The sequence below is a fragment of the Pipistrellus kuhlii genome, unplaced genomic scaffold (genome assembly GCF_014108245.1).
Source record: "Pipistrellus kuhlii isolate mPipKuh1 unplaced genomic scaffold, mPipKuh1.p scaffold_m20_p_6, whole genome shotgun sequence".
Classification (NCBI taxonomy): domain Eukaryota; kingdom Metazoa; phylum Chordata; class Mammalia; order Chiroptera; family Vespertilionidae; genus Pipistrellus; species Pipistrellus kuhlii.
In genome coordinates, this window is record NW_023425562.1 from 78,977,381 (window position 1) to 79,049,469 (window position 72,089).

The following is a 72,089-nucleotide window of genomic DNA, read 5'->3' on the forward strand; positions in this document are numbered from 1 at the left end:
AGTATAACAGGTAATCACTGATTTTTTTCTGAGTTAAAAAAAATAAAATAAAATAAGTGAAATGACTATGAATTATTCTTAGGGTGTTTTCATTCATAGAGATTCAGTTTCTGCCCAGAGTTCTCTCAATTATTCTGGATATCCAGAAGATATTTCTGTGTCTGTTGGGCAACACTGCTTCCCCCAAGCATTTGCTGATTTTCACCATATTTTCTGAGCACCCATTGGGTAGGACTGTACTGGCCTTTGGAAGTTTCTGTCTCCTGCCAGGCATCTCCTATCTCTTTGCTGGCACCCACCCTCAGCTAGGCACTGCCTTTGAATCTTAAAACGTCATTCATCTCTAGGCTGGGGGAAGGGCTGGGAAAGAGCTCCTGTTCCCTTTATACCCAACTCCAATGTAGAAGGATGCCAAAGAAGAGACTTTTGGGGCCCACGGGACTGGCATATTTTTCCTGAAAGCTTCCAGAGAACACAGAGAGTGGCCCACAGGGGTGCAGGTCAGGAGACAGACCTGAGAGATTTCGCCTCTTTCTCAAGGTCACCTGTCCCTCTTTTGTAAACTCTTCCTTTTGGGTCCTGTCCATCTTGCTTTTCTACTTCTGCAGGGATGAATGTCCCTGGGGATAGTCTGCAGGCTCGCTGCTGCCTGGCATATTTGAATCTTAGGAGGAATCTGTAACCTTTATTACACTGGAAGCGAATTAAATATTTTAAACAAGTGTAGTATGGTGCCATTTTTCTAAGTGTGTGGAACCTTGACCGGCTGCTTCAGTATCTCCTGGGAACTTACTAGGAAATGCAAACTCTCAGCCTCCACCAAGACACACAGAATCTGAGCTTTAACAAGCCACCTGGGTGATGCTGAGACATGCTACAGTTGAAGATTACTTAAATTTCCTTTCCTCCCATGTAAAATGGAGATTGCAAGGATTAAATTAAATTAGGTACAGCGCATAGCATCGCAATGAGCTCATCGTAATTGGGTGTGATACATTTTGGCAAATACGCCCACACCCTGTATCTACGCCACAGCCTTTGGGAACAAATAGAACCAACTTCCTTGTGCTGTGTCAGGAGGAGAAATACATGTGCAGGAACCATAATTCATCCGGCTGGAAATGAGCTATGCATTTATTCTTGTATGCTCTAATCGTAGCACTAAAGGCCACGGTAACTTTTTGGTAAGGTAAAGGATTAGAAGAATGCATAATTATTTCTCATAAAAGTACAGAAAAGTTGAAATTAAAGACCTTTAAGGGACGCATCTCAGCACGCTGCTCCTTTATGTATGAAAAAGACTGAGAGACGGGTGAGGAGCTGGGAAGGCAATGATCCATGCAGCCGGCCCTTTGATTAGAGGAAAGGCTACTGGAGCCTGGTTAGGCATTCATACTTTTTTCTTTCAATTTCATCCTTAAAAGACGCAGATCAGGCCAGCCCTGTTCACCAGTTCTCAACTACAAAGCGCTGGGAGATGGTACATCAGGACGGCCCACCTTTTTCAATCATTTTGAAGGAAACTTCAGTGATAAAAAGCAGATCTGTGAACAGGTCCATTTTAATTCGCAGTTAACAAAAGAAGCCATCTTCCCCACACATGGCCAAATCACGGGCATTAAAAACCTAGTAACACTGCGATAGGGGCTGCTAATCATGGCTGCATGGGAGTAGAACTGACTGGTCAAAATAAATTAACACAAAAAACACTACTGTTTGCAACAATGAGACCAAAATGAGCAAAAGAACACCGATTGCCAGAGATAATGGTTGCCATGGCAATTGTTTGTCCAGAACCCAAACTGTGATAACTCAGGTAAGTGTAATTGAAAATAAAAGCCCTTAGCAGCCCCTTTCCCTCTATGATTTCAGTCCTGAGGCAGGGTTGGTTACTAGGACTAAACATCTTTCCTGGTCCTATGGATGCCCCAGCACAGTTATAATTTGCTAACCGAGGGGTAGGGCGATCATTCTAAGTCCCACTTGGAGCAGCCACTGTTTCTGAACCGCCCTGGGATGCTGGACACCCACACAGGTCAGATGGATAATGCGGTTGGCACAGTATGACGAAACCCACTCCCCACACCAGCAAGCGGTTTCTTTTATTAAAAGTGCACGGAGGTGGAATTTCTTTGAGCAGGGCTGCCAAATGCTTCATCAGAAGCAACAGCAGCTTGGTTTTCTTCCCTGTGAGTGGCTGTCCACGGCCATTTCTTGCACTTAATTACCTAATTACCCGTCTGTTTGAGAGGGGAGTGAAGTTTTCATCTTTGAAAGACATGCACCTGGTTGGAGGAAGGCAAGAATAACCTGGTTTACAAGTATCCTTGGCTCTCAAATAAGCATTTACTGACTCAATATTTTGAGGTGTTTTTTTTTTCTTCCTTTTTTCTTCCCCCCTCCCCCCCCTGCCCAAAAGCAAATTACTCTGACTCAGGCTTTTCAAATCCATCTTTTCACCTTTCACGTGTCATTCTTTGGATAAGCTCCCAGTAGGAGGGATTTGTGGGAGAGAAAACAAAGAGAGGACTAAGGGGGGTCAAGGTAAGAGAAAGAGGGTTGGGAGGAAAAGTGCAGCAAAAGGCATCCCTCGCTTCTAAGTTCTCTAGCCATGTTGGAGCATCTCTCCATCCTGTGAAGGTGGCTGGTGGCATGTGCACTTCCAGGAAGGCAGAGGCTTTCGGAACTGCTGGTCACCAGGGAAACTTAATGAGAAGTTACAACGGTTGTTGACTTTGTAGCAACTTGTTTTCTGTGCAGCCAGACGCCAGAAGGCTGCGCACACACACAAGCACAGACAGCGCCTTGTTAGGGGCCCTAGCTAATTAGCCGGAACCCAAAACTTCCGCTAATGATATTTTCATGCCAGGAGAGTTTGAGGAAATGGTACTTCAGTTTGGATGTTGTGAAACAGTAGGCATCGCCGGAAGTTATACATAAATAAGAGCGTCCCCAGGGAGGCCGCCTGGAGCGCTGCATCACTGGACTCTCATTGTTTTCTGTTGTTGCCTTTTCAAATGACCACAAGTCCAGTGGCTTAAAAATACACCCTTTTTCATCTATCTCCTGGTTCTGTAGGTCTGCAGGCCTACGGGGGCCTCACCGGGATACCTCCATGGGGTGCTCTGGCTGCGCTCCTCCCTGGATGCTCTGGGAAGGATCCCGACGTCATGTTCAACGAGGTTTTTGGCAAAATCCATTTCTTGGTGGTTGTAGACATGAGTTCCCATTTCTTCCTGGTTGTCCCTGGGGCTGCTCTCCATGCCTGGAAGCCCATCCGCATTCCTCTTCCAGGGGCCTCTGCACAGCTCTGCATCAGCAACACGTGTCACATCCGCTCCCGCCTGGAACACCTGCCTTCTGCCACATCTCTGCCAGCTCCAGATGCTCCCTGCCTGCTTCTAAGGGCTCCCCTTGGGCTTTTCCCCCATCCCCTTCCCACCTCAAGATAATCCAGGATAAACTCACTGTTTTTAGGTCATTGGTCAGTAACCTGAATTATGTCAGCAAATCCATTTTGCCATGTGGCCTAATATATTTCCAGGTTCCAAGGATTAGAGGGTGGGCATCTCTGAGGGGCCATTATTCTGCCCACCAAACATGGGTAATGTCATTCTCCCCATTTGGCAGGCATTCGGAAAGACCAGTTAACTAACTAGCAGGAATGAACTAGTAAATGGCAGAGCCAGGATCTGAATGGTGTTCTGACTCCAGAAACCAGTTTTCAAGCACTTCATAATACTGTCTAAAAGTGAGTAACTGAAAAACAGGTAGGCACTAATTTGTACCTCCTGCCTCCAAATGCTTTTCTTCATCTTCAAATCGTTTTGTATTAAGATGGAAATTGTATTATTTGTCAGGTAGTATGTATTGAAAAAGCAATAATAGTGTTAAGCTCCAAAAATATTCAGGTGGATTATTACTTAGTCAGCCCGTCAAGAGATTTCCATCTAGTTACTAGTAAATTAGTCAAATTGTTCTGGAGAGAAATTTTCAAAAATGCTCCTGAAACTTCCCGTAGTAGATTGCATGACGAGTTCACTCATTTCCTGTCACAGAATTATACTTCTCTACCATTTTCATGACTTTGTGTGGATGCGGTGAATTTCCTTGTCAGTGGGGTTGGCCAAGTAACTTGCTTTGACCATGGGAATGTTAAAGTTAATGGTGCAAACCAAGCTTTAATTATATTTTCATAGTGTGGCTTTTTCTCATGATTTGCCATGAAGAGAAAAAAAAAAAAAAGTCTTCATTTCTGTTAGGCATGCAACATGGTACAAATCAATTGGTAGTTTCTTACAAAACTGAACACCCAGAAATTCTGCTCCTTGGTATTTACCCTGAGGATTTGTATAATCCAGCAATTCTGCTCCTTGGTATTTGCCCAAAGTAATTGAAAATTTATGTACCTCAAAAACCTGGCTATGGTGTTTATAGCAGCTTTGTTTATAATTGCCAAAACCTGGAAGCAACCAAGAGCTCCTTCAGTAGGTAATGGATATATGTGTTCCATCAGACAATGAATGGAATATTATTCAACACTAAAAGGAAATGAGCAATCAAGCCATAAAAGAACAGGTAAGAGCCTTAAATGTATATTATCATAGTAAGTTAAACAATCTATTTTGAAAATGCAACATGCTGAATTATTTCAATGACATTAGGGAAATGGAAAAAATATGTGGAAACAGCAAAGAGATCAGTGGTTGCCAGTGGTTGCGAGGTCAGAAGGGATAAATAGTTGGAGCACAGAGGATTTTTAAGGCAGTGAAAATACTGTTTTTTGCTATAAGGAGGGGTACATGTGATTATACATTTGCCCAAAACCATAGAATGTATAACACCAAGAATGAACCTTGATGTAAAATAGGGACTTTGGATGATGAAGATGTGTCATTATAGGTTCATTGATTGTAACAAATGTACCACTCTGGGGTGGGATGTTGATAATGGGGTAAGCTGTGCATGTGTGAGGTCAGGAGGCATATGGGAAATCTCAAAACCTTTTTTTTTTCTATTTTGCTGTAGGCCTAAAACTGATACAAAAAAATCAGCCTTAAAGAAAACATCTGTGAAGTGAGACCCAAAACGTTTTAAGACATCTAAGAAAGAAACTCCGTAAGAACTCAAATATGATGATTAAATCATTATAATAAAACAAAACAAGCTTCACCCTTGGTTGTTTCTGGACCCTGAAAATAAAGACACATAGGAAAGACATGAATTCAACCAACAGCCTAGAACCTAGCTCAGCTTAGCCCATCCCAGTCAAATGTGCCAACTGAGAAAAATTATACAAATGAGCTATAGGGGGAAATGTGTAAAATGTAAATAAACTACACTAAGAAAGCCCTCTAGGGATCGCTGCTTTTTTGTCTAATTTTAATTGTAGGTCAATCTCTACTTTTACTGGTTAAGTGCTGATAGGTTTCCAACTCAGAACATTGGGAGCCCAGCAAGCCTGCGGTTTGGAGTGCCCGAAATGTTCAATAATCACAGTGCGATTTGATTTCTCCCTACTTGATTTCTTTAAAGATAGAAAGGTAAACATCCCGGGCTCCTTTTTATCTCAGCTAAACAGAATGGGCTGAGCTATCTCCTTTATAATATGAGACTGATGGCACCGTGATAATGTTTATTTCCTAGCAACTCAATTATTTTTAATGATTTACATAAGATAATTACTGTTGATAGATATCCAGATTCTTAGAACAAGAAAATATTTAATTACACACCCAGCTTTATGTCTTCCATTGATTGAAGCTTTTGCCAATGGTCAGATGTCAGAGACTGAGAAGTGTCCAGGAGAATGGAAGGAATATAAATATATAGGGAGGAGTGAGTCAAATATCAAGTAGAAAAAGCATCCTTTCAAAAAGAAATCCACACATAAAAGCAGAAATAATCTGAATGGATTGTCCAAAACTCTTGGTTAAAAGTCAAAGAAATTGAATTCATATGACTTAAGCAAAGAAGAGACTTATCAACCCACAGGATGTAAAACTCTAATGTGGCCCAAGTCCATGAGAAGCTGGTACCCAGGGGCCTAAGGGTTTTGAAAAGGTATCTCTCTTCCTACCTCTCTCTCTGGTATCTGTTGACTCCTTTCTAGGCCAGCTCTATCCCTGCTGGGCTCCCTGGCAACTACAGACATATATTATTGTGTAGCTCATGATCCTGGTGGCAAGTGAGCTCTTTCTGGTTGTTTTCTCTGAAGTCCTACAAGTAAGTCTTGTTGACCTGTCTTGGGTAATTTTATCCATAAAAGACCCACTGATATGCTTGGCAGATGGAACCCTTTGACCAGATTTGGTCTGTGTACCCATGGCCAGAGCTAGGGCATAAGGCTTACCCCTAGGAATTGCATGGTAAAAGAAGAGCAAAAATATATTCCAGAAACAAACAGGCCTGCCAAAAACAAGATTTCTTTACTATATTGTGCTTAAAAATTAGCCTATAAAATAATCTTCAGCTTGTATTGATTTGTCAAAAATTAGAAATCATAAGGGCTTTGGATCTTCTATATCAAATTTCTTTTTACAGATGTGAATTTTAAAACCGAAAGGACTTTAAAGTGCTGCCTAGAATTACACTGTGAGTGATGGAGCCAGGGAAGGAATAAAGGACTTTAAATATTTAGCATAGAGATAATGTGTGCAGTTCTAGGTAGAGACATAGCTCTAGAGCACATGTGTCAAACACAAGGCCTGCGGGCTAAATCCGTCCCTCCAGGCCTTGCAATGTGGCCCGCACCACGCTGTCATCACTGCACTCTGCTGCGTTTCCATCACAATGACAGTTTATGACTGTTCAGTAAACCATTCGGCCCGCGATTTAGGCTGGATTTTAGATTTTGGCCCCTTCTCTGATTGAGTTCGACACCCCTAAGTCTAGAGCAATCTTCTCCCTTTATTTGTCTTTCATACTCTGTTTCTTCAGTTCATATTTATTGGACTAACTCTTTATTGAGAATTTTCTCTGTGCTTACCCTTAATCCAACATATATAGGTGTACCAGTTAATAATAGCGGATTTTGTAATCAAAGAAAACATGATAATTTCAAGAGAAAAATCAAAAGTGCTTTATTCAAAGTAGTCCATCGCTATTTATACACTGTCCCAATAGAACTTTTCTTGTTTTGAGGCAAATCATTCAGAGACCCAGTTTTCCACTTCTTTGTATGTCTTCAAGTGCTGCTCAGAAAGTGCATGTGCCGTTGATCAGAACAATGGTAATGTGAAGGAGCAAGGTTTAGTGAATACAGCAGATGGGTTTATACTTCCTAAGCAAGATCTTTTAATGTGTCTTTAACTGGTTTTGAAGTGTGTGATGGTGTGATGGGCCATCATGAAGCAAAATTACTTTGCCATGTCTTCTGGCATATTATGGTCATTTCACAATCAAAGTGTGGTTTAAATTGATTATTTGTTGTCAGTAGCAATCAATATTAATGGTTTCACCTGGTTTTAGAAACTCATAATACACCACACCTTCTTGAGCCCACCAAATGCAGAGCATTGTCTTCTTTCCGAAGTGATTTGGTCTTACAGTCAATGTTGATGGTTGACCTAGATCAACCTATGATTAAAATAAAATAAATCCACTTTTCATCACCAGTCACAATTCGATGCAAAAACAAACAAACAAAAACCCTCAAAGCAAAATTTTTCTGATGACTTTTCAGTTTTTCATTTCTTTGTCTTTCATTCCGTTGATGTGGCACCCATTTCCCTCCCTCTAAAATCTTTCCCATTATTTATAAATGATCAGAAATTGTTTGCCAAGCAATGTTTAATCTTTCTGCAAGTTGTTTTTTAGTTTGATATGCATCTTCATCCAATAATATTTGTAATTGTTGATCTTCAAACTTTTTCAGTTGACCTGGATGTTTTTGTCTTTCACATCGAAATCATCACTTTTAAAGTGTTTAAACCAGTATTCACAAGTATCTTGAGATGGAGCATGTTCAGCATAAGCTTCCTGAAATATACTATAACTTTTTCCTCAAAATAAAGTAATGAATTAAAACTTCCCACAAATGTTTTGTTTTTTTTTTGCATAAAATTAAACATTTTTAAGTGTAAATATATCTACAATGTAACACCTTCAGAAAATTTGACATATGAAGTTTTGAAGCTTGTTGTTAATACAACAAAATAGCATACATATCAAATTGCATATATATCAACATATGTATAACTCCATCTATTGAAAAAATATTTATTACTAACTGGTACACCTGGTATTTGGTAAGCAGTTCATATTTGAAATATGTTTCTGGTCATTGGAAAAAAATATATAGATAACATTTGAGAGGGGGAGAAAGAGAATTAGTCAATAAACTTATTGTAAATTGTGACAGGGCATTGTGACAAATAATGGATAAGACCTAGTTTAAGGAAAGATGGACATATTAAAGTTATACTTAAAGGATGAGAGGAAACTAGACTTGAAAAATGCCAGGGGGAAGAGTATTCCAGGGGAAAAGATTTTCAGGACTGAGCCTAGATTTTTCAAGAAACAAAAGTTTAGTTAGAGCTTAGGGAAGGAGTTAGCCAATGTTGTACATATTCATGACCTTGTAATCCAGATGGTCTCCATTACTCAGCTCTGCTGTTGTAGCTCACAAATGTCTATAGATGTTGTATAAACTACGGGTATGGCTATGTTACGATAAAACTTCATACACAAAAACATGTGGTAGGCAGAATTCATATGACCCTGAGCATAGAGATGGAGAGGGAAAGACAGGTGTTGACCTCAGAGGGTTAGAAAGGCATGAAGTTGGATCCAGGATCCAGGATTTTAATTAAGAATGTATGATTTTAAGAGAAGTTATTTTTGTTCTTTTTAAAATTATCATTAACGTTTAAATATTAGGTCCATGGAAACTGTCTTCATGGTGTGATAGATGTCCTCTCTCTGGTTCCATTTTATTGCCCATACTAGAGGACCAATGCATGAAATTCATACAAGGGCTTTGACCCCAGTCTCTGCTCACCACTGCCACAGCTGGGGGCCTCTGCCACCTCAGCTGCACCCCTGCCCACTGCGGCTTTATCCAGAAGGAAGGACTTCCAGAAGGACATCTGGTCTAATTAGCATACTACACTTTTATTATTATACTAGAGACCTGGTACATGAAATTCATGCATAGGGGGTGGGGGGTGTTCCTAAGCCCAGCCTGCACCCTCTCCAATCTGGGACCCCTCAAGGGATGTCCAACTGTCTGTTTAGGCCTAATCCTGGTAGGATCGGGCCTAAATGGGCAGTCGGAAATCCCTCTCACAATCCAGGACTCTTGGCTCCCAACTGCTTGCCTGCCTGCCTTCCTGATTGCCCCTAACCACTTCTGCCTTCCAGCCTGATCACCTCCTAACCAATCCCCTGCCAGCCTGATTAATGCCTAACTGCTCCCCTGCCAGCCTGCCCTCCCTTCAGGCCTGGGTCCCCCACAAGTGCCCTTCCCTGCAGGCCCAGTCGTCCCCAACTTCCCTCCTCCACTGGCCTGGTTATCCCTAACTGCCTCCCCCTTCATGCTTGATTGCCCCCAGCTTCCTTCCCTTGCAGGCCTGGTTCCTTCCAACTGACCTTCCCTGCTGGCCATCTTGTGTAACCATCTTTGAACACATGGGGGCAGCCCTTGTGTGTTGGAGTGATGTTCAATTTGCACATTACTCTCTTATTAGATAGGATGGAGGCCTAGTGCATGGAGGGAGGAGTGTCTCTCAGCCCAGCCTGCACCCTCTCTAATGCTGGACCCCTTGGGGGATGTCCAACTGCCTCTCACAATCCAGGACAGTTGGCTCCTAAATGCTCGCTTGTTTGTCTTCCTGATTACCCCTAATCCTTCTGCCTGTCTACCTGATTGCCCCTAACCACCTCTGCCTGCTTGTCTGATCATCCCTAACTGCTCCCCTGCTGGCCTGATCATCCCTAACTGCCTCTACCTCACCTCACACCTGGGACCCAGGATTCCCTCCTTCAGCTGGTCACAGGCACCTGGGAGCCAGGTTTCCCTTTTTCTGGCCAGCCATAGGCACCAAGGACCTGGGCCAGCTTCGCTCAGGTTAGCTGCATCCACAGGGGACTATGGGCAGGTTGCTCCACCTGGGCTGAAGCTGCAGGTGCCTAGGACCACAGGACAAGTGGCTTGGCCCTCTCTGGAGTCTCTGGTACAGCTCAGCTCCTGGTGCCCAGGCTTGTCCCTCTCCCAGACCACAGCCTAGCTGGTCCCAATTCCTCTCTCATGAGCTCATTTGTGCCTGGCTGGAAGCCTTTCCTCTCTCCCCAGAGTTGAGTGTCTGAGCAGTTCTGGCTTGAAGGCATGAAGATACAAGGGCATGAGGGTGTGATGACCATTTGCACACTAGCTCATTATTATATAGGAAGTCTAAAGGCCCAGTTCATGAAACTTGTGCATGAGGGGGGTTTCTCTCAGCCCAGCCTATACCTTCTCCAATCTGGGACCACTTGGGGGATGTCCAACTGCTGGTTTAGGCCCCATCCCAGCAGTCAGACATCCCTCTCACAATCCGGGACTGTGGGTTCCTAATTGCTCACCTGCCTGCCTGCCTGATTGCCCCTAACCACTTCTGCCTGTCTGCCTGATTGCCTGCCCCCTAACTGCTTTTCTGGTGGCCTGATTGATGCCTAACTGCTTCCCTGCTGGCCTGATCGCCCCCAACTGCCTTTGCCTGCTGGCCTGGTTGCCCCAACTGTTTTCCTCTGCAGGCCTGATACCCCCAACTGCCCTCCCTGCAGCCCTGGTCACCCCCAACTGCCCTCCCCTGCTGGCCATCTTGTGGTGGCCATCTTGTGATGACATGAGGGTGTCCTGCAAGGACATGAGGACCACCTAGGCTTTTATTAGTATATGTGTGTGTGTGTGTGTGTGTGTGTATATATATATATATATATATATATATCCCTTGTTTCATGTCCTCTTCCTAGGCTTGAGATTACACCAGTTCTTAGAGTTGGATAAGGAGAATGGAACATATTTCCAAATGTATAAGATCATAACAACAATAACAGAAGTTAATAATAAAAATACATGATGCTATCAGTATATCAGGCCTAGTGATTCAGGAAAAGTCCATGCATGTTTCTTTAGGATTTCCCTGTAGTGAAATTAAAAAAAAAAAAAATCAAGGCTTTGTTCTATTTTTCAGTTATGAAGTTGTCATTTGATTGGTATTTTAGTCCTGTGGTGGTGTTTTTCTAACCATAGTCATATCAGATGGGAGATACCAGTTGACTACATCAACTTTTTTTTTTATAATTTGAGATTGAGGGAAAGAAATATTTATATTTAATGATGATACAGGGAAAGAATGAAATGAAAGGACTAGAAGAAATCTGATGGATTATAATAAAATTAAGAAAGAACGAAAATATATTAAAATGATAAGGGGCACAGAGTTTATTTAGGATACTTCCCGCAGAAAAAACTACTGGTCCACAGTTCCAAGATTTTTCAATCATACCAAATGTATTGATTATCAGCAGGTAGGTGCTGGAAGCTATCCATTGTCTATACCAGCGTTTTTCAACCGCTGTTCCGCGGCACACTAGTGTGCTGCGAGATGTTGCCTGGTGTGCTGTAGGTGCAGACAAGACAAGAATTTTATAATTTTTCACTATTTTGTTTACTTAATATTTCATAATAAAGTAATTATAAAATACTTTCTTTGTGTTTATTTGATTCCTATTCAAGAGAATTACTTTATATATAGTCAATATAGGCACAGAGTTAAATTTTTTAACATTTTCTAATGGTGGTGTGCCTCGTGATTTTTTTCATGAAACAAGTGTGCCTTTGCCCAAAAAAGGTTGAAAAACACTGGTCTATACTATCATGAAAGTGCAGCAGGGAACTCGAAGGCTGATGGACCTTGAGCTTTAGCAAGGGCTAAAAACTATTCGCTAATTGTTCTGTTGAGACAATGGTGGCTCAAGCAATTTCCTGACCCAATAGTCTTAAAGTAAATCTAATATTTACTGACCTTTAAGATAGTCTGCTGTTACCAGATTGCCTGCCTAAGGGCAAGATGTGTATTCTAAAATTGAATAAAAGCCCCCAGTGAAGACTTTCCACTAAAAAAAGGTTTTCTGCCTGGTCCCCCATGCCTTCTAAATTCATATTTCTTGTCTAGTGTATATGTTTGTGTGCAGCCCCTTTTCCAGATCCTGAATCCTAGTTGCAAATGGATGTGGCATTCACAATTAGGGTTGACTGGTACACTCTGCCATTCTCCTGTTTCACAGTTTTAGGAGAAAATGGAAGCAATATCTATGTAAATGCCTACAATATTCATCAGCTGAAATTGCTCATCAGAGGTATTGTTGTGGTAATAGTATTGTTGAAATAGATCTGCTTGTCAAACAATAATAACTTTCACTGAAATAGAAAAATGGTGTCCTTTGAGGAGAGAATTTAGGCAAGGCTGTCTCAGAGCCTACCTGTGTGCTCAATCCCAATATCTGTCCCTTTAAAGCCCTGTAAGGCCCATCTACTCAGCCATGTTGTGTAAAGTCCAAAAAGAATTTTATTTCTGTTTTCTCCCAGGCCTGAATGCATGATTCTAATTCATCATGAAATATAAGTGGCCACTTGATTAATAGAAACTCAAACTCCTTGTTTGCTAGTTGTGTGGCTTTGCACATATACCATACCTTAGTAATACTTTAAAGTAACTTTCTTCACCATGTAATAGTGATATATACTTGATTTGGAGAATAAAATGGAAAATTAGGAAATTATAAAGCAGTACATAAAATTTTCTTCAGTCAAATGTAACATTTGATGGAGATGATTTGTCTAGCCTTTTTTTTCTCTGTGTGTATGTGCTTTTATGAATATGGATAGAATTTTTTCTCAAATTTGCATAATACCAGTTATAGTGTACATACATTTTCATGAACTGTATTAGGAACTATATTTTCCATGGATATTTTATAGCATTTTCCCTTGTCAATGGTGGCAGTGTTCTGGTTGATAGATGCATCAAAGCTTGTTTTATTAGAATCATTTATTGTTTTCAATGTTTTGCTTTTATGAAAGCACTCCAAAAATAAGGCATAGTATTTTTTCAATTAATATTATTTTAATCAAGCCAAAAACAGGATCTCTCCTTAAATACTTTAAAAAAATGTTAAATATAAATTTAGGAACTTTTTTGAATTAAAATACATAGTTGATTTGAAATCCTATTTGCAAAAGATAAAAAAGGGGGGGAGTCAATAAATTAAAAACAAAGCTATTTCAGTTATAACAGCTCCTTAATTTAGGTAAAATTTATATTATAAAATTTTGCTTAAATTTTTTTTTTTGCTTAAATATTTTTGTCCTTAACCAATAAGAAAATGTGTCACAAGATTACTAAAGCCAAGTGGTGAGCATACTTTGAACGTTATTTGTTCTTATATGTGTGGAAGGTGCCACAACTTGTTGGTAATTTTGCAGAAGGAAAGAGGAATAGGTAAGCTGCAGGAAGTTGGGAACTGTGGGTTAGGGTGTCAGTTTTGCCTTTGTTGGCCTTTAAAGAGTACTTAACTTCCTGAATTACAGCTTCCAAATCTATTAAATGGGGTGATTATAGCCCTAGCTTGAGAGAGGTATATGAAAAGGATAGGAAAATACTAGATATGAGACTAGCTTGTGAAATGTCCAGCACAGTTTGACTCATTTATTTGTTCATGAATTTCTTTATTATAAATTAAATTTTGATGATAAGATCTTGCAAAACTGTGAAGCAATAGCATAGCCAGGATTTTGGCATTAAAACATTGAAGATTCAAAATGTTTCAATCACCACAAGGATCCCTCCTGTGCCTTTATATACCCCCACCATTTCCTCCCATGCATGCCTCCATCCCTAACCTCAGGTCACCAACTAATGTTTGACATTTCTGTAATGGAGTTATTTCACAAATGTTATGTAAATAAAATTGGATAGTATGTGAGCTTTTGGGACCTGCTTTTTAAGTTAAGAATAATTTTCTCAAGATTCATCAAGGTTGTTACATATATCAATGTTAGTTTGTTTTTGTTGTTGTGTGGTATTCCATAATATGGATGTTTCTGCTTGTTGAACCATTCAGCTTTAAGGACATTTGGGTTGTTTTCCAACATCTGCCCATCCATCCACCCGTCCATCTATGCATCCATGCATAATAGCATTCTCTGGTAGAAGCAGATCATTGACATTCATCAACAATATTCCCAGTGGTCCTCTTTCACCTCTCAAATTAAAGTGGTTGTGGAGTTTCTTACATTTGTCCCAAAATTTCCTTTCCATCAAACATGTTCTTCCATAAAAAACATCTCATCATTAATCACTAACAATTTTTATTATAATTTTATATATCACTCCATGATCATTTTTCACAAGGTAACAAATTTTAAAATTATTATGATTATTTCACAAGCTTTGCAAAGCTTAGTAGAAAGCAAGAACAAAGATCAAATGTGATATTGACACTGAGGGTGGGGGAAGTGTGCCTCTATTTAAGTAATAGGATCCATTTCTCCAACCTCATCTTCACCAACACACAACTGGGTAGCTTGCTAAAACTGTATAGTACCTGAAGTGAGCATATTTAGGTCATTTATGAATGGTAGATATAGAAAACATGATAGTCTCTGCTACCTAATGTGTCCTGAATACAAAATTAGAATAGAAAATAAGCATAGAAAAAATTAATTCTTAATCACTTTAGAACTCAGTGTTTTGTCTACCAATTTGAGAAGAACTCTGAAAGCAAGAGTGGGTATTTATATCAAAATTCTATATTCCCAGGGCTCTTGTGTACTAAGAGACGTTTATAGTCTTTTATTAAGAGGGGAAAGGGCAACTACTGATATCTGAGCAACCACTAGATTCTTTTGCATAAAACGTCTTTGTCCAATATTGGAACTGACTCTTAAAAAATATTCATGGTGTGTAAAACATTTCCATTGCAATGAATAACTATCTGTTAGGGCCTTGGACCTTAGTTAAATGTCCTGAATTATGACTGTCTTCACTGACTGTAAAGGCATTCTCCCTGTGATCTGTGGCTCTCTGCCACATTCACCTTGTATCTAAACACACAGTTCTGTAAATCAAATAACAATTACTTATATGGCATTTGCTAAACTTCTGTTATCAAACATTGCCTGCATTATATAAAGATAACTTTAACATGTAAGCAATTTGCACACCAGGTTTCTAGAAAGAAAGAAATGTATTTTCTTTTTGAAACTACTTGGTACTGTTTTGTAATCTTCTTTTATCCTTAAAAATAGTTATACATTGATACAAGATATACATTTCCATTCTAGGAAATTGAGTATATAAAAATGAAGAAGATATAATTCATTGTATGGTCACCAGTCAGAGATAAGCAGTGTTAAAATTTTAGTTTATTATTTTGTTGTGTATCCCATCCACAAATATTTTGTATTGTAGATGCACATTTCAACATACCTATTTTCATAAATATACAATCAGGTTGACAATAATGCTTGGCTATATTCTATGCAGTGAGAAAATCTGAAGTCATTTTTAAGGTCCACCATTTCTTACTTCTTTTCAGTTGAGTCAAGTTTCTAAGCTTTCTAAATCTCCATTTTCTGGCTAATGAAAAGAAAATAGGATTCTACTGAGTGTCCTATCTACCTACCCCAGGACTTCTGTGAGGATCAAATCATATGAGGCATGGGAAAACACTTCACAGACATTTGGTTAAAGTCTAGAATGTTCCCACCTGGTTATAAAACAAGCCATGTTCCTGGACTGGGCTGAAGAAACTCTAAGGAGGCTAGTTGCTAGGGAGAGGAAGCTGGACATTGCTATGTGATCATTATGCGGAACTCACAGCCACCATTTCTGGGTTGGGCTGGGCTGTGGGTGGCATTTTGCACCAGGTGGTCTTGGCAGCATTGGCTGTCATTTGGTGGGTTGTCACTCCAGGGTGGTGGCTTGGCCTGTGTGCTACTTGGGGGAAGCTGAGTGTTGGTTTGTCTGCATCAGGTCAAGAGTGCCATTTCTCTGTAAAAAGAAACCCAGTGCACATCATGGCAGTTCCTACACTGAGCGTCTGCCCCCTGGTGGTCAGTGTGCATCATAGTGACTGGTCAGACAGTCAGACACTTAGTATATTAGCCTTTTATATCTACAGTGGTGCCTCGCATAAAGAACGCCTCGCACAGCGAACGCTGCACACAACGAACTTCCTTTCATGATTCATACAACGAACTTCGTTTCACACAACGAAGTCGCCCGAGCTTCCACGACCGCTTTGCCCGAGCTTCCACGACTGCTTCGCCCGAGCTTCCACGATCGCTGCCGATGTATTGCATCCTTCCGCGCAGGCACTGCAGGCAGTCGTTAGTCGCTGCGCTTAACTTAAGCACGTATCTCGGCAATCGTTCTTCATTACGAATTAAATCACGCACGTATCACGGCAGTCGTCCTTTTAAGTTAAACTCAATATTTTTTTTATATCATGGCTTCTAAAAAAAGCAGGAGGGTGATTTCTGTTGAAATGAAACAGGAAATAATTAGAAGGAGTGAATGTGGGGTAAAACAGTGTGACTTGTATTGTTATGTATTGTTATGGGAAAATGCGTTTCACATAACGAACTTTTCGCATAACAAACTTGCTCCTGGAACGAATTAAGTTCGTTGTGTGAGGCACCACTGTATTATATACTAGAGGCCCAGCATATGAAATTGTGTGCAGTTAGGGTCCCTAGGCCTAGCCTGGCCTCCATCGCATGGCCTCTGCCATCCGGGGATGCTCTGCAATACTCTCGGCCCCTCAACGGCTCCAAGAGGCTCCCCGTGCCCTTTAACTGCTCTGGGAAGCTTGCTGCAGCCCCGTAAAGCTCACCACTGGATGATCTGTAAAACTCCCCCCACACCACCTCTGCTTCATGAGGCTTCTCTGCCCCATGACTGCTTCACAAAACTTGCTGCTGCCTGGGTGACTGCTCCACTAACCTCACAACCAACCCATGAAGCAGCCTGCTACTGCTGCTTGACAGTCTTCAGTCCTGCCCTGCCTCCAGCCCCCTTCCCCCTGCCCTCATGATAGAGGGAGGACTGAGAGGTACTCCATGCACTTCATGGTGACCGATCTCCCATTCGGTCATGACACCAAAGAAGTAATATGGCCGAAACCAGTTTGGCTCAGTGGATACAGAGTCTGTCTGCAGACTGAAAGGTCCCGGGTTCGATTCCGGTCAAGGGCATATATGTTGGTTGTGGGAGCATCCCCAGTAGGGGGTGTCAAAGAGGCAGCTGATCGATGATTCTCTCTCATCGATGTTTTTAACTCTCTATCCCTCTCTCTTCCTCTCTATAAAGAATCAATAAAATATATTTTAAAAAAAGAAGTAATATGCAAATTAGGCCAAGACATCATAACAGTGACGACCAGCTCAGGAGAAGGGGCCAGGCATGGCTCGGAGCCTGAGAGAACTACACACAGGGGGGTTGGCCCCCAGTTCTGGGACCCAAGAGAGCAGAGACACAAATCCACAGGGGGGCCAGAGTGGAGACACAAACCCCCAGGGTGGGGGTGGGGGTGGGACTGGCTTTGAATCTGATCAAGCGCATGTACCTAGGTTGCAGGATCCTCCTTAGCCAGGACTCAGGTCAGGGTTCATGCAGGCCACCAATCAAAGTGTCCCTCTCACTTTGATGTTTCTCTCTGCTTTTCCTCTCTTTTCTACCTTATCTAAAAATCAATGGAAAAATATCCTTAGGTGAGTATAAAAAATAAAAAAGAAAGAAAAAAATGTTATATCCTATGAAAGAGACATCTTGAAAATGCCTAAAGTATGTTGTCATTTTTTTGTGGTGAAGGGACTAAAGTCTGTGTTAATGAAAACACCTGGTGGCTGCAGCAGCCGCAGTGGCAGCAGCAGGAAGGTGATGGGGGAGGCACCATCCCCTGATCAGCCCAATTACTTCCCACAGGGGGAGGCCAGACTGTGGCTTAAGCTGTAAGTAGGACATCCCTCGAGGGCTCCCAGACTGTGAGAAGGGCCAGGCTGGGCTGAGGGCATCCCCCAGTGCACATACCTGGAGAGTACTGTGTTAAGTGAAATAAATCAGTCAGAGAAAGACAAGTACTATTCACTCATATATAGAATCTAATGGACAAAATTAACTAATGAGCAAAATAGAGACAGACTCATTGATGGAGAAAACAATCTGACATCTGTCAGTCGGGAGGTGGACTGGGGACTGGATGAAAAGTGAATGAATTAGGCAAAAAGAAACCCACGAGCTCATAGACACAGATACCATGTTACTGTATGGTGATAACTGGAGAGAAATTGGGTTGAGTGGAGGTAGAAGAGACTAAAGGGGGATAAATGGTGATGGACACACAATACAATAATGTATTATAGAATTGTGCCCCTGAAACGTATGGAATTTTATTAACCAACTAGAGGCCTTATGCACAAAAATTTGTGCAAGAGTAGGTATTTCTTCCCCCATCTTTCAGCACTGGCTTCCCTCTGGCACCCAGGATCCAGGCTGCTTCTCTGCCTATCAGGGACCCGGGCTGCTTCCTTCTTCCAGCCACCAGCAGACACCCGGGACCCAGGTAGCTTCCCTTCAGGCACCCAGAGGCACCCATGACCTGGGCTGGCTTCCGTCAGGCCACCCGCAGGTTTCCAGGATCCAAATGGCTTCCCTCCAACCCCCACTTTGTCAGGAAGGATGTCTATAATGACATCTAAAATGACATCCAGTCTAATTAGCATATTACTTTTTATTATTAAAGATGTTACTCCAATCTATATATATAAAAGGCTACATGTCTACCTGACTGGTAGCTATGACACACACTGACCACCAGGATGCAGATGTTCAATGAAGGAGCTACCATGACTTGCACTGGCCATTTAAAAATAAACAGCATCATGGACCTGGCACAAAAAAAAACAACATTTGACTTCCCCTGAGTGGCACACAGGCCCAGCCATCACCCTGGAGTGACAACCCACCAAATGACAGCCAATGCTGCCAAGACCGCCTGGTGCAAAATGCCATCCACAGCCCAGCCCAGAAATGGTGGCTGTGGGTGCCGCATAATGATGCCACATAGCAATGTCCAGCTTCCTCTCCCTAGCAACTAGCCTCCTTAGAGTTTCTTCAGCCCAGCCCAGGAACACGACTTGCTTTATAGCTAGGTGGGAACATTTATAGCCAGGTGGGAACATTTATAGCCAGGTGGGAACAAATGTCTGTGAAGTGTTTTCCCATGCCTCATATGATTTGATCTTCACAGAAGTCCTGGAGTAGGTAGATAGGACACTTGGTAGAATCCTATTTTCTTTGCATTAGCCAGAAAATTGAGATTTAGAAAGCTTAGAAACTTGGCCCGACTGAAAAGAAATAAGAAATGGTGGACCTTAAAAATGACTTCAGGTTTTCTCACTGCGTAGAATATAGTCAAACACTGCTGTAGTTCAACATTTTACCCTTTGTTCTCCCTTTCTGAGCTACAATAATAATCTGCTTCATGTTGATATTTTACCACTGCATTGCTGACCATTACCTGAAAGAGAAGTTGGGTTCCTTTACTGGGCTGGAAAAAGTTTAGCTAAATCAGAAAGCAGGTCTAATTAAGCAAGTTTATTCTGTATAAAAGGCTAAGTTGACTCACTCATTTTATATATATAAAGCTCTCATTGACACCAATTGCACATGTATGTCATTATCAATTGTAAATTTGGTTGACACTCTATTATAGAGAAAGAGTGAATAGCAACATTAACATACTTCTTCCAATTGATTTCCTTTTATGTGCACAAATCCATGCAGTGGGCCACTAGTAAATTCAATAAAAAAGAAAATATACCTAAAGCTAACAGTGATTGTTAGGACATCATAGGACATCTTTTTATTGCATTTTCTAAATTTTTTTCTCAATATATTTGAAACATTCTGGGAATTAATGTAAAAATTACGTTTGTGAATTTATACTTATTTCTTTTGAGACGGTTTGGGAGATTATCTGTATGGTCAGTATCAGATAAGTAGGTTTACAGTTGTTTATATGGAAATAGATACAATCTTATATAATAAAGAGGAAATATGCAAATTGATCATCACTCTGCCCCAAAGATGGTTACACCCACAGCAGAGGCCAAAGTTTCCATAACAAGTTATAATGAGCAATCAGCAGGGACCTGAGGCTGTGCCCCTCCCCTGTACCCATGGTGCTTGACAGGGGACCTCAGGCTGCACTCCCCATCCTGGCACCAGATCTGGGGACTTCAGGCCACACCACCCACCTGGCAGGGCTTGACAAAGACCTCAGGCCACCGCCCTGCCTTGGTGCCAAACCAAGGGATCTCAGATCATGCCCACTGCCTTGGAACCAGGCCAGGGGATCTGAGGCCATGCTCCCCACCTGGAAGGACTTGATGGGGACCTCAAGGTGCACCCCCAGGCCCAGTTTTGGGCCAGGGCCCTGAGAGCATTCTCCCAACCTGGTGGGTTTTAACAGTGGACCTCGAGGCATTCACCCTGCCCCAGCCTGGGCTTGGGGACCTCTGGCCATGTCCCTTGTGCCAGGCAGTGGACCTGAGGCTGTGCCCCTCCACCTGGTGGGGCTTAACAAGGGTGGGACCAGTTGGGTCTGTATCTAGCTCAATGTGGGGGAGGCACCCAGGTCTGGGTCTGGTGTGATTTTGAGGTGCATGTTGGTGAGTGGGGACTTGAATCTGGGTCCGATGGTGTGCCCCAGACTGTGACAAGAGGAAGACTTTCATGTATATTTTACTAATTTTCTTCCATCTGTTATACTTCTATTATAGAGAAAGGGCAAATAGCAATATTAAAATATTTCCTTTAGTTAATGCCCTTTAAATGTGCACAAATTTCATGCACCAGGCCACTAGTAATCTATAATAACAAAGGAATAATATGCCTATAAGACTGGACAGCTGAACAACCTTTCAGACAAAGCCACCACTGTGAGAGCCCAGGCAAGCCACCACAACTGCAAGGACCAAGCATAGAGCCTGTAGTGAATAATAATCCTATCTAATAAAAGAGTAATATGCAAATTGACCATACATCTGATATACCCACAAGCCTTGCCTACCAGCCAATCAGAGTGAGTATACAAATTAGCCCAACCAAGATTGCTGCAACCACAGAGTGAGCAGGAGGCTTGGCTTTCCTTGGCAATAGAGGGATCCAAGCTTAGCCCACACCCTGGCTGGCCCTGGACTCCACTGAAGTCTACAAAGTTTTATTTATAAAAGATAAATAAATCACAACAAAAATGGCAGCAGCCTCAGAGCTGGAGAGAGCAGGAGGCTTTGTTTGTCCCAAGCGATGGAAGAAGCCAAGCTTCCTGGCCTGCCTTAACCTCTACTCAAGGCTACAAAGTTTCAATTATAGAAGATAAATATAATAAATCCTAACAAAAATTGCTGTGGCCATGGAGCAAGCAGGAGGCTTGGGTTTCCCCAGTGATGGAGGGAGCCAAGCTTTCTGCCTGCCCTGGACTGCTCTGGCCTCTGCTCAAATATACAAAGTTTCAATTATAGAAGATAAATAAATCCGAGATACCAGGGCCTCCACTTGGGTCGTTGGAGAGTGTGGTCAGCTAGCAAACCACCACAGGCCCCTCACCCAGGCCACCCCATTCCTTAAGGGAACCCCCTCTTTGATCAGGGACACACTTCTGGGCAAACCAGTTGGCCCCCACCCATGCACCAAGCCTCTGTCTTATCTAATAAAATAATAATATGCAAATTGACTATCACTCCAATACACAAGATGGCTGCCCTCATTTGGATACAAGATGGCCTCCACAAGATGGCCAGCAGGGAATGGCAGTTGGGAGGAACCAGGCCTGAAAGGGAGAGCTGTTGGAGGCGATCAAGACTGCTGGGGTGTTAAGGGTGACCAGGCCAGGAGAGGAGGGAAGTTAGGGGTGACCAGGCCTGCAGGAAAGAGCATTAGGGGTGACCATGCTTGCAGAGGAGGGCAATTAGGGGCAATCAGGCTGGCAGGGAAGCAGTTAGGTATAAATCAGGCTGGCAGGGGAGTGGTTAGGGGGTGATCAGGCTGGCAGGCAGAAGCAATTAGGAGAAATCTGGAAGGCAGGCAGGTGAGCAGTTGGGAGCCAGGAGTCCTGGATTGTGAGAGGGATGTCCACAGTTGGACATCCCTCAGGCTATCCCAGATTAGAGAGGGTGCAGGCTGGGCTGAGGGACACACACCCCTGGGCATGAATTTCACACACTGGGCCTCCAGTACAAGAATAAACTCTGTGTTCTGCAAAGAAATGTAAACCAAAGTTTGCCCTGCCCTGTATATGCTTGACAAGTCCATCCATCTTCAAGGATAGTTTTTAAATTTGATCCCTAGGCTTAAAGCAATGCTGATCTGGTGTGGTTATTGTCACAGGTCAATCTCTCTGTGGTCCTGTTTATTTTAATCCTCATGTGAAAGTTGTGTTCTCTCTCTGTCAAGCACTACTGCTGGGCACTGTACCACTGGACACCTTCCTTAGCCTGTGGATACAGCGATGAACTAGGGGCAATGTGGCCTTTGTCCTTATGTATTAAAGAATACCAACAGGTGTGAGATGAAGAGCAGCATGATGAGGTACACACCTGAGGGGACATGGAGAAGGAATTGTCCAGAAAGTGCCATCTGAGCTGAGAGTTGAAAAAAGAAAGAGGGTCAGTGAGGCTGAGGAGAGTCAGATGTAGGAAATCATTCTGAGGAAGGAAAGAACTAGTGTTTGAGCAACAGAGAACAGAGAGCAAACAGAATGTGACAAGGTCTTCCATAGTGATGGAGAGGGCCATAGGGGAAACTCCAGAGCCTCTCAACCCATGGGGAAGACTGGTTCTGACAGTACAGTAGAGAGTGCAAGAGGGACTGTGACATGACACCCAGAGGCACACATAGAAATCCCTTTCCAAGCAGTGGAAAGAGAAACCATCATGGTCACTTAAACATGCATGCCCTCCTGTGGGGGAATACCTTCTCAGGTCCCCAATTTCCTGTGGCCTACAGAGCACCACACCAGACTAAGGAGCCTGTTCCCTGTTCTAAATGTGCTAGCTGTATCTTTCTGTCTCTCACCAGCTTGTCTGGGTGGATTTTCTTCCTAGAAACTATGCCACTAGAAATATCTCCATGGGAGGAAGAGGGTCAAGATGACAGGTAGGTAACCATGTTATTATCCTCCTCCCACAACCAGATAAAAATTACAGCTAAATCACACAGCAACCGTCATTCAGAACTGCCAGAAATCTGGCTGAATGGAAGCCATATAACTAGAGAATTCAAGAATAAGTCACACTAAGACTGGTTGGAGAGGCAGAGGTGCATAAATGAGCTGCTCTAGTACCCATGTGTGGCTTTTTTAAATTGGAAGGGATATTTTGACTCTGGAGGTCCCTGTGAAGAGCAAGGGGTCCCAGCCCCAATACCACACCTGTCAGCCCAGGGTTCAAACCAGCAGGAATTGAAGCTGAGAGGTATGGAGGGCTGCTAAGATTCCTAGGCAGTTCTTTTTAAAGGGCCAGTGCACAGACTTACTCAGCCTCACTCCTATGAGCTCTAGCATTGAGGAAGCTGTTTGAGAGGATCCAGGTTCATAGGAGGAAGAATTGGATTGGCTAGTATTAGGGCAGCAAATTTGGTGCAGCTTTCTCCCAGACAAGGGTGCTCACAGGAGTAATTTTTCCTGTGCTGGTACCTTCCCCATTCTAGAGCTGACTAGTAGCCATATCTGAGTCTCCATTAGCCTGGCTCACACTGTTTGCTCCACTGTGGTGATTCCCTGAACCCCATCTCACCCAATTTGTAGTCCCACCCAAGCTGTTTGCAACATATTTTCCATATGAACCCCCTATTCTGGCTCAGGATTCAGACTTCCTTAAAATCTCTCAAACAATCAGCAACTAGCCTCAGCATACCCCATACTTCTCTCAATAAATGGCCCAGGCCTGTAAATAGAAGCAACCTACAAGGTTCATAGTTTGGTCTTTCCTAAGCACCTCCAAGCCCAACACAATTACCAGTCATCTGAAGATCGCTCTGTAGATTATTCCAGGCACAGGCAGTTGCTGACATTGTACCTCCTTGGAGGCCCCAGAGCCACTGCAGTCAGGGGACTGCTTAAACCATGTCAGATTACAACTCTACCAAATCCACAAGCAACACATTCAAGAGGTGGACTCAGTGAGCACCAAAGCTTCATTGAAGCAAGTCCTGCTCTATAAGGTTGTCTCCTGCACAGCAGCTCTTCCACTGTAGTCACAGCTGATTCCCATAGCACATTGGCCTGGAGATCAACTCCTCCCAGTAAGTCCTACAGCAATCAATGCTCTACTACAACAAAACTGTGCACATAGCTCACACTGAGACACACCTAAAGTGCCCAGCTCAGGTGACTGGGGAGGCTGAGCCACTGGGCCCTTTAGGATATCTAATACACAAGGTCACTTTACTAAATCCAGGAGACATAGTATAATAGCTCTACCTAATATGTGAAACAGGGGAGCAACCAAAATGTGGAGACAAAGAAACATATCACAAATGAAAGAACAGAATAAACCTCTAAAAAAAAGAACTAAATGAATGGGAGCAAGCAAACTACCAGATATAAAATTAAAAACAATGTTTAGAAGTATGCACAGCACTAATAGAAACTACAAGGAACTTAGTGATAACTTCCATGAACTTGGTAAGAACTTCAAGAAACTCAGTGAAAACATTCTATATAATACAAAGGTAATATACAAATTGACCCTCATGCCCTCACAAGATGGCTTCCCCCATGTCATCACAAGATGACTGCCACAAGATGGCTGCCCTCCACGTTGTCACAAGATGACCAGCAGGGGAAGGCAGTTGGGGGAGACCAAGTCTGCAGGGAAGCAATTAGAGGGTGATCAGGATGTCAGGCAGAAGCGGGTTAGGGGCAATCAGGCAGGCAGGCAAGTGGTTAGGAGCCAGCCATCCCAAACTGTGAGAAGGATGTCTGATTGCAGGATTGGGCCTAAACTGGCAGTCAGACATCACCCAAGGGGTCCCAGATTGGAGAAGCTGAAGGTTGGGCTGAGGGACACCCCCTTCCACTCCAGTGGATAAATTTTGTGCACCAGGCCTCTAGTCAAGGAAGCAAATGACCAATCAGAAATGAAGGATACACTAACTGAAATGAAGAATAATTTAAGGGAATCAACAATAGAGTAGAAAATGCCAAGAATCAAATCAGCAATTTGGAATATGAGAAAACAAAAAATAGCAAACAGCCAATTAGAACAGCAAATAGAAAAATGAATCCAAAAATATGAAAATATTTTAAGGAACCTTTTGGACAATTTTAAGCATACCAATTTTGCAGTATGGGTCTGCTGGAAGAAAAAATGATGGAGCAAGAAATTAAAAACCTATTTGAAAAAAATAAAGACAGACAACTTCACTTGCCTGGTGAAAGAAATAGATGTACAAGTCCAGGAAAACAAGAAGAACCAAAGAGGCCCACACCAAGACACATCATAATTTAAATGCCAAGGGTTAAAGAAAAAGAGATAATCTTAAGAGCTGCAAGAAAAAAGCAGTTAGTTACCCATAAGGGAGTGCCCATGTGATTGTCAGTTGATTTCTCAATAGAAACTCTGCAGACCAGAAGGGAGTGGCAAGAAATATTCAAAGTGATAAATAACAAGGACCTCCAACTGAAGCTATTCTACCCAGCAAGCTATCATTTAGAATTGAAGGTCAGATAAAGAGTTTCATAGACAAGAAAAAGCTAGAGTTTATCACTACAAAACCAGTGCTGAAACTGGGTTTAAGCTGCCTGTTAACTACTTGAGCCAATAAAGAAGAGATAGGGTTGAATCAAATATGAACAGTTATTCCAATACTGCCAGCAATATTGGAGAAAACAAAAATCTGCTCTGCAACCCCATATAAGCCAGCTGCTTATATTGGGTAGGACAAAGGTCATCTGGAACATTAAGGATTACAGGCAAGGGGAAGTAGGCAATGCGCACTGGGGTGGGTGTGGGACTCCATTGTTTGTAGAACGAGGCTGTTAGTCTTTCTGTGATAATAAGCTGCTTTTGAATGAGAATGGACCACATTCCAAGGTTGACCCCCAGGTTCAAGGTTGACTGCCAGATCCAAGATGGACTTCCACAGTCACATGAGCATACAACTACTAGAAAGATTAGAATGTCCTTTCTTTAATCAGAACAAGGTAATCATAATTAACAGAGAATTATTAATATTTTTGTAACTGTAGCCTGTCCCCTATATTCTATTTTTGCCTCTAACCGTATTGCATGAAATGTTGAAAGGTTTTCTTTAAGAATATGAAGAAAAAGATTTAAAAAAAATATGAACAATAAAATGGCAATAAATACATATCTATCAATAATTGAATCTAAAAAAAAAAAAATCAAAATATGCCGAAACTGGTTTGGCTCAATGGATAGAGTGTCCTCCTGCAAACTGAAAGGTCCTGGGTTCGGTTCTGGTCAAGGGCGTGTACCTTGGTTGCGGACACATTCCCAGTAGGGGGTGTGCAAGAGGCAGCTGATCAATGATTCTCTCTCATTGATGTTTCTAACTCTCTATCCCTCTCTCTTCTTCTCTGTAAAGAATCAATAAAATATATATATTTTTAAAAATAGTACCATTAAAAAAAATCAAACAAACAAGGAATCTAATGAACAAAATAAACTGATGAATAAAATGAACCAGAGGCATGGCAACATGGAACAGACTGACAATTCTCAGAGGAAAGGGGAAAGAAAGGGTTGGAAGAGATTAACCAAAGAAGTTATATGCATACATGCATTACCTATGGACACAGACAATAGGGTGGTAAAGGCCTGGGGCAGGGAAAGATCTGAGATGTGGGGGAGGAGGATCATCTGTAATACTCTCAACAATATACACTAATAAAAGAGAAACATGCAAATTGACCATTACTCCACCACACCCACAAGTCACGCCCACTAACCAATCAAGAGTGAGTATGCAAATTAACCCAAGCAAGATGGCTGCAGCCACATAGTTGGGTTTCCCTGACAATGAAGAAAGCCAAGCTGAAACTGGTTTGGCTCAGTGGATAAAGCTTCAGTCTGTGGACTGAAAGGTCCCAGGTTTGATTCCAATCAAGGGCATGTACCTTGGTTGCAGGCACATCCCCAGTGGGGGGGGGGGTGCAGAAGGCAGCTGATCGATGATTCTCGCTCATTGACATTTCTAGCTCTCTATCCCTCTCCCTTCCTCTCTGTGGAAAATCAATTAAAAAAAATTATATATATATATATATATATATATATATATATATATATATATATATTTATATATATATGAAAGCCAAGTCTCCCACCAGTTCTGGCTAGCCCTGGTCTCCTCTTAAGGCTACAAAGTTTCTATTATAGAAGATAAATAAGTCCCCCCCAAAAAATTACTGCGGCCAATGAGTGAGCAGGAGCCTTGGATTTCCCTGGCAATGGAGGAAGCCAAGCTTCCTGTCCTGCCCTGGCCTCTGCTCAAGGCTACAACATTTCAATTATAGAAGTTAAATAAATTCCAGATACCAGGCTCTCCACTAGGGTTACCAGGGAGTGTGGCTGGCTTGCAAACCACCACAAGCTTCTTGCCAAGGCCACCCCCTGCCCCAAGTAAACCCCTAATCTGATTCAGGACACCCTCAGGGAAAACCAGCTGGCCTCCACCCATGCATCAGGCCTCTATCCTATCTAATAAAAGTATAATATGCAAATTGACCATCACTCCAACACACAAGATGGCTGCCCCTATATGGTCAAAGATAGCTGCTCCCATGTGGACACATGATGGCCACCACATGATGGCCAGCAGGGGAGGGCAGTTGGGAGGGACCAGGCTACAGGGGAAGGTAGTGGGGGATGACCATGCCGGCAGAACAGGGAAGTTGGAGATGACTGGGCCTGCAGGGAAAGGCAATTGAGGGGGACCTATGCCTGCAGAGGAGGTCAGTTAGGGGCAATCAGGCTGTTAGGGGAGCAGTTAGGCATCAATCAAGCTGGCAGGGGAGTGGTTAGGGTGTGATCAGGCTGGCAGGCAGAAGCAATTGGGGCAATCAGGAAGGCAGGCAGGCAAGCAGTTGGGAGCCAGTAGTCCTGGATTGTGAGAGGGATGTCCAATAGGATCATGCCTAAATGGGCAGTCTGACATCCTTTGAGGGGTTTCAGATAGGAGAGGGGGAAGGCTGGGCTTCGGGACACATATCCCCCTACACAAATTTTGTGCACTGGGCCTTTAGTCCTATATAATAAGGGACTAATATGCAAATCAACTGAATGACCAATGGAACGACTGGTCTCTCTGATGTGCACTGATCACCAGGGGTTAGATGCTCAATGCAGGAGCTTCCCCCAGCCTGCAGGCCCCAGGCCAGCTAAGATGGGTTCCAGAGGGGGCCTCCTGATTGCCCCACCAATTGTCCCACAGAGGGAGTTGACTGGTGGTGTTGGTAGGGTGGTCAGAGAGTGGGGCCAGCTGGTGAGTGTGCTGGCAATGCCCCCTGATCACCCCACCAGTTGCCTCCAAGATGGGACCCCCCAATCATCCTGCTGGTTGCCCCACAGATCAGCCCTGATTGCTGGCCAGACCTTGAGACACTGCCTGTGCACAAAATTTGTGCACAGGGCCTCTAGTAAAGATTAAAAGAAAAAGAAATAACTCATTGGGAATCTCTTATTTTCCCGGAGGAAACAGTCTGAGCTCCACTGTTACCAGCATTTTCTGATGATAAATGTGATAAATATTTTCTAAATCAAATTGGAAACAAAGAAAAGTAAATATCACCTGTATTACCCCCTTTGGTATATAGATAACTGTAAAATATATATCCTCTTATTGTCCTTTTTTGGCTATAATATTATTATTAAACCACACATGATTTAACTACTGCTCTGAAACCTGCTTTACTTATTTGATGATGGAAGCTAAATGTAGGTTAGCTGTCTTGTGCTTACTTTAAAATTAGAGTTAGCATTTCATTGCATCTGTCACACAAGTGCACACAGGCACATGAACACAAACCCACACACACATAGAAATACCTGACTTCAAATATGTCAAATAGTGAAGCAAATCCTATTGAAGATTCTCAGGGAGATATAAGCAGAGATGTCGCATTTATCACAATAAGACTTAGTTAAGATTTTAAACCATTCCTTTATTTCCCCTAAAAAGGCAATATTCCTTATAACTAACTTCCTTATCTTTAACTATATTCCTGATAACATCCTTATTTTTGTTTCCTGCTTGCCTCCAACTCTTCTCTTTTTTGCCCTTGCTTCTTGCTTCTTGCTTCTTCTCTAGTTTCCTTTTAACTTATAAACATAAAACAGGAGTTACAAACCTCCATGAGTTCAAAGAGATACATTATGTAAAATTTGTTTTGCAAATAAGTGTGGTTCAGACAAACCATACCAGAGGTCTCTCTTCTAGACTTTCAGTATAGATGGTTTTCTTCTTTAAATACTGCTTTTTTTTTATTCATGTTCCACTCTATCTTGAATTCATATTTGTCTTGAAAGTCTTGCTTCTCACCTTTAGCATCATTTTCTTCATTTCAATATCTTTATTTATCTTCTCTGTAGTATGGGATACTCTTTGAGCTTACTTCTTCTATTATGAATTGAATTGCTTTTAGCATTTGATCCCTCTTTTTTAATCCCATTTGCCTTTTTGCTGTAGTTTGCCTTTTACAGAATGTCACATAAATGGGGTCATGTAGTTATGTAGCCTCTGAGACTGATTTTTTTTCACTTACCAATGTGCATTTATGATGAATGCATATCTTTGTGTGGTTTCCACTGCTGAATAGCACTGTGTTGTGTGGATATCCCACAGTGTTTATTCACTCACCTTTGCCCATACTCACACAATAGGTAGAGAGATCTCTTAAAAACATAAATGACATTATTCTCTCACTAGATGAAAGCTCCTAGTGACTTCCCAATGTCCTTGACACAAAATCCAAATTCTTTAACTTTGCTTTTGAAGCTTTTTGTGGTGTAGCCCATAATTATGTCAAGCCTCATCACCTGTCAGTCTCTTTTGCTTCCTTTACTTAGGCCAGAGTGGCTCTCTTTCTTACCAGGCTTGTTCTTGCCTCCTTACTCTAGCAATGCCCTCTGCCTAAGACACCCTTGTTCAGATGTCCCGACCCGCGGGACAACAACGGGGGCGCGAAGGAACCACCTAAGAGAATGAAACAAACGAGGAACGCGAAAGAATGAAGGCAAGACAAGGTTCTGATCAAGCCTCAGTTTTATTCTCTGAAATGGCTGTATTTATACAGCAGAAACAAAGGGGGGCAGGGTTGCCCATGCAGGGGGGTCTTTGGTATGGCAACACAGGATTGACTAATTGCCAGAGGCGGTGTGACATTCCAAGGTGCAACATTCCAAGGCTGGGCTATCTAGGGGGGAGGATCAGGAAGGGGAAGAGGCAGGAAGACAGGAGATGCTAAGACCCAGGTTAATCTTATCTTCTGGCCAAGCCCTCAGGGCACCGCATAACTTCTGCTAGAAGGAACTTAATTCTATTTCCTTAAGACTGAGTTGCTTGCCTCAACTCTGCTGGCTCCCAACATTCAGACACCATTGCTTGCCCCTTTTTAATCCTTACTCCTCTAATCAAATGTCTTCCTTTGGCTATACCTGCCACCATCACTGTCCACAGCACCCATTTTATAATTTCTTCATAGCTTATCACAATTATTAATCACTTAATCTACCCATTTTTATTTTTACTTTTAAAAATATATTTTATTGATTTTTTAGAGAGGAAGGGAGAGGAATAGAGTTAGAAACATCGATGAGAAACACTGAACAGCTGCCTCCTGCATACCTCCCACTGGGAATGTGCCCGAAACCAAGGTACATGCTCTTGACTGGAATCTAACCTGGGACCTCTCAGTTCACAGGCCGATGCTCTATTCACTGCCAAACCAGTCAGGGCTAATCTACCCATTTTTAAGTTTGTTATTCTTAGCCTTTTGATTGGAATCTCTATGAAATGAGGGACTTCATGTGTCTCATTTTTTATCACATCCCCAGTGCCTAGGCCTATGTTTGGCATCCAATATGTATTTATTGATTGTATAGCTGCCTGCTTGGTGCTGAAACCTCTGTACACTTAGTCAAGGTTGAGTTTCTCACTGTGTCTAATTGAATGTTCCCCATTGATCCACACAGATAGTCATTGCTGTTCTAATATCTCACTCAAGTTAGCTGACATCACCTGGCTTAGTCTCCAGAGATGTGGAGATGACCATGGCAGCACCTACAATGATGACCCCACCCAGCCAGGTTTGAGTTGGGAGGCAGTCATAGAATCTTCATTTTCACAAGTGGCTTTTCTAGGTCATGTTGAGTTATTGAGTCATTTCTCAGTCCAGACACGGCTGCACATGTAGTAAGTCTTCTCCAGTGTAAAATGATCCTTCCACAATGACCGCAGAGGATATATATATATTTTAAATGTTTGTTATTCTTTATCTTGGAAATGTGGAAGTATCCATGTATGTGTACATGAGAGAATGTGTGGTCACACTGATGCTTGTAGATGGTAGGTATTGTGGTAGGAAGAATTCTGCATGGCCACAGTGACCTTTGCTCCCTGGTATTATTCCTGTGATTATTTTGTTATATGATCAAAGGGATTTTGAAAAAATGTAATTAAATAAGCAGTTGAACTTAAAATAGGGAGATTATTGATTCAGGCTCAGTCTAATCACACAAACCTTATAAAAGGAGAGTGTGTTATCCAATTGGCTGCAGAAGGGAACGTCAGAGATTCAAAACATGTGAGGAATCTGATGTGTGAGAAAGGCTGTTCACTACTGAGATGGAGGCCAGAGAATGAGCACCTGAGAGTGGCCACTGAGAGCTGAGAATGGTCCCCAGCCATCCACTTGTGAGAAAATGGGGCCCTCAGTCCTACAGCCAAAAGAAACTGACTTCTGCTGACAAACTGAATGAACTTGGCAGCAGACTCTTCCCTTGAATCTCCAGAATGGAACACAACTCTGCTGACATCATGATTTACCTGTAGGACCCATCAAGGACAAGGTGGACTTTTTACCTACATATCTGTGAGATAATAAGTGAATATTATTTCAAGATACAAAATGTGTGGTGATTTTTTATATAGAAATAGAAAACTGATTCAGCTATTTTACTTAGATAAAATTTTTATCTTTACCATATTTCCTTCATGTTTATTCTTCTTTAATGAAATTGATGTTTTGGTGTGTGTGTGTGTGTGTGTGTGTGTGTGTGTGTGTGTGTGTTTTATTTTTAACGTGTGTTTGAAAAAGCAAGCTTCCATTTCCCACAGTGGTTATTAGGTGTAACTTTTGAAACTATTTTTGTAATAGTGTTAATTATTTGAAGACCAGGGGCTGCTATTCAATGTCACTGGAATGACTTTAGGCAATGAGAGCTGACAGAGATGTGTCACTTGTTTGTGAAATTCCCATGTTTTCTGAAATTCAATCTCACATACTGCTCATTCAACACAGTAGCGTTCAGTTTTCCATTCATCTTTCCATAGTTGCACTTTCATTGCTCCTCTGAGCCGTTGAGTTGCTCATTTCTGACAGGCGTGTCTTTGGGTTCTGTTTCCAGTCTAGTCAGTTATTACATAGAAGTGTTAGAATCAAGGGTCAAGAAATGCTTGCCCTTGGATGCAACACTGCTTTGGTTTTATTGAACCAAAGGTTATTTAAGAAGTTTTATAGAAAAAGGAAAGTTTAGCAGCTAGATTGCTACCTGAAAGATAGAAGAAAGTTGTGGTCTATAATTCCTATTACTATAAATAATCCAGCCTCAGATTGATGTTCTGAGAATCTCAGCAAAGCAAAATGCATAGGATTAAAACAATAGCTTTAGGCCACTGACTAGCTGTGTGTTGTTGGCAAGTTATTAATCATCTCTGTGATTTAGTTTTTATATATACAAAATGACGTAGCCATGCACGAATTACCTAGAAATCTAGTGCTTCTTAATTTTTTCTTTAGAATGATGGTTTTCAAAATCTGATTCCTGGACCAGCAAAGAAGCACCACCTGGGAATCGTGAGAAATGCAGATTTTCAGGTCTCACCACAGACTCAGCAAATCAGAACCTCTTAAGGTAGGGCCCAGCAATCTGCCTTAACAAGACCTCCAGGCTGTTCCAAGGGAAAGTTAGAGAACCTTTGCCCTAGCAGCACATAATCTAATCCAAGCACTGGGCCTGTCCTAGAGTTAACCAGTTAGTTAACTTAAGGAATATGTATGTGAATGAAGAAGGATTTATATGAATGACAGGCATTAACTAGGGATAGTAGGACATTGCATAAAGAAATTCTATGAAACATGGGAGAAATTGTTTTGCATCTTTGGTTGCTTTAATATAAAAATACTTCTAAAACTGCCTTAAAATTAAAAAAAGCTTTTTTACTCAAAATCATTAAATAAAATTAAGTAAAATGAAAGGTCCAAAAAGAATAGCCCTTTTCCCTCTCTCTGTTTATTCCAGAGTGACTTGGGTTTGAGGTATATGGCACTATTGCCACTGGAATAATTTTGGGCTGTCCAAATTTTGTTTTCTTTCTGAGGACATTATGTCTTTTTGTTTCCCACATGCTTAATTGGTTCTTGTTTCAAACCCTTCTTTGCTCATCATAGACAGTGGTGTCAGCCTTCATGTGAGATTTTCATGAATTGGCCAGACATGAGTGTGACTCTTTCACCCTGCAGGTGCCTGCAGAGAGCATGGCAGGCAGGTCTCACTGCTCCCACTTCCAGTGGCTCTCTCAGCCCTCCAGAATGTTCTGTTTCAACTACAGATCCTGTTAGTATGTGAAAGTCCCTACATCATAGTGTCTAAGTTTGAGGATAATAATAGGAAAAGAAATTGATATTTTCCCCAGATAGCGGATTATTAAAAAGGGATATGCAATAACTTGGATGCTGATAATCAGTTGTAAATCAGTCAAATCTGGCTTTTTGTAAAATAATAAAATGGCATTTTAATTTTAAAAAATTCCATTGTACCTTTCAAGGAAATAAAATCTTTCCTCGAAAAATTCTCATATATTGTCAAGCGCCAAGACAAAGCCACATCTAAGCATCTAAGGCTTCTAAGCAACTGTTTGGTTGTTTTTGGCTCTCGGGGCAAGGAGCTTTGCTCCATCTTGTTTAAGGGAGGTTGAATCTCACCACAGACAACCTTTTCCCAAGGTTAATAGTGGTCTCTTAATGACTCTTTAGATTTTTTTTTTTTTTTTAAGTCCTGGGAGCTTGTTGGGTCATTATACCAGGTGATTTTGTTAATTGGAAATTATCTGGAAGGGCTGTTAATGGAATAAGCCATTACTGAGTCAGCCAGCTGACAAAGGGAGTGTTTCTTTATTTCTTTATTTTTTATTTCCTGCTTGGCTTTGATCTTATCTGCTAAGGACTAGACTTTCAATTTCAGAGTTTGTTTTTCATGGACAGGCATGAGTGGGGTGGCAGAATACGGGGCACAAAAGCACTCCATCCACTATTGCCCAAGCAGTGCTTCTTCCATGTGCTGAGGCAGGAGGGAAGTCTGTCAGTCACCTGCCGGAATGATGGAGTTGCTTGCAACCCCTTCCAAATTACTCAGGACAATGGCAACAGATAAATCAGATTTTCCTGAAAAGCAAGAGTATAAACATGATGGGCAGTTCCTTTAATGAAGATAGATCTGCATAATTCTATTTGGAAAGACCTAAGCTTGAATCATGAGAGATGAGATGTTGATATCAGATTTGTCCTCTTTAAAGGTTTCAGATTTTATTTGGACTGTTATGTAAAGAACAGACTCAAAACAATGGGCAATTCTAATGGTTTGGAATGAATAGAAGTAGAAAATATTGAGACAAATGTAGGTGATAGATTCAACAGATTTCAACAAGCCATTAAGGTGTGGGGCAGAAGTTGAAGGATGATAATGGTCCTTAGAATTCTTTCTTGGCAGGTGTGGTATAAGAAGGTTGTGAGTGAAGGAAAAAAAAAACAAATAAAGAAACAAGAGTGGAAGTAAAAGATGAGTATTTTATGCTTAAGTCTGAGGGAGAATGGAGAGCCATCCAAATGAGAAGGCGGTTTTGTGACATGGACTATCAGGCTTACACATTTGCCTCTCCCTACAACAGTTTCCTTACCATGAGTGACCTTCGAGATTAAACAATAAAATGTAGTTTTCCAGTGACACCAAAGTCTTTGCAGAACTGAAATGTTAACAGTGTCTTTACTGGTTTTGGAAAGCGTTTTGAAAGTCTGCTCTTGCCATGGCTCTGGTTTCAGTAAGGTGGGGCATACCCCTCTCATCCGGAAGCCCACAAGGGCCTCAGTGAGGAGACCTACAATAAAATAAGTATGCCTTGCCCAGCTGCAGTGGCTCAGTAGTTGAGCATCAACCCATGAACCAGGAGATTACAGTTTGATTTCCAGTCAGGGCACATGCCCTATATCTCACAATGAGGACAGTGGCCTTGATTACCAATAGAGGGCGTAAATGATGTTTCTCATTGATGTTTCTAACTCTTTTCTTTCCACTTTCTCTCAAAATCAATAACTTTTTTTTTTTTTTAAGAAGCATGCCTAACCTCATACACTGGGACTAACAAGACCAGGTCAGGAAGCCCACCACGAGGCACCAACAAGGCTAGGGCACAGCTAGTACTTATTCTGTGCCAGGGAGGGCATGGGGTGTGGGGAGCTGCCCCCACCATCTGGCTGTGGCCTGGGCAGTGTGGAAATGAGAAACTGCACAGCTGGGGCCCTGAGACAGCCAAGCAAACCATCTTGCTGCATGGACGGAACGCATGAAGGATTTCTCCCTTGCACCTCTCTGACAGCTCCTGGCATGAAAGCACAGCTTGCCCTACTCAGCTGTTTTAAAATTTTTTCGCCGGGGTTGGCATTTCTTATTTTTCCCCAACAGGACACCATACCCCTGCTGTAGAGGTGAAGGGAAACTTCCCTCTCTGCTCTGAAGACCTGAGAGACCTGTTTCCTGTGTGAAGACTTCCGTGGCCTACCTGCATGACTCACCAGAGGGCACATAAAAGGAGCCGCACGCTGAGCATCCTTCCTGGCTAGATGTACGTCAAGAGGAGGCAGCTAGGCTCTGGTGGGTTTCTAAGGACAACCAGCCAACTGAGCAAGTGTTTATTGACAAGCTCAGTGCCCAGCAATGCCATATGGACGCTCACAGTAGGGAGAGAAATGCATGAAAAATATAAGGCAGGAGCCTTCTGCTTTGTGGACTCTTCATCCTATTTCAGATTTCACTAAATAGATTTCTGTTTGCTTCTTCTATTATTGCTGCTATTACTACCTCAACAGCTGTGGCTTCTTCAGTCACCACTCTCATTATCACCAGCACAATTACTTATCACCAATTATGCCTCTCATAGTGTTTTCCTAAGGATTGATGAATGTTCATTATTCCTTACAAAATATAATATAGCAACAATGATTTTACTGTGATCAGGAGGAAAATAACAAAATATTATTTTTATTTTAGTAATTATTGTGGCTCTTCACTCAGTACTTTTACATGCCATCCATTGCTCATAGACTTTTATATGCTTTTTCCTTATTTGAGCCTCGTTTTTACTGTGACTTTAGTTACATTAATATCCCTGCTTCCTGGATGAGATAATTCTAGGAGGAAAATAGCTGGACATTTTGTCCAAGCGTGTAAGGCAAGAGATCTGGTCCCTAGACATTCAGTGGATAAGGGCTCCATAAGGACTTGCCAAGCGATTGCCTCACTTTAAGACTTATACGTCATCATCTAGCCTTCAAGACAAAATGGTAGTCCTTAAGCTAGAACTCTCTCATGGACATTTTATTTGGGCTTCACAAGCTTTTTTAAAAAATATATATTTTATTGACTTTTTTACAGAGAGGAAGGGAGTAGGATAGAGAGCTAGAAACATCTATGAAAGAGAAACATTGACCAGCTGCCTCCTGCACACCCCCTACCGGGGATGTGCCTGCAACCAATGTACATTACCTTGACCGGAATCGAACCTGAGACCTTTCAGTCCGCAGACCGATGCTCTATCCACTGAGCCAAACCGGTTTAAGCCACAAACTTGTTTTTAATGTAAATTAGACACATCACTTTAAATTGGGAGAACTTGTAACATGCAACACACAATATGAATTTATGACTATTTTATTTTAGACAGAGAGGAAGGGAAAGGGAGTAAAAAACTTTGATGTGAGAGAGAAATATTGATCGCCTCCTTGTGTACGTACCCAGCTGGGGACTGAACCTACAACCTGGCCATGTGCCTTGACTGTCCCAGAATTGAACCTGTGACCTTTTGGTGTATGGGTCAATGCTCCAACCCACTGATCGACACTGACCAAGGGTGCGTTTATGACTTTGTAATAAAATAAACCTTTGCCTGGGATTTGCTGCCCGGGGCAGTGGCAGCCTGCTCCAGGTGTCTGCCACCAGCTTCACCTACGTGAGCCTGTGATCATTCCAGCTGAGGCCCCTGCAGAACGTGCTTCAGGAACAGACCATGGGCCTCTGGGTTCCACCAGGCGGGAATGTGTCAGAGGAGAGGAGGCCAAGAAGGCAGGGCAGGGCCCAGTGGTGTGAGACTGTGGTGCAGATAGGAAATGACAGAAACTGGGACACTGAGAGAGACCTATGTCCCAGAGGGAGCAGAGACAACATTGTAGCAGCATGTAAGCTTGACCAGAATGTAAGAATGGGCAGAATTTGTAAAGACGAAGAGGAGGAAAAGAAAAAACTTTTCATAGGATATCTATGGGTAATAAACTACACCCAACGAACTTCTCCATAGGTTAGAGGCACAGCAACTCTAGCAAAGGCACTGAGTTGGAGCCTGGTGCTCCCTAGAATGGTATTGACTTTTTTTAAACTCCCGAAATGGCCTGTGAGTGGGAAGGTGAGGCTGAATGAGATCCAAGAACCTGGCAAACCCTCGGATTCTGAGAGAATGCCTGTGGTCCCACTTCCTGAGTTCAGAGCTGACTGCTCTCTCCTGGGGCAAGAGCCTGCACCCATCCTCTTCGTGATGGGAGACAGGGGAGACAGCAACATAAACACTGAGAAGTCCAAGGACCACAGGGATTACAATGAGCTCTCTACACAGTGTGGGGTGGACACAAAACCTCTCAGAACTTCCAGAGGGCAATCTCTCTAGGCTCTCGGTGTCAAGGACAATTGTCCAGCTTCACTCCTCAAGGTCACAGAAGCCCTCAATTTGCCCCTTTCTCTAGCTGTATGATTGCTGAGCTTAGTGCTACTGGGGCCCAGTCTCCTGACCTATGTGTGATTCTGCCAGCCAGGATCTCCTCCTGCTCCGTGCAGTGGAGCAAATGTAACACACTCAGTAAGATGTATTCCGCCACCAAATAGACTTGCACTTGAGTCCTTTGCATGCCTTGTGTTCATTTCCTAACCATCTAATTCTTGGTTGCCTTGCCTATAAAATGAGAAAATAGTTGTTATGAGTTATATTCGATCAAGCAGGGAAAGCTTCTAGTGCCAGACAGTTTCAACACCATTATGTCACTGTTGCTGCTGCTATTATTGCTGTGGTACCCTGTGGGCAAAGGAAATAAGGAGTCCCAGGAGAGCTCCACAGAATGTGGCTCAACAGCGTCCTTCCAAGGGGGGTTACAGACCAGAGGTGCAATGAGAGGTCCAAGGGGACTCCACATCGAGCGAGGGGAGAGGTCGGATCCGGACCTCTTCGAGCAATGCAAAGGGTACCATCCCACCCTGCACTTCAGCCAGTCCCAGCAAACGTGCTCATGACAAGTGCAAATGGCTTGCTCAGCACCTGGGAAGCACAGGTGAGAACTTGTGCCCAGCTCAGCTGCAGGGTCCTGGGCAAGCAGAAGTGTGAATGGAAGGGAGACCATTAATTCAGGGTGCCAGGAGGAAGGGAAGGCTAATCTAATTTCTAGAGGAGTCACCGTCCAGTGTCCTCCTTTCTGCTTGTCCACATTCATAGCCTCTCACTGCTGCCCCTGCGCCGCAGAGGCTCCTGGTGGCTGGCAGGCAGCTCACCCAGCATCACGCGCACTGTGTCGCCTGGTAGTCATTCCCAGCCCAGGGACTCCTTAAATCAGCCTGGCAGAATCTGGGGGCTTTGATCACGGTTGATTCACTGACACAGGGAATGCATGGGGCTGGCCATTCAAACAGGCACCATTATCAAAGGGAAAGCGAAACAAAAGGGAAAATGAGAGGCTAGGTCTCCTCTTCTTCACAATATTCATATTGAGCCATAGGCGGTTTGGCTCAGTGGATAGAGCGTCGGCCTGTGGACTGAAGGGTCCCATGTTCAATTCTGTTCAAGGGCACATGGCCGGGATGTGGGCTTGATTTCTGGGAGGGGGTTTGCAGGATGAAGCTGATCAATGATTCTCATCATGGATGTTTCTCTCTCTCTCTCTCTCCCTCTTCCTCTCTAAAATCAATGAAAATATATTAAAAAAAATAAATCAGATGGGAACTGATCCACCTTCCTTGAACAGCTGTTGTGATTTCTAGTCTTGGCAAGTGGTTTATTTTGTATGATTGTTGGAGGAGTGAAGGAGAAGGGGTTGGAGGCGGGGGAAGCTTTGGGTTTTCCTTGTCTTCATTTCACAGGTTCAAACCATGCTTGTCCTGGTTTTTGACGTCCCACAGCAGCAGAGGCCATCGCCACACAGTATCCAATCCAAGTGGCTTTCCTTGTGCTGTGGCAACAAGAGGTTCTGCCTGCATCCTTGTGAATCAGTAGCCTTTCACAATGGTGAGGATTTAGTCATCAAATAGTCTGTCCTCCCATTTGACTGCAGAGGAAACAAAAGCCCCAGAGGGTTAGCTGGGATTTGTAAAGCCACCGAGTGCAGTCAACATACACAATTTCTACCTCCTTCCTTATACTGCCTCTGAACTCAGTGCTCCTTTTGGGAAATAGTCTTCCAATTCGCAGTGTATGTGTTTTAGGTAAGGTTGACCAGAACTTCCTGGCCATGCCAGCAAATTCCTAGGTCCATTGGTGGCACTGAACACAGGTTTGGCCAAGTAGTGCGTGGACTGGACACGTGCTATAACTGCAGCCAGGTGACACAGGTAGTCCCTGAAGTTGACTTGAGCTATTAGAAACGGGAAGTGCTCATTGCCATTGGGGCTGCTAAGGTGGGAGGTGCGTTCTAGAACTCCCAGAGACCATGTGGGTGAAATGGAAGGCCCCATTAACTGATGAAGCCAGCCCAGCAGAAATGGAGAAGGTCCAATTCTAATGCCACTGGGGAAGCCGTGGGTCCCAACTTCCTGGAATTATCAGTAGCTTGAGACAGTACTTAATTTTTTTCTTTAATTTAAGCCATTTTGAGTCCTGACTTTCTAGAGTAAGCTAGGTGACAGGTCATCTGAAGCCTGGACCAGGCTCTCTTTACCTTGCCATGAAGAAAAAAGGAAAAGAATAAACAATGAAAGTTATCAAAGTACATTGAGTTCAACTATTTTAATTACAACTGAGTGACTGATCTTGCAGAAGCCTAAACAGAGGTGTCCCTAATAGACTTTCAGGCACTGGGCGACATCTGCCAGCAGCGATATTACACTTACCTGTAACCCCAACTCCACATAATCAGGTGTAAAACAGCCATCGTGTCTTTTCCACTTGGCCTCCACCTCACTCATGTGACCTTGAACTTGTTTGTCTTCTCTTGTATTCTGGATCTCTATTTCTGCCTAACATACCACCTCCAAACAGCGGCTTTAAGACAATTATTATCACTTATTTTGCTTACTCATCTGGGGGTTGACTGAGTTCAGGAACTCATGTGGTTACAGGCAGATGTTGGTTAATCGGGTGATCTGCTTTACTAGTCTACTGGTTCAAAGGGTAATCTCATCCAGGAACACTCTCATTGACACACAGAATGACATTTGACTAAATATCTGGACACCCTGTGACCCTATGAAGGTGACACATAAAATGATCACGTGGAGATAAACATAAGGGCAAACAGGAACCCATTTAAATCAGCTGCTTTGCCAGGTTCACCATATTGGCTTTGAGAGTGTCTAATGGTCTCAATGATTCTAACAACCAAGCACATGCTACAGTTTTATTGTTGCTGTTTAGCTTTCTCAAACATTAGTGAGAAGAAGAATACCGAATACAATTATACGTGTGCATGTCTGTGTGCATACTTGTGTACATGCACATATGAATCACTGAAAGTGCTCTTTACATTCTGAATATACAAAATTTCAATGTATATAAAGGGTAGAGAGAATAGTCTAATAAATCCCTCCAAACCCATTACCCAGCTTCAATAATTATCAATATATTTTTTTTAATCTTGGTTTATCCACCCAGGACACTTTTAGTCATTGCTATATTACTTTAAATCAAATCCCAGACAGCGTGTCATTTTGTGTATTTGGGATGCATTTCTAACTGATAAAACTAATAAAGGGACATTTTTTTCCTACATAGCCACCATTCTCCTATCACATTTCATGTTTATAATAAATCCTTAATATCTTAGAATATTAAGAGAGTTTACAAAGTGATTTGGAACATACATAATTTTTATCTCAGCTTAGCTAAACTAATCATTTTACCAAATACCCCGATGTATTTGAAATGTTCAAAAACTGGTATAGAAAATAAAAATGATATGGATGAAAGCATTAGGTAAGGAAACATGACCTCAGAGAGTCCCATGGGGGGCATGTGGTGGAGAAGCCAAGCTTTTGAAGCCTCTGTGAAGTGAGACCCCAGTGAGCAGCCTCGCTGGGTCAAGATGTGGCCTCTGTCCCGCCGACTGTCACACAGCTCTGGCTGTGCTCCTCGGGGGCAGGAGCAGCCCAGATCACAAGCATTCGGAGCACCCACAAATGCTGGTTTCTTTCTTTTTGGGAGGGAGAGGATGCTTTGAACATGAAACAAGTGACTGTCAAAGAAAATCAGATTTTTGCCTCTAATTGAAACAGCTTAATAACATGAGGAATGATGTACAGAACTTTTTAAAATTCCGGACTGATGCGAACTTGCTTCTGGGTGTCTGCCAGCTCGCTGCACCTGCAGCCATTTCCCCGCTAATATTTCAAAGTGTCAGCTTAAGTGGCCCGAGAGCAGCCTGCAGAACTCAGGTAATTGCTGAGGTAGGCCTAGACCAGCTGAGATAATAGGGCGCCAAGAAGCGGGCGGGGTGGGGAGGGAGGCAGCAGCTGGGGTTCAGGCTGCTAATTTTGTTTTCTTAAAACTAAGCTTTATGAAATGACAAATCCCACTAAGAGCTAATCTGAAGTTATTTGCCAGTTGTTGTTTTTTCGAATTTGTGTGTTCCAGCACTAGAGACTGCAAATTTTTATCAAAAGGTTTGCACACTTTCTCCTGCACCCCTATGGTGCATCGTGAGTGCTGCCCCCTAGCGGGTAAATCTGACCATGAATCTGCATCCTTCTCACCACCCATCCAGAGGCAGCCATCAGCACAATTAGCTTGTGATGGGAGATCCATTTCCTTTCTCCAGCATGTTCTCCATCCTCATTTGGTCTCTCTGGGAGGAGGAAACATAACAGCATGCTGACCACTATGCCAGGTGCTGTTTCGTTGTAACTAGACCAGCACCTGCAGAGCTGTGGTCAGGGCCGAGACCACGCCTGTTTCACTCACCAGGAGAGTTTTAGGGCAAAGCTCAGTGCCAGAAATAAGGAAGCTGTTCACTGTTATGTATATAAAATTCCATAAGTATTGGGTAAAGTAAGCATAGCTATGCTACCTGAATCAGATATCTCTGTGGATGTGTGTGCAAAATTAGGATAACATAGCCATGAGGATATACAAGAGTTCACCTGGCAGCTGGCACAATGATTTCTCTGTACCAAGCCCTGAGCTACAGTGCTTGTGTGGACAATTTCCCATTTACTACTCACAGCAGCCTTCCGTGGTAGATCCTGTTACTGGCTCCATGTGTCCAAGGGGAAGTAAGGCTTAGAGAAGTGAATCGAGTTGCCCAAAGAACAGCTAGGCAACCAGAGTTCAAGATCTCTGTACTCAATCCCCTGCAGTGAGCTGCCTCTCCTTGGCCAGTTTCATGTGATCCCTACCCTCCCGCGTTCAGCACCTTTGTGAAATGCATCTAACATGGCCATTTACCCAGGTCTTAGTAACTTCACTACTTGTACTTTAAATGCTGGGGGAGGTGAACATCGGTCCCAGGAAAAAGCCTGAGAGGACCAGGATCAGCAAGAGAAAGGAAAATGCTCCAGCAAGTGCTGCACCTCAGGGGTATGCCAGGAGCCAAGGTGCGAACAGAGATGTGGAAAAAGCGTGTGGCTGGAAACAGATGTGCTGAGGAGGGTGGATTAGTGCTTTAAGCCAGAGACTACCAGAAATCCAACTTGCTAAACAACAGGACTTCACTGCATGGTTATTTCCTTAGGAGCCCTCTGTGTTTTGTTTGAGTCGCTAACCACAAATAGAGTTCAAGGGTGGGGCTCCTGAAACTTTAAACTCAATAGGCTCCTGTGTTTTTAGGTCTTACATTAGATTTAGCTGGTCAGTTTTAACAGTAGCAGCTTGTTTCTGTTTTGTATTTGAAAGTATACAAACATATATATGAATATATATGCATATACTTATATATGGTGTATGCCATAAAATACCTATATTACAGAAATAAAAAGCAGGCATATCCTCTTCAGCAGGACCTGGCCACATTTCTGAAAGCAGTTTTTTAATGATCTTATTAATATACTAGAGACCCAGTGCACAAAATTCGTGCATTGGGTGGAGGGGTGTCCCTTGCCCAGCCAGTGCTTTCTCTAATCTAGGGCCCCTTGGAGGATGTCTGACTGCCAGTTTAGGGCTGATTCCACATGGATTGGGCTTAAACTGGCAATTAGACATCCCTCTCATAATCCTGGACTACTGGCTCCTAACCACTCACCTGCCTGCCTGATTATCCTAACACTTCTGCCTGCCAGCCTGATGACTCCCTAACTGCCCCCCTGCCAACCTGATTAACACTTAACTATTCTCCTGCCAGCCTGATTCCCCCCAACTGCCCTCCCCTGCCAGCCTGATCTTGTCCACAACTGCCCTCCCCTGCCTGCCTGATGGTCCCCAACTGCCCTCCCCTGCCACCCTGATCACCCCCAACTGCCCTCCCCAGTCAGCCTGATGGCCCCCAACTACCCTCCCCTGCAGGCCTGGTCTCCACCAACTTCCCTCCCCTGCAGGCCTGGTCTCCCCCAACTGATCTCCCCTGCTGGCCTGATCTTGCTCCCCACAGCCCTCTACTGCTGGCCTGATCTTGCCCCCAATTTCTCTCCCCTGCAGGCCTGATCACCCCCAAATGCCCTCCCCTGCCAGCCTGATGGCCCTAACTGCTTCTGCCTGCCTGATCACTCCTCACTGTCTTCCCCTGCAGGCCTGATCTTGCCCCCAACTGCCCTCCTCTGCTGGCCAATTTGGTTCTGATTGGTCAGTTTCTATGCCAGTCAGCATCAAAAAACTCGGGCTCCTAGGCAGCCATTGGCTCCTCACATTTCACCCAAATTTGGTTTTGATTGGTGGGTTTCTATGCTAGTCAGTGTCTCTGGACCTATCAATGGGGCCTGATCAGAAAGACAGGGCTGATCAGCAGCCCCAATGGAGGCTTGGAGAGAAATGGAGGTGTGGCTGCTGGAGAGAAAGAGAGAAGCAAGTGCTGATCAACATCTGCCACAGAGGCTATGGGTCAGACCCTGCTTCTCTCTTCAGGCCTCTCTTTGTGCCTCATTTGCAACCCCCTCAGCAGTCAGTGCTGGGTCACCACACCTGAAGCCTCAGTAGTTAGTGCTGGGTCACCATGGCAATCCAGTGCTGACTGCAGGACTGACTTCTAGTTGGTCCAGCCTCCAGTCATGATGGGACCCAGGGTTTTTATATATTAGGATTTGAATATATGTTACTAAAAATATTGTGATATATATATATAGATATATATATATATATATATATATATATATAATTTGTAATTGAAGGCACAATAACAATGATGAGAGCTTTCCTTTATTCAATTGCTTGCCATTAAGTGATGATGTAATGGTACATCCTACAAGAGATTTTTAACTCTTGTCTACCTGCTTTGTTTTGGTGGGAGTAAACATGCAAACTTCTTTCTATATAGTCATAGACAAGTGGGTCCATGAGAGAGATGGATCCTTGAAGTCTCTCTTAATTATGCATTCTGAATACAAGTAAACCCTTGCCTGGAGAAAATCTGTACTAATAAAAGGTAATATGCTAATTAGACCAGATAGATCAGATGTCTTTCAGACATCCTTCTGGACAAACCCACAGTGGCAGGGGCTGAGGCAGAGGTAGTTAGGGGTGATAAGGCTGGCAAGCAGAGGGGTTAGGAGTGATCAGGCAGGCAGGCAGAGTGGTTAGGGGCAATCAGGCAGGCAGGCAGTTGAGCAGTTAGGAGCCAGCAGTCCTGGATTGTGAGAAGGATGTCTGAATGCTGGGCAGGGACCAAGCCTAAGCCAGCAGCCGGACATCCCCTGAGGTGTCACAGATTAGAGAGGGTGCAGGCGGGGCTGAGGGATCCCCTCTCCTGCATGAATTTTGTCCAATGGGCCTCTAGTATTTTATAAAACTTTTAGCCTCTGAGGCTTATCAGAAGTTATCTCTCCCATTGGTATTTGTAATTGTGATATAGGATCCCAGAGACCTCTGGAAGGAAAAGGGTTAGGACCTAACCTATGCTACCCCCATCAAGTTGGGCCATGGTGTCTCTGACCAAGCCTGCTGATAAGGGAAGATACTGGGATTGCTCAGATAACCATGTCTTGAGGATTGGGGGATGTGTCTGCTAGCAGAGTTAGCTAAATATAAGAACTTCATGTTTTGAGTGGACTGAGCGGCTTCAACACAGCATGTGATTTATTCTGGAACAATCTAACCACAATGCAATAGTCATATAATGAGGATCAATGGCTGAGCTTTTGGGTGTCAGTGAAAAAAAGCACCCAACATGGGACACAAATCAGGCCTGGGAATGAACTTGGGCTGGGAGAATAGAGCTTTCTATAATTGCTCATTAGTCCCATGTTTTTGTGGATTCATTGGGACTTTCTATGTAGATAATTATGTTCAATAGTTTCACCTTTTCCCCTCACTCTTGTCTTTGAGATGAGAAGCTTTCTATAACCTATGGTTAAATCTCATAGTGGGCCTGAAACCTTGAGCTGTGACCCTTGGAAGTGTTTCTTAGCCTTTAAAAAAAGTTCCCTTTTCAGGGGCTGGGGAGGTTAGAGGGCCCTGGACTTGTTTAAATGACCATCTCTTCATGTTGGCTCAGGTCCATTCCCCTGTTTGGACTTAATTTAATATGTGGCCCTCACTAATTGGTTTTTTAATGTCTTTAGTAACTCACTTCAGCTGTTAGGAAGACAAATGCAAAGCTTTTATTCTTGCATTAATGAAAATACAATGCCTCCCAACAAAGTTTTCTCGTTAAAATTGCAAATACAGGAAGAAAATTCTACACAATGTGCATCTAATGTAGTGAAAATTAGCTACTGGTTTCAAGTCACGTTACAGAGTAAATTAATTAGGGCCCAGAGCTCACCGGTATACATGCTGTGGTTAATTACACAGTAGTGCTTCTACAACTGTTTGTGTTTTAGAAATAATTGAATTTTTCCAACATTCTTAGACACAAAGTGGTTTCCTTTCAAAGGACATAAAATAACAAACTCTGATTTTACTCTGAGAGGATGATAAAGAAATCCATACCAATTTGTAACCAAGAAGAAAAATGGCCATGAGTATGGTTTCTATATAGCACAGCAAACAATATGTATGTTATATGTGTTCATCTTCTCAGCTAATAGGTAGATATATGAATAGATGAATAACAATAGGATATGCAGGTAAACAAATAAGTATTCTGGAGAACATTTATATACCCCATAAGCACACACATATGATATATAGAGTTTATTCTCCTAGTCATGAAGCTGACACATTGATCCTTGCCAAAATGTTAAAAACACAAAAGAATATAATTAAAATAAACTAAAACCCAAAATACAAATGACATATGAAATTAATCTAAATACTTGGCAAAAATATTGTTGTCCATTTTTTAAATTTCCTTAATATTTTTTCTATGTACTATTTCTGCAGTAAAATGCATAGATGCATTTGTATGGTTAGGTTATGTTATAAGAAGCATTCTCTACATGCACTTTATTTAATCCTGTCTTTTTCAACTTACTAGACTATGAGCAATTTGTAGTTGCCCTAATTTTTAAACATGATTTTTAGAGAATTCATAATGTTACATGCTATGGCTATGTTTTAGTATAATACTTGTATTAAAATTTCACAATTTTTTTCATTGCAAACAGTACTATAATGATGATTGTACATAAAATTTCTTTACATGTAAATTTATTCTGAAATTGTGATCTTTTCTAAAGTTCTTTAATCCTAATTTTTATCTGAATGCATTATACCAACTTATGAAATATTTCTTTAAAATTGGCATTTAATGACCATATTTTATGACATGAATGTGCAAAATTTACATTAATTTTTTACATATTTGAATATTTATATTGTGGCAAACTTATTAGTAATATTAATAGTTAAATTGGGACAATATTATACATAAAAATTATACTTCTTTGATTATTGTCCTAGGACAGAATTAAAAATTGATATTATTTGCCAAATGTTTAATCATGTATAAGTCTCTTTGTATGTGTTGGATAATTTTTCACTGAGATATTTTTCAACTTTCAACATTAATTTCTAAAACATTTGCATGTACTACTGAAAACATTACTTTTAAATCCAAAAATGAATTGACATTTTGTAGTAACAATGTTTTGTGTTTACATTCATAGCTTTGATTACCAATAATATTTACCTGTTTTCAACTTAAAAATCAATTTTTCTCTTTTTTTGGTGTGTGTGTGTGTGTGTGTGTGTGCGCGTGTGCGTGTGTGTGATTGGTATAATCATATCCTAAATTGCTTTTATCAAAAGATAACTTATTTTTAAATATTTCTGAATATCTTGTATTTTATCTGCTGCTCATAATGTGTGAAGTGCTTTGTTCCTGGGGTGATGAGAGTGACTTACATTCACTGTGTTTATCTTCCCTCCTCTTTCCCCGCCAATGGTCCAGGAACACTTTGTCCAGAACCTGTTTACTGACAATCAAGGTCACTGGATTGCTCTCCAGTCAATTCACTGTCTATTGTGCAAGATGACAACAGTTTTCAAGAAATTTGGGGCGGTGTGATTTCTGCACCAAATTGGCAGAAAGGCATCCAGTTCCACCAGCAGGAATAGCATTGTGGCATCAGGTTCGCCCTCTTTTCTATTCAGAAATTTCAAGTACGAGGTTATCTCAAGAAGCATCTAGAAAAACAACATTCAAAAAGCGACTTGGAATTTCTTCTTCTCTGTAATCACAGAGATGTGCCTGCCTGAGAATCATCATTAGCATCTTCTAAAAGAACAGGGAGAGCCATTGTGCTGCATGAAGGCAACCTTTTCACCAATTCCATCCACTCGCTCACACGCTGAAGCATGCAAAGGGCTCCCGGTAGCAGACGCCCTCCAAATTCTGCCCACTGTGGAGATGCGGGGAAAGTTGGACATTATCACAAAATTAAACCACTAACTGTTCCTCAGCCATTAGCCAGGAGTCCACAGGAGTCCACAGGAGTCCATGAAACATGTCACCATCGTAATACAAGAAAAGGATAGGAATTAAAAATAACCATTTTAACATTTATAACTCTTAGGCTTTGCAATCACATTATTATATCTTACAAAATTCTCAACAGACTGAAAAAAACCAACAACTACAATAATATCACTCAGAACTTCAGCTAAAAGATCTTAAGATGCCCTCCACTGACACCAACTTCTCCTAAACTCAAGGTCTCTATTCAACAAGCCAGTCACAACACAGTCCTCAGCGTTTATCCCCACCCACTGCCTTTCCTCTTTGCAGCTACTCCTCTGTTGTTTGTCATGGTTATTATTATTACTAGAGGCTCAGTGCATGAAATCACATGTGGTAGCCTGCCTCTGCTTGTAGCCCCTCCCGTCCGCTGCCACCTTGCTATGATCAGAGCCTGTGGACCACGGGAGAGGGACCAAGAGGTGCTCAATGCACCTCATGTTGACTGGTCATTTGGTAATCCTGGTCGTCATGGACACTAGCTTTATATATATATATAGTTTGTTTGTTTGTTTGTTTGTTTGTTTGTTTTGGGGGGGAGGTGGGGAGGGGTGTGAACCAAACTGTTCAGAAAATAAAATTCTATTTATTTATTTGGTTTTATTCTTTTATATACTTCTTGTTGAAAGTATTGCACACATCCCCTTTTTTCTCCCATTTACCTCTTCCAGCCAGCTCCTATCCCCCCTCCTCAGCCCCTCACAACCCACCCCATTGTCTATGTCCATGGGTTATGCATATATGCATAAAGTTCATTGGTTGATCTATTCCCACCCCACCAGTATGTTCATAGTAGTACAATTTACAATAGCTAACATTTGGAAATAGCCTAAGTGCCCATCAGCAGATGAGTGGATAAAAAAAAGCAAGCAAACAAACAAACAAACAAAAAACTGGTACATTTACACAATGGAATACTAAGGTATGTGGCAGTAAAAAAGAAAAAGAAAAAAAACCTCTTACCATTTGTGACAGCATGGAAGGATCTGGAGAATATCATGCTAAGCAGAAAATGTAATTTTAAATCTTCTAAAAGATTCAGAATGTCATGCAGTGGGTAAAAGTTGTGTTATAACACAGATTGCAGCAACAAAATGATAGGTAATTTGAAAAGGAAAAATCACAAGCACGGTTATTGTGAGAGAAAATGGACGCATTTAAATAGGAAAAATTGAGAGACGGACTTGGGAAACAAGGCAGCAGGCAGCCGAGGGCCCTGTGTGTCACTGGGTTGGGTGTCTGAGTGACCAGCAGGCTGGGGAAGGTGAAAAGCATTCCCACCAAGTGAACAGAGAACAGAGCTTGGTTCAGGGTCACCTGCCAGTTGCTTTTGTCATTTCAGCTCCATGGTTAAATAAGCGAGAAAATCCCTCCAGGATCCTGGCAATACATCAGCTGTCAGTCTTGGTTTTGGGTGTTATCATTCTCTCCGGCTTGGGAGATTTTGTCAGGGTAGGAGGACCTGGGTGGGAAATTGCCAGCCAGGCTGAGGCATCAAAAAGCCATTAAGGCCTTTCAAAGTTTGCATGTTGTTTTTTTAATTGAGTTTATCAGGGTGACATTGGTTAATGAAATATGTAGGTTTCGGGTGTACAATTCTATACATCATCTGTATATTGTATTGTGTGTCCACCACCTTAAGTCAAGTCTCCTTCCATCACCATTTATTCCCCCTTTGTCCTCTTCTAACCTCTCCCCATTCCTCTTTCCCTCTGGTAAACACGATGCTTATAGGTGTTTTCTTCTTCTTCTTCTTCTTCTTCTTCTTCTTCTTCTTATTATTATTATTATTATTATCAGAGTAGATTTTATTATTGGTGCAATAAATTATACTAATTTTTCTGTGATTATGTTTTATCTATGAAAATCAGACTAATGTTGTTCTACCACAACATGAGGAAGTGTAATAAAGGGTCGCGGCATTAGAAAGGTTGAGAACCACTCTTCTACAGTCTCTAAAATATTAACACTACACTTGTTTTTCTATCTATAGTAATAAAAGGGTAATATGCTAATTAGACTGGGTCAACAGGAAATCTTCTGGATGTCTGACTTCCTTTCAGACAAAGCCACATGGTGTGGGCTGAGGCAGAAGCAGTTAGGGGTGATAAGACAGCAGGGGAGGGTAGTTGGGGGATATCAGGCCATCAGGGGAGGGCAGTTGGGGGTGATCAAGTTGTCAGGGGAGCAAGCATCTAGGAGTGATCTGGGCATCAGGGAAGCAAACAGTTAGGGGCAAGTTCAGGCTAGCGCAGGGGAGCAAGCAGTTAGGCGGCAATTAGACTGGCAAGGGAGCAGTTAGGGGTGATCAGGCAGACAGACAATTAAGCAGTTGAAGCTAGCAGTCCTGGATTGTGAGAGGGATGTTTAACTGCAAGATTGGGCTTAAACCAGCAGTCAGACATCCCCTGAGGGGTCCCATATTGGAGAGGGTGCAAGCCAGGCTGAAAGACACCCCATCCATGCACAAATTTCATGCACAGGGCTTCTAGTCTATAGTAATAAAAGCATAATGTGCTAATTAGGCCGGACAGCCAAAGGTCCTTCAGGACATCCTTCTGGACAAAGCCACAGCAGCTGTGAGGGCTGAGGGCAGGCAGCCGTTGCCAGCCAGAGCAGCAGCAGCGATGGGTGATGGGGGCAGCACCTTCTCCTGATGGGCCCGGTTGCCTCCCAAAGAGAGAGGCCAGCTTCTGGTCAGTAGGACATTGAGGGGGCAAGCCATACTTTTGACACCGCCCCCGCCAGTGCATGAATTTTTGTGCACTGGGCCTTTAATTTAATATATCTGTGTTTCAAATATCTATTTTGTTTTTATTTGGTTAAAAATTGACATGAAACTTTATCTAAGATTTTTTAAAATATATTTTATTGATTTTTTACAGAGAGGGATAGAAAGCCAGAAACATCAATGAGAGAGAAACATTGATCAGCCGCCTCCTGCACACCCCCCACTGGGAATGTGCGTGCAACCAAAGTACGTGCCCTTGACCAGAATCGAACCTAGGACCTTTCAGTCTGCAGGCCGATGCTCTATCCACCAAGCCAAACTGGTTTTGACAGAGTTGTTTTTTTTATTCCAAAATCTGTTTAACTTTTTTGCAATATGTAGACTAAGGATTTATTTCCAACGAACTGATATTGGTAAATTTATTATTTATTAAATGCTTGTGTCTGTTTCTGAGCTTTTAATAATGTACTCATACACTCTGTCTTCATGCTCATGCTTTTCATGCTATTAACATAGGGATGGATGTTTGCCCAATATAATTGTCACTCTTTTGCACAATATCCTTGAATGTTATTGCTCCATTCACACCAATAAACTTATGAGTTTCCTTAACAAGTTGAAAGAATACTCCACTCTATTTTTAATTGGATCATATTAAACCCACACACTGAATCATCATTTTTTGCAATATTTAGTTGCCCTATTCAAGACTAGGATCTATTTCTCCACTTATTCACATTTCTTTTATGACCCTCAGTAAAGTTTTTATGGTTTCTTCAGAGCAATATGGTAATTACTTGTTTTAGTTATTCCTAGGAAATTGCTATATTTTTCTTGCTGTTTTAAACAGAGTTCAACTCTATTCTCAAAAAGGCCATTGATTGCAGGAGGTAATAAAGATGTGAGAATACACTTACTTTCTCATGTACACCGATGACGCATGAGAGGCCTAGATTGCATTGAGGACTCCACTGCCAAGCAAGTTTGCAGCTCCTGATTATATGTTGACTGCAGCTGCCGAACAATAGAAGCCTCCAGTCAAAGCTCTGAGTGATAAGTTTCCCTGGAGAACGTGACGTGGGAAAGATCTCATTAGTACACATTGTTATTTAAAACCTATTTCCAGTGAAGCACTTTTGACTTCATTTATGTTTTTGTTCAGACAGTGTCCAAAAGAGTCTCTTTATGCTGGTGTTGCTGAATCTTCACATTATAAAGACAAAGGATCAAGATGGCCAGGAATCAGGGAAATTCAGAACTGATAGTTGAAGGATGTTGCATTGCAGTTTCTGAAATTTTCCGTTTCTCTCCTGCTAGTTCATGTTGAGTAAAACGAATCTCAGACTGTGAGGTGTGTGAGGCCATAAAGAACTTTCGACCAGACATCTCAGTGTCTTTTTTTTTGGGGGGGGGGGGGGGGAGAGGGCTAGGAAATCCCAAAGCAACTGTTCTACATGCAGGGAGTTATCCAGGAGAAAGTTAATTACAGATGACTCCCAAGGAAATAAATTATCTGTTGTGTCTGAGGACCTCAATCTTTCCTTAAGTTTCAATATAACCTGACAGCATGTTGTAAATTCAGCCACCACTTGTTGAGAGGCTTGTGGCATCTTTAAAGTCACAATCTTAATGAAGCCTTTGGCAGGGCCCAAGCTAAGTAAATTTCTTTTACGTATCAAAGAGAATCATGTCTCTTTTTGTCCTCATGTAGTTAGGCTTAAAAAAAAGTATTAACTTGGAAAGTTAATTATTTGATACTGACCTTGAATAAAAATCCTAACAATATTGGTATAAATACTTTTTTGTTAACCATTTAAGGGCATCAGGCTAAGTATAAGCTAAGTGAAAAATCACATTTAAAATGAATGATTGCGTTAAGGAATTGAATTATGTGTTCTAGGCAGATTCTTCCTCCCCCTCTAAGAACAGGCTAGATTTTTCTTGAAGAAGGGACAGGAGCTGAGCGTTATTCCATTGTGAAACGTCCCACAGCTTTCTTATCCACTCATCTACTAATGGGCACTTTGACTACTTCCAGATCTTGGCTATTGCAAATAACACTGCAATGAACATAAGGGTGCGTATATGCTTTTGAATTAGTGTTTTGGGTTTCTTTGAATGTACTCCCAGAAGTGAAATCACTGGGTCATAAGGCAGTTCCATTTTTAATTTTTTGAGGAAACTACATACTGCTTTCCAGAGCTGTGAGATTATTATGCTAAGTAAATAAGCCAGTCAGAAAAAGACAAATAAGATTTTACTTATATGTGGAATCTAGTTAACAAAATCAACAAGCAAAGTAGAAACAGATATTTAGAAACAGAGAAGAGACTGACAGCTGTCAGAGGGGAGGGAGGCTGGGAGGGCTGTATGAAAAAGGTGAAGGGATTAATAATAATAATAAACCTCATAGACACAGAGGACAGTAAGGTGATTACCAGGAGGAAAGCAGGGTGGGGACAGGTAGGAGAAGGTAAAGAGGGTATAACCAGTGATGGAAGGAGATTTGACTTTGGATAATGAGCACACAATACAATATACAGATGATGTGTTATATAGAATTATACAGCTGGAACCCACATACATTTATTAATCGATGTCACCCCAATAAATTCAATAAAAATTTTACAAAAGAGGGGACAGAAGCATATCTCTCCCCTTTCACTACTCTGGCTCTTAGATGATGTTCTGCCATGTTCTGTTAAAGAGGAAGGGGAGAGAAAATGACAAAATTCCCTCCATCTCTTCCCTTGGTTGGTTCTCACTTCTTGGCTTTTCAAAGGCTGGTCCACATGATCCCTTGTGTTTTATCCATTGTCATGAGTTAAATTGTGTTCCTAAAATATATATGTTGAAGTCCTAATCCTCATTATCTCAGAATGTGACCTTACTTAGAAATAGGCTCTTTCGAGAGGCAATCAAGTTAAAATCAGATTGTTAAGGTCATCCCTAATTCAACACAACTAGTGTCCCTATAAAAAGAGGATATTTGGACAGAAAGATAGACACAAGGAGAGGGACGTTGATGTTAAGACACAGAGAGAAGGAAAAGGCAGAGATTGACTGAAATAAAAACCAAGAAATGACAGAAATTGCAAGAAAATCATCAGAGACTGGGAGAGGGGCTTGGAACAGATTCTCTCTCATGGCCCTTGGAAGGACCCAGCTCTGCTTATACCTTGAGAGTGAGTGGACCAGAACTGTGACAACAAGTTCTGTTGTTTCAACCCCACAGTTTGTGGTACTTTGTTATGGCAACTCCAGGAAATTAATACACCATCTAAGAACTGGCTTTCTTGGATGAGACTAGGTTTTTTAAAGGCCCTCTAAAAGATTGTCCTACTACCTGTGCTGTGACATGAATGATCTGGGTTGAGTTTGAGCTCTTCCATGATTGCCACATTAGGACACCTTCCAGTGTCAGGGACCCCTTGTCTGGGTGATGGCCCTGTTGGGTAGGGCAGTGGTCAGCAAACTATAGCTCATGAGCCACTTGCGGCTCTTTGGCCCCTTGAGTGTTCTAATACCACTTCTTCAAGATAGACTTGCCCAGGCCGAAAACCGACTTCTGTGCATAGGCCACAAAGTTTCAGTCACACTGTATATGCGTGCCCGCACGTGGTATTTTGTGGAAGAGCCACACTCAAGGGGCCAAAGAGCCACATGTGGCTCATGAGCCATGGTTTGGGGACCAGTAGGGTAGGGTACCAGAAAGAAGATTCAAGTGCTACAACCTTCCCTCGTGACTGTGACTTAAGACATGAAATAGAAAAAATAATACTGTCATTTCCTCCAGTTATATAATTTCTTTTTTAAATTTTTATATCTTATTGATTTTTCACATAGAGGAAGGGAGAGAGATAGAGAGCTAGAAACATTGATGAGAGAGAAACATCGACCAGCTGCCTCCTGCACACCCCCTACCGGGGATGTGCCCACAACCAACGTACATGCCCCTGACCGGAATGGAACCTGGGACCTTTCAGTCCGCAGACCAACGCTCTACCACTGAGCCAAACCAGTTTCGGCTAGTTATATAACTTTTTAAAACAACTTAAGACTTGCTTTTTTATAAGATGCTTTCTATAGGTTATAGCCTACTACAGGTATATAGGGAAATTACTCAATTTTATAGCCAAATGAAGAAAGAATGAAGTGTAGGGCCACTGGAAGGTTAGGGGGAATCTCATAAAGAAAAGAGCTTGAGGCGATAGACCTGTCTATATGAGTTTGCGTATAAATTATTTCGAAATTCTCCAGTTGATCCTTCAAACTCATATGCACAAGAAGAACGTGTAAAGATGAGAGACTTAAAGAAAAATTTAAGCCGCTTGATCAGTGACAGAGTTTGGGATTAGAGTACTACCATGTTAATTCTCCCCAGCAGCACCCTTTCCAGAGAAACAGCAACGTCTGCAGTCTTAACAACGTGCTGGATGCCATTCAAAACTGCTTGCCATACAGAGAACTGCTGAGAGAAAAAGAAAGACATTCAACTGAGACTGACCCTGAGCTGTCCCAGATGTGGTGTTTTTAAAGGATACGTACAGCTATTCTAACATAGTTTTAATAGAAAAAGGAAAATGTGCTGGTGATGATGAATGAAAAGATAGGAAATATTATCAGAGAAACCAAAGCAATTTGAAAAAAATATGGAAATCTAAAACTGAAAAATACAGTTCTGACTGGATTTTTAAAAATGGATTGGTTTAACGGAAACATGGAGTTGAAAAAGGAAAGATACATTGAATTCGGAATAGCATTCCATTGAATATGAATTTTAAAATAGTTAAAGTTTTCCATATTTTCAATAGGAAATCACATTGCTTTCTCCCCCTTTTGGCTATTTTGTAGGTATGTAGCAATATAGACTGTGGCTTTCCTGTGCATCTCCCTGATGGCTAGTGGTGTTGGGAAGAAATTTTCCGGTGCTTATTTGCCATCCAAGTATTCTCTTCGATGAGGGTCTGTTCCATTCTTATGCCAGTTTCTTTAATTGGATTGTTTGTTTTCTTAATTTTGGTGTAGAGTATATATTCTGGATAGAAGTCCCGCGTTGTATCTTTTTCTTTTTTTTGCAAAAGAAGTTCATAGTTTTTGTATGAAATACCAGAATCCAGAAAAGTGACAAGCACCATTTATCTGGCTTTTTCATTCCCTCGCAGAGTCACCACTAGCTCCTCATCACTCGGAAACGGCCCCTGAACCTTAAGCTGGGCATTGCTTACTAACTGTTCTATTTAGAACTCTGGAAAAGCAGAAGGATTAACATTTAAAAAAAATTTTTAGAAAGGAAGAGAGAGGAATAGTCAGAAACATTGATGAGAGAGAAACATCAATTAGCTGCCTCCTGCACACCCCAAACTGGGGATGTGCCTGCAAACAAGGCACATGCCTTCAACCAGAATCGAACCCAGGAACCTTGAGTCCACAGGCCAACACTCTATCCACTGAGCCAAACCTGCCAGGGCAGAAGGATTAACATTTTTAAACTACAGAAAGGCATCCTAAAAAGCTACAGGACTCCTTGCTTCTTCATGTGTTCCATTCTGCTTGATTTCTTTATCTGATCACGCTGCTCTTGGAACCCAATGGCCACTTGGTATTTGCTTTCTCTCCCTTTCTGCCTTTCTCCTTCCCCCTCTTTTGTTCCTCTACCTAACCTCCCCATAACCCTTTAGCCTGGAAGTGTTGCCTCAGACTATAATTTGTACAGAATTGGGCCAATACAACTGGAAAGTGGATTTGTGAGAAAAATATGGGTTTGCTGCAGTAGACAATATCATAATGCAAAGCTATGTGCTCGCTGACATTGGACTGCTCTGTGGTGGCATGGGCCTTTCTCCTCACCTTCATGTGCCTTAAGACCCTTTGGTGCTCAGAGGAAAGTGGTACCTTCTTAAGTGTTTTTTTTTTTTTTAAGGAATAGCTGAGAGAGAGAGGCTGAGGACACAGTCTCCTGGTCCTTATAGTGCTCTGTCCTTGGTCCCTTACAGACAGGCTGCCCTCCATGCATATGAACAAGGGGCCCACGCATTGTTGACTATTGATGAGAACTCTCTACTCGCCCTCCCTGAGCACATCAGTTCTTGCTTTTGATTCCCTTTTGCTCTCAGAGGACATTGAAAACAAAGTTCAATATTCAAGCGGAATGCGTGTGCTCGGGAGAGGAGAGCTGTGTGCCCAAGTGCAACCTGCTTTTCATTAACTGCAAGTTCACTGCAAGGGAATTAAGCAATCTAATTGTATAGGCCCTTATTCTGTTTCTTTTAAGAGACAGTGTGCCTTATTAGTTTATCATATTATTGGAGAGGTAACGTGTATTGAAAATGGTGTTTTTAGGGCTCCATTTTATTCCAACAAGTATTGATTAGTCACTTTTATATGTCCCATGTCACTATACATTTAAACTGAGAAAGGTACAGATGTAATCTGTAAGGTAAAACCTATTCTCAAAAGGCTACAAAGGGAGACTGGGGTAAGACCTGTGATACACATGAGATACTCAGGTAACACAAGGCTGAGTACAGAAAGAATGCACAAGATTTTTAAATGACTGAAGCATACATGAGTGTGCTCAGCATTCACAATGGGAAGAGAACTTTGAGGGCTGTGAATCACTGTGAGACTTTAAAGGAGTTTTCAAAAATTACATAAACAATTTCCTGCAAAGTTAAAATATATAGGATGGAACTTGGAAATTAAATTAGAACAATGGAAAATACATTAATGATGTTTTGTTTGTTATTAACATACATGTGTTTTTGGCAAATGATAACAATACTATACCCAAGTTATGTATACAGTAGTTTCAGCAAATAGGAAATTACTTTTATGACATAATAAGACAACTAGAGAAAGTCAGTCTAGGATTGGTAAAATTATTCCACAACATTTTTAAGACCCCAAGTTCCCTCTGTATTTCTGCTCAGCCATGCTTAGCATATAGTTTTCATCTCCTATTATTTGCCTCATTTTCTCAAGATCTCTCCTACACCTCTGGCCTCCCCTCCCCTTTCATAAACAGAGGCCTGCAGGGCAGCAGACTTGTAGCCCTGGGATGACATATGGGAGCAGCTCAAAGTCATGCTCTCTTTGTAAGTGGCGCTCATCTAATAACTGACTGACCTACAGCTTAGCTCCTTTGTACATCATAAAATGATTTTGAAGGGTCACCCTGTCTTTAGAGCTCCCTGTAGTTTGTCTGAGCTTCTCTTGCAGCTATTCTTCCTCCTCTACCTAATGCTGCTTCCTTTAAACTCTTGTCCCAAGTGTTGATCCTATGATAATTTCTACTGATATTTCTGCATGCTAATCTCCATCTCAGAATGTGCTGCCAGAGTAAGCCTAGTGTTCACACACTTCTAAGAAAGAAAAGATGCCTGTCTTAGAAAGACCAACCTTATCTCAAATACCCAGGAGAAATGTGTTGTGTTCTTATTGACAGAACTGTAATTCACTGCCACTCTTAGCTACAGGTGAGACTCATAGCAGGTTACATTGCTCTCCCAAACAAATATGACGTCACCTTATCTCTCCTCCCCCCCCAAAAAAAAACAACACTAAAAAACAAAAAACAAAAACAAAAAACCCTCACTAGCATGTGCACTGGAGATAAACGACTCACCATAAACAGTAAAGGAGGCAGAAAGTGTCCTGTTTATCTGGGCACATGAGCAAAAATGAGTATTTTGTTATTCAGAACAAAGACCAGAATGAAGATTGGAGAGGCAAGTATCAGTATCTGCCAACATAAAAATAATGATGTCAATCACAAACATGAATAGAGTTCTTACCATGTTTCAGGGAGTGTGCTCTACAGACTACTATAGACAAGATCATTTAACTTCCCCAACAACTTTATTACTAAATCTGTGAAATAGGTGGGACTCACTGATCATTGCTTTCATTTAAATATTGATTTACTAGAGATAATGAGTGCTTCTTAATAAGATATGATCAATTTAATGCACATGCTTTGCTGCACATGCTTTGCCTCACATATTCTCATGGTTATTTTCTGAGACATTGGTATTATTATTAACCCCATTTAACAGATGAGTAAACCAAGGCTTAGAGGACTTGAGTTCCTTCCATAAGGCCCATAGCACCAATATGCAGAACTGTAACTGTTAGAGCATGTCTCAGCTCTACCCATATCTGTTTAATCCTTTTTAGTATACTCTTCAGCACTTGGCTCTTCAGATCTTCTCTGGTTAAGATATTTCCATTTGAGGGCTACCAGTGTTCTGTAAATGACTCAGTAATTTGTGCACTTAATATATGCTAGGTTCTATGCTTGATTGGTGGGCATAGAATTAAAAATTAACCTGCTATCCTTGAAGAGTGCATTCATTCAAGTGGGAATAAACAAAAATGTAAGTACCAAGTAAGATACAAGGTGACCAGTGCTATAATCCTATCTAATAAAGAGGGAATATGCTAATTAACTGCCACACTCACACAAAATAGCGGTGCCCACAGCCACAAGATGACTGAACACAGTCCCCTCAGCCCTGCCTCATTCAGCCTCAGTCCCCCAGTCCCCTCAGCCCTGTAGGAGAAGGCAATTGGGGGCAATCGAGCCAGCAGGGTAGGGCAGTTGGAGGCAATTGGGCTGGCAGGGTAAGGCAGTTGGGGATGATCATGCTGGCAGGGGAGCAGTTAGGTGTCAATCAGGCTGGCAGGAGAACGGTTAGGGAGTTATAAGGCTGGTAGGTAGAGTGATTAGGGGCAATCAGGCAGACAGGCAGGTGAGTGGTTAGGAGCCAGCAGTCCTGGATTGTGAGAGGGATGTCCAACTGCCAGTTTAGGCCCGATCCATAAACTGGCAGTTGGACATCCCCCAAGGGGCCCCAGATTGGAGAGGGTGTAGGCTGATCTCAAGGACCCCCCCCCCCATGCACGAATTTCATGCACCAGGCCTCTAGTCTATATATATATATATATATATATATATATATATATATATATAAGCCTAAGTGACCAAACAACCAGTCCACTGATACCTCAATGCAGGAGCTGTCCCCTGGTGGTCAGTGCACTCCCACAGCCAACTTCCTATGATTCCTTCCCCCACTGACTCCTTCACAGGCCACCTGATCAGCCCTTGATTGCCTGCCAGTCTGAGGGACCCTACCTGTGCACAACTCATGCACTGGGCCTCTAGTAGCAGTATAAAAAAGTTCATGGGCAAGGGAGGGACAATTAAATCTACCTGAGACCATAGATAACTTAGAACCTGAAATCACATAATTTTAGGGCATTAATAAGATCATATATTATGAAACCTTTTCCTACTACATAACTACTTTTTATGTTCTGATAAATATTCACTTTGAATACAGTGAAATAATGCTACTATAAGCAGAATTCTTATCACTATGGCTACTTAATAAATAACATTTATTTGCTCTTGGGCCTACATGTCAGTAGCACTGAACACTAAGAGTATGTCTCAGCTTCATTCACCATCGGTGGGGGCGAACAAGGCTTCACCTAAAACCAACTGAGTCTTGTTCACTCACACACCTGATGGTGGTGCTAACCCTTGGCTGAAGCTTTAGCTGGAGTTGTCAAGATCTAGGTTCAAGGTGCCATGTAACACAGTGGCTTTTTTCCAAAGGAGAAAACCAGGAGAGAGAGAGTGAGAGAGTGAGACAGAGAAGGAGAGAGAGAATCTCTATCCTTTTTATGACCTAGCCTCAGAAGTCACATGCTGTCATACTCACTCCAGGTTATAGGTCAGAGCAGTCACAGCCCCTGAGAAAATTCAAGAAAATCCTTGGCCCTTGGTTGGAGGAGTGTCAATCACATTGGCATTAAAGAAAGAGCATGTGAGTTGAAACATCTGAGCATGCATAATTACATGCAGTTGTTTTCAAAATCAGAGGTGAGTGAAATTTCTATGTGACGTTGAGCAAATGGAATAGCATCCATGTCTCAGCTTTTTCTCAGAGGCATGTCTCATTGCTAATTTCCTTTCCATCAATTTCCTTTGTGTAATCATTTCCCTGCTTTTTTTGGGGTTGTGGGGTAACTTCTCCTAAATCTTATAAGAGGTCTCGGGAACACTACTATTACTTTACTTATTCCAAGGTGGGCATTGAATCCAGGCTAAGCCACTAAGACTCATCCTCCAAAGAATTTGAGACTTAAGCATAGGAACAAAGACACATAGACATGGAAAATTGATTAAATGGAGTCATGTCAGTGACAGGAAGGGTGCAGAAGAAGAATCCTCAACTAATAGAGACCTGGTCCCCCAATTTCACCTTCAATTCCATGAGTTAATAAGGACTTTGTCAATATGTACTTCTTTTAGGTTGAAATGACTTAGAATCAGTTTTAATTAGTAAACTAATGAGATAATGGAAGATAAGAAACCCTACCTCCTGGTATAGTTGGAAGCATTAAATGAATCAATGCCCACAAAGTGCTGACATTGTAAGGATTTAATAAAAGATAGTTTTTTGTTGAAACAATATTATCAAAATAGTGTGCAGCTTTTTCTTCCACACTCTGTGGCTTCCATGTCTTAGCAACTGATTCAGCTGTGGTTGATGGGGGAAGCATGCAGGCCTGGCAGGTTATTCTCTACCCACCCTGGACTAGACCTCCCCACGCAGTCATCACTCAGGATCACACTCCCCTTAACAGGACTTTTGCAGTTCTGCAGGGTATGTGGATTTCTGTGCCTAGCACACATCCCTTTAATCCCAGGCTTTTGCCACTCAAACCAGCTGCTGTCTCCAGATATGACTTTCTTCAGGAAAATTCTCTGTATTTGAAGAAGCAGTGCTGATGGGCAGGAATCTTCCTCTTCAACAGGTGTAGGTAGGTGTGTCTTACTTCCCCTTGCTTCTCACTAAATGAGCAATTAGCCATCTCCTTGTCAACAAAATTTCCTGTCCCGCTGAGTCCTGGGAAGGGAGACACCAAGTAACTGGGTTTGCTTGCACATCCTCAGTATTTGATAACCTCTGATCTGAGTGGAGGTGCTTTCTGACACCCACTTACCATGTTAGAAATTCCTCGGCAGGCAGTTTATGTTTCAAACGGTAGAATGACATGTGTGCCTGGTCTACTATAATTCTGATGACCTTGTAGCATTTTTTATTAGAAAAATGGGCAGGGCACTGTCATTAGCAAAGGATGTTGCCAGGGGATCAGCCATAAAAGAGAAAATTAAAGCTCTCTGGAATGTGGCAGAGCTTCAGGCTAATTATGGAGTAAGCAGATGGACACGATGTGTTCTACTAACGTGCCTTCAGTGCAAATGTGAGATGATTTTACAAGTTATTTAACCTCTCCTGTTAGAGTTTCCTGACATGTTCTGAAAGCATAATGATTACATCTACCTCTCAGGATTTAATATTAGGCATAAAGTGATTAGCACATGGGTTACACATAGTGGACATTCATTTAAGTTATTCATTGCTTTTATTATTATTTTTACTTTTTAGAAGGAAGGAAGCAGGTGATCTTAAAATGGGTGTGGGAAAAAGTAGAGAGAAAGGAAAAGTGTGCTGGATTTTATACCCTGATTTCAAACCCTGGCTTCAGATGTGTATGACTGAGGAAGTAACTTCACTTATCTGAGCATAAGTTTCCTTGACCCTCAAATGGCTTTCTCGGTAATCTCTAATTCTGGTTAAACAGAAATGTGCACATTTCCAACTTGGGTCACATGGCAAATATTTAACAAGAACCTTGTTGCTATTCAGTTGTAGGCCATCTGGGAAGCCAGTCCCACTGATTTGCATGCACTGGAGTCCAACATCATTGATTCAGTAATGTTTATTGGGTGGCACAATAAACCAAATACCATGCTAGCTTTTAGGGGATAAAAAATTAAGTATAATAAGTATAGTATAATAAACCTATAGGCATAGTGTAACAACAATAATCCTATATAATAAAGGGCTAACATGCAAATTGACCTAATGGCAGAATGACCAGTTGCTATGATGCACACTGACCACCAGGGTGCAGATGCTCAATCCAGGAGCTGCCCTCTGGTGGTCAATGAACTCCCATAAGGGGAGCACCGCTTAGCCAGAAGCAGGGCTCACAACTGGCAAGTGCAGTGGTGGTGGGAGCCTCTCCCATCTCAGTAAAATTGGACATACTCAGAGGGTTCCTGGAGTGTGAGAGGGTGCAGGCCAGTCTGAGGGACCCCCGCCAGTGAAAAAATTTCATGCACCAGACCTCTAGTAGTGCAACAAGTATAGTGTAAGTATCACTGATTTCTATGAATAGGAAGACCCCATCTCCTTGCTCTGGGGCTTGGGCTACACCAAATGGTCAGCAAACTGTGGCTCTCAAGCCACATGCAGCTCTTTGGCCCCTTGAGTGTGGCTCTTCCACAAAATACCACCAGCCTGGGTGATTCAATTTTGAAGAAGTGGCATTAGAAGAAGTTTAAGTTTAAAAAATTTGGCTCTCAAAAGAAATTTCAATCATTGTACTGTTGATATTTGGCTCTGTTGACTAATGAGTTTGCTGACCATTGGCCTAGACTGTTCCTTGAAGCTAACCTACTTATTGCTGAGTCTGTCACAGGTCTTTTCCTTGTCATCATTTTCACATAAATTCCTCATACAGAGGCTGGCCCTTCCCCAGTAACCCTTATCACTCTGTATTAGTGTGCCTTGTTTTATTTTCCCCATCGTATTTACAACTTTTTGAACTATTATTCTACATGTTTATTTTTTATTTGTCTGATGCTCCTCCTTTGGAACACAAGCTTCACATGACCAGACCAGGTCTGCTTTACTCTGTATCTGTGGAGACTAGTTTGGTGCCTTAACCAGGTGGCCCTCCTATGAGTACTTAGCAAACAAGGAGTTCTTTGCATTTACACCATAGTGAGTTACTTAGGAGAAAAGTTAAAAGCTAAGTTACATAGCTGATTAGCTATCTTTTTTAGTAATTCTGACACTCAAGTCTTGTGGGGACCTATTTTGAACTTCTACATAATTTTTCAAATACCTTTCCAAATTAGGCCCTCATATGGACCAGATTGTGTATGGAGATGTTACAACTCATTTTGAGATGAAGTCTTTTTTATTGCTCAAGCTGTCAGCTTTTCTAATGGTTTACCCTTTGAAAGAGTAGTGGGGGGTGGGAGGGGAAAGGAGGAGCAAAGATCAGAGGGGTGTAGCCCAGTTTCCATCACCCCAGGTATCAATCAGCTTCTCTGTGTTTACAGGGCTCTAAGCTGCATGAGTGGGATGTGGGTTTCAGGGCAGACACCCTGACATGGAGAAACAGGCTGTCTTAGGAGATTCTTTTTGCAAAAACAACCAAGTAATAAGTTTGAACACTGTATTATAATATTATGTGAATCCTTTGTAAATGGTTGATGAGCTAATCCTGGAAAAGGAAAAGAATAAGAGTAGGCAACTCACAGCTTCACAGTATTTGCACCAGAAATGTGAGTCTAATTTAAATCACTCACAGAACTCAGGCATAGCAAAGGTCTAGTTTGCTATGTATTTTTGTAGTTTTGAAGTGTTCAGATGCCCACAGCAGTGATTCAGCACCTGCAGTTAGAGTATCACCACCATCAAATGAGAAGACACATTTCCCCCTGGAAGTGTGACAGAGATATCTGTGTTCTCTTTTTTCCTTTCTTTCTTTCTCCTTCCTTTCTTTATTTTTCTTTTTTTGTTTTCTTTCTCTTCTTTCTCTTTCTTCTTTTCCATCTTTTACTCCCCTCTACTTTCCTTCCTTTCCTCTCTACTTTCATTTCTTCTTATTCAGGAGAATGAATTGCTTGTTTGGGATACTAAACTGACTCCGGTTCGGCCTTACTACCATCTTAACACACCACCACAGCAATTTGCTGATGCCAGAAAGACCACATTTTAGACAAGGAGGAGAGTACTATCTTCAGGCCAGCAGCAATTAATTCCTTTGTTAGACTGAGTGTAGCTTTCAACTCACCTGCTCTGTTTCATAAGAACTGTGTTATTGAGCTTGGTGAGCAAGGCTTCCATCAGCGATTTGGAAAGGAAAGAAACCACACATACACAGGTTGGTGTGAGAGTGACAAAGATTTCCATTCTCTCTTCTTTCCTGGTGTTGACCTCATTAGGATTGGAATCAGTGAGGTGGAGTGGAAGCCCACTAGAATGTGAAATAAGGGATCTGGGTTTTCTTCTGTTTTGTACTTTGGACAAGTCAGTAAACTTCTCGAGTCCCAGTTTCCTGGTTTGTAAAATGAGGGAGGTTCCAGCTCCTCAGTATATAAGAATGTTGCCCTTTGTAAATTAATTGTTTCTGGTTCTTTGATAGAAAAAAGATTAACAGTAGTTATGATAAACAAACCGTATGTGCCAGGCATAATTCTAAGCATTGAAATCATATATCAGTTCCCTTAATCCTCACAACAAAAATCTGGTTAGATATACGCTGATGTGATTTTGGTTCTAACTGAGAAACTGAGTCATGAAAAGGTTAAGCAGCCTGAGCAAGGTAACTTCCTTTGGGCCTGAAGCTGGAATTTGAGCCACAGCCTTCCAGAAACAATCAGGTTCTTGTATCACTAGACAGGTGCTGAGTGTCTGCAATCTCAGATTCCAAGACTATTCCTGCTTCTCCACTTCGTGGCTTTTTAACTCCAAGGAAGTTACTGGTTGTGCCTCAATTGTTTCATCTGTAAAAGAGAAGCTATCATCATACTTCTCCACTTCGTGGCTTTTTAACCCCAAGGACGTTGCTGGTTGTGCCTCAATTGTTTCATCTGTAAAAGAAAAGCTATCATCATACTTCCCTCAAAGCTGTTTGGAGGAATTTAATGAGATGATATTGTTATTACTCAGGTCAGGCTAGTAACAACTGGATTTCCAAACCACGTTGCTTAAGACTACAAAGCTTTTCTTGCCCAATGCAATTTACAGAGCTTCTGCTCCACATGGGCCCAGACTAGTGGGAGACCTAATAGCTGAAGTGTTGCCTGCTCTGTAGTAGGAGAAGAGACTACTGCAGATTTGCACATTGTCACTAATCTCAATGGACCCATGCCCAGCCATTGGTCAGAATACTCCCATGGCTTTACCTCACTCTATGGGAACTGGGAGATGCAGAATGAGAAACTGGGTGTTTACTACTCTCTGGGTCACAAATATAAAGGTCTTTCATAAGATTCATGATGCAGTTTCCACTCAATAAATAGTTTCTATTGAAATTATCTATAAAAATAAAAGGGCAATATGCTAATTAGACCAGAGGTCTTCCTGATGAAGCTGGGGCCAAAGGGAAGCCAGCTGGGGGTCCCAGGTGCCTGTCAGCGGCTAAAGTTAGGGAAGCCCGAGTGCCGGAGGGAAGCCGGTGTCAGCAGCTGGGGGAAGGAAGGCCTACTCTTGCCCGAATTTATGTGCGTTAGGCCTATAGTCAGTCTAATAATAATCAAAGCATTCACAGAACTGTATCACCTATTCCTGGGCATTTCAAATTGATGCTATCATTTGGAGTGCTCAATATGGTGACCTTTTAAAGGGGGTTTGAAATATCTGGAGATAAATGGAAATGACAGAGAATTTCAGAACCCCAAATGGATAAAAATATTAATTCTTCCTTGAGTTTTGGGACAATTTGGGATACTTTCTTACATAGTTAATTAACTCTTGTTTAGCTTTTATCCCCGAGCTGTTCTATCTGTGTTCCACTCATCTATCTATAAACAATAAAAAGTTGTGTGTCATCAAAGGAACAACTTGCCCATCACATTGACTCATAGACTGTAGATCATCTGCATCCTTTAATGCCTCGACAGTTCATTTATTAGCTATGCCCTTTATTATGACAGATTTTATGATATTCAGTGGTGACCAGCTGTGGGGAGAAAAAAGGTTTAGTGCAAAGTCATCTAATTTTATTATCTCTAGTACCCATTCATTTTTTAAGAAGCATTTCTTGACTCTGTGCCAGTTTAAGCATGGAGCTTTAAAAACTCGATGATGACAGGGTCGGGGATTCAACCTTTAAATCAGAATGGGATTGAAAAGACAAATCCCAGAGATTTCAGTCATTTAACATCCCTCCTAGTGTGTTAATAAGTGGTACTCACAGAATGAAAAGCACATCACTGTTCCCTGTAAGATGTATGTGTGTTAGGGCCTATTACAGGGTGAGATGTTGTTATGAACATTGGCCCAAGATAAAGGAAAGGGACAAACATGGTTCCAAGGGCTTCCTGTATCCAAGACTTCACACTGGGTATTTCATTCACATTGTCTCAGTTCATCTTCAAAAAATACCACACGGGAGTTACAACTGCACACTTGTTACAATGTGAAAGATAGAAAGTGGGAGGAAAATGTAAACTTGCTCCAAATGCTGGATCTTTCTTCAAAATATCTGCTTGCTTGTGCTTGTACCTGCTGTTCCCCCGGTTGGAAGGGTCTTTGCCTGCCCAGGTTTTGCATAACTAGTTTCATCTCATCATCTGGCTCAGTACAAAGTCCTTGGGTTCTCCACTGAGGTGCGCACTTATTGGGCAGGGCTCTTGAATATCCTATTCACTTTTTTTTTTTATTGCTTGAAGTTTTACAAATAGTGGTACATATGTCTCCTTTTCCCCCCATTGACCTCCCCCCAACCTTCCCTACCCCCCAGTTAATGCCCTCACCTGCCTCCCTCCTCCCCCAGTGTCATATCCATTGGTTATGCTTTTATGCATGCATACAAGTCCTTCGGTTGATCTCTTACAGTCCCCTCCCCCCAACCTTCCCTGCTTCCCACTGTAGTTTGGCAGACTGTTCAATGCTTCTTTGCCTCTGTATCTATTTTTTCCCCATTTCTTTCCTTTAAAAAATCTTGTGTCTTCACTTCTTTATCTCCAGAGCTTAGAAAAATTCTTGGGAAAGAGTAATTGCTTAGTAATACTATTTCAAGTTAATCAATATGCTTTTAGCTAGATGCTCCAAAAAGAGAAGTCACTTGCTTAATACTAGGCACCATTAAAACAGAGAGTTGGGTCCAGAACCCGGGACTCAGTGATCATTGGCTGCATCTACAAAGCACAGGTACCTTTGTGCCTCTCACTGCTCCTTAGAACAGGGCGTGGGGTGCATTAACATAGTTAATCCACACTGCAACCCAATTGCTTTTCAATTCTCATAGCACAGGTGGGGAACACGAGGCAGAAAGTTTCAGCAATGTGCTCAGTACCCTCATTCCTTGTCAGTGATCTTTATACTGTACTGGCTCCAAACATCTAGATTTTAAAGCATCATTCATTTCTTTTTTTAATTTAACAAAAGCTGAGAATGCTCTTTAGTCTAACCTCTTCCCAGGTCAGAGAGAAGGGGACTGGAACATACGTTTTTTAATGATCTCCATAGGGTTAATTCACTAACCCTGTGAACTGTAATTTGATTAGCTATAGGCACTCAATGAGTATTTGCTCATGTATGAATAAATGGCTGCTGGCTGCGATGACACACATTCATAAAGAACAGAACATTTATTTCAGGGTCAGGAAAGCTGGGTTGGCTGATATGTTTATTGCTTTACATTATAACATTTAACCTTCTTAAGATTTCTGACAGCTACTAAGTTATTATTTCCCTTTACAGGGGAGGAACCAAGTATCTCCAGAAAGCTATATGCCATAATTCTTGTTTACATTTCAGTTATGTGTGGGGATTGAATTTATATCTGGATGATGAAGGGACCTGTCCAAGGAATGGTACAGACATGAATAAGTTAGTACCTGTGGGAATTCTGGGTTTTCCTTTACCTCTGAGCTTCCATTTACTCATCTCTAAAATGGAAATACTTGCCTGGCTGGTGTTGCTCAATAGTTAAGCATAAACCTATGAACCAGGAGGTCACAGTTTGACTCCAGTCAAGGGGCATGTTCATATTGCAGGCTCAATCCCAGTGCTTGTCATTCAGGATGCAGCTGGTCAATGATTCTCATCATTGATGTTTCTATCTCTGTCTCTCTCTCCATTACTCTCTGATATCAATAAAAATATATTTTAAAAAATTAAAATGAAAATACTAATTGTACCTACGTAATGGCAAAGATTCAGTGAATTATTTATGCAACATTCTTAATACAGTGCCAATGCATTGTGAATAAACATTTCAATCTTGAAGGAAGAAAACCAGTTCTGGACAAATAGCAGACTCTATTTTTCATGCTCTGTGATCCCCAGCATGGTATTCTTTCTCATATAGATGAGCTGGTGGGCCAGGAGATGGATAAGGGCTGAGACACATTTCTGTGCCCACTTAAGTGGGAGAGGGGCTCCTAGACCCCCATCTGAGTGCTCAGGGAAGGCTGGGTCGAGAGTTCAGTTCTGGTTCTTGCACTTACTAGTGGTGTGGCCATGGAAAACCAATTAACTCCTCTAAGGCTCAAAGTCTTCAAACCTGAACAACAGAGCTAGTTATCTAAATTATACAGTAGTTGTGACAATGAGATGAGCAAAATGTTGGATCTCTCTGGACATAATTGACAGGGAATATTAACCACTAACATTCATGCCTGTGAAATAAAACTTCATTACGTTGAAGCGCCAGCTGTGGCTCTGTTGCTGACCTTCAACCAGATACACTTGCTTTCCTATTTTCTTAGTTCCTGTTCTCAGATGGGCCAGTGGGAGGCGAAACCAAGACCTCATCCAACAATTACATTCTGGGCATGTTGGTTCTAGAATCACACGGGTCCGTCATAGTGGCATCTCCAATCATTTTAAAGGTAGTTCTGACTGGACCGTATTCTTGTTTAACTCTCTTAAGCAAATTAATTAGCTTTGTGGAGCCCCTGATGCCATTAATTCATGGTCTATAAACCCTCAGACTTAATTGAACTTTTTAATGTTGTATCTTTACTACCTGATATAAGTGTCTTTTAAATTATAAGAATTGCTACAGTTAATGCCTTATTAAATAGCAACATATATATGGAAGTATAAAAATTTTCCAAGATTGCAAAGTAATCAAAGGCCAGATTAAAACAAAGATGATTTTACATCTTTTTTATTATAACTTAAAAATACCAAGAAGTCTGACTATGTAACAAGAAGTAATAGAGAGGCGACATATTTTTAACTTTCAAAGAATAAGTGCATCTGGGGCAGTATCTGATGTCTGAGAGTTAGTCAATGAATATTCATTAACTGAAATACATGAATGAAGAAATATGATCTTCAAAACTGCAATGAAATATCACTTCATACCCAGTAAGAAGGTTAATATAAAAAAGAAAGCTAACCACAAATGTTGATAAAGATGTTGAGAGATTGGAACCCTGAGACCCTTTATATCCATAGGGATAGAAAGAAGTGGGTCACTTGGGAAAACAGTCTGGCAATTCCATTCCTATGTATACCCAAGAGAAACAAAAACATAGGTTAACGTAAAAAATCTACACATAAGTTCACAGCAGCATTATTCATAATTGACACTTCCCCAAGTGGAGACAGCCTTCCTCTCTATCAACTGATGAATGGAGGAATAAAATGTAATATATCCATGTAATAGATGTCACTTGACAATAAAAAGGAGTGAAGGACTGACACATGCAAAACATAGTTGAACTTTGAAAATATTACATTACATGAAAGAAGCCAGTTGTAAAAGACCACATGCTGTATGATTTCATATATGTAAAAAGTCTAGAAAAAGCAAATTTTTAAACACAGAAAGTAGATGCCAGCACTGTAAGGGGGTGAGGAGGGGGGGAAGAATAGATGGGGAGATGGTCATTGGCACAGAATTTCTTTTGATGACAAAAGTGTTCCAAAATTAGATTGTGATGATGGTTATACAAGTCTGTAGATATACTAAGACCATTTAACTGTACCATTGGTGGGAGAAGCATATGGTATTGGAATTATATCTCAATAAAACTGCATTCATTTTATTAAAAAATCATATTACAAAAAAATAACAAAAATAAATTGCAAGCCAATTTAAGAGGCCACAAGTGGGATACCTTGAGTATGAAAAATAAATGCGATCAATTCAAATATGTTACATGTGATAAAAGCCCATGAATTCATAATGATACTTTAGAACACTCATTGATTTGCTTTAGAGAATATTCAGAATCCAACTAATTATTCTACAAGTAGGTCAAGGGAAAAATCAAGCATTTAATGTACTTTTTCTGTTCAAATAGCATCTTAGAGTAATCCAGTCACTGATAAAGAAATATTTCTCTCTGTAGACAAATCCAGCTAATAAAGAAAGATGGAATTATATCATCAATGGCTCTTAATATGCTAAAAAACAAAACAAAACAAAACAAAAAAAACACCCACACCATTAATTAGGTGTCTTTCAATGGAAGTATATAATAGCATTTATCTATTTTTGTCTCCAAAAGAAATTTAATCTCTGAATAGAGGGATATAGTCAATGACATCATGGAAAAGAAAACCAGAGTACAGAATGTGGGGATTATACTGGATAAACAACCTGTTTCATCAAAAAGTTAATTACAAGGGGAGGAGGGGAAGAAGGAGAATTTTTTAATGTAACTTGAATT